The sequence below is a fragment of the Rhinopithecus roxellana genome, chromosome 3, assembly GCF_007565055.1.
Source record: "Rhinopithecus roxellana isolate Shanxi Qingling chromosome 3, ASM756505v1, whole genome shotgun sequence".
NCBI lineage: Eukaryota > Metazoa > Chordata > Mammalia > Primates > Cercopithecidae > Rhinopithecus > Rhinopithecus roxellana.
In genome coordinates this window covers 107,963,574-108,035,662 of record NC_044551.1, presented here as the reverse complement: position 1 = coordinate 108,035,662, position 72,089 = coordinate 107,963,574, and positions in this window count along the sequence as shown.

Sequence of the window (72,089 nt, the reverse complement as noted above, 5' to 3'; positions counted from 1 at the left end):
AATGTAACAATTTTATTAATCAACACAACCTATCTGACAAATATAGAACACTTTATTCTACAACAGTAAAATATGAATTTTTTCAAGTGAAAATAAAAATATACTGTGGGAATAGAATAAAATTTACATTAGACTATACAACAAATCACAATACATTTTAAATAATTGAAATAATGTGTTTTTCTGACCACACTAGAATTAGAAATCAATAACAGAAAAAAATCTAGAAAATCCTAAAACATGAACAATCAAGTAATATACTCCTAAATTAACATGGCTCAAAGAAAAAGTATACTGAAATATATTAAAAACACAAAATATTGAAACTTTAGATATTTCTTCTAAGAGCAGGAAATGAACTAAAATCAACTCATATAAGCTTCCAAAATCAACTAATATAAGCTTCCAACTTAAGATTTTAGAAAAAGAAAAACAAATCAAATCCAGGTGAGTAGAATGAATGGATTTTTTTAAAAATCACAGTAGAGATCAATACATTTTTTAAATTACAGATAAATTCTTTTTTCAAGATTTTGTGTGATTTATTTAAATTTCAGATATTGATAAGTCAGTCTACAGTGTTATAAATCAGGTAATGAGGGTTTGAATGTGGCAGTAAGCCTATCTAATCTATGCAAAAACAGCATTTTATCAAATAAGTACTATTACTATTCCCATTTACATATGAGAAAACTGAGGTCCAGAGAGGGTAAGAAATTTGCTAATTTTCTCAAGAGCACAATGCTAATGGCAAACTTCTAATTCAAATCTAGTCTGTTGAGTTCCAGAGCTCCAGTTACCAGCATTATAATAGACAAGAATCAGAAAAAAAATGCCTTTACCATGGAAGACAATGAAGAAATTGTTAACAGGAGAAAGTATTTTCAATCTTAAAGAATTTTTAAATCAAGGCAAATAAATTGTGATTGCAATCTGCCTAATAGCTATCAAATTAGCTTAAGACTTCCTCTGCAACAGATGTAAGAAAGAGAATGAGAATGAGTGAAGGGAAATTTGGACATTTTGAAATAAAGAGGAAAGAGTTCATATTAGATACTTTTTTTCAAGCCCACTCTTCCTTCACCATATTGTTTCTTATCTCCACTAAAAAAAGTTCATTAATATTCTTCTTCCCACAGACTCTTTATCCTATGAAATCAAAAGTCGTTCATTTAAAAGGAGAAATAAAATGACAAACATGTAGCCTGACTCATCAAGAAAAAAGAAAAATTATTAATATCAGGAATTAAAGAGGGAGGAAATAACTAGAGATGCTATCTATAGATGGAAAACTATAAAACATGGCTTAGAGAAATTAAATATCTACATAAATAGAAACATATGCCCTTTTAATGGGCCACAAGATTTAATAGCGTTAACCTGACAATTTATCCTAAATTAATATTTAGACTCAGTGTAACCCCAAACACAATCTTAGCAGGGTTTTCTGTAGGAATTGAAAAGCAGACTTCAAAGTATATGTAGAAAACCAAAGGATTAAGAATAGCCAAAATAACTTTGAAAAAGAAAAGTTGAAGATTTTACACTGCTGATTTTAAAACCATTATAAAACCACAGTAATCAAAACTGTGTGGTGTTGGCTTAAGAAGAATCATATAAATCAACAGGAAATAATAGAGTTCATAAATAGACCCACATATTTATTTACCATATACATATATATACACACACACCATACATATGTATATATTTACCATATGTGGGTAAATATACAATATGTGAGTCTGTATATATTTACATATATATGTACTTACCACATATATATTTACCATATATGTATATATACACATTGTGGTAAATATGTGTGTGTGTATATATATATGAGACACATGTATCATATATATGGTAAATTTTTTTCAAAAATTGTGTCAAGGTAGTTCAATGAAAAATAGTATTTTTAATAACTGGTGCTGAAACAATTGGATATTCATGTACACACATAACAAAAACACAGAACAAAACTAACCTCAATTTTAATATAAGAGCATAAATGAAAATCTCCTAAAAATGAATCAAAAATCTAGTTGTAAAACATAAGATAATAAATCTTAGAAAACATAGTAGAAAATTTTTGTGACTTTGGTTAGGTAAAGATTTCTCAGTACACAAAAAGCAGAAATTATTAAAATCATTGATAATTTGAACTTGATCAAAACTGAAAAAAATTGCCCTAGAAGAAAAAACAAGGGAGCCAAAGATTGAGTAAATATATTCAAAAAATATATTCAATAGGGCAATTTTATCCAAAAAATAAAGAGAACATTTAAAAAAGACAAATTTAATAAACCTCTTACTAAAGAAGATACGCAAATAGCAAAAAGCACATGCAAATATGCTTAACATGATTAGTCATTAGGGAAACGAAAATTAAAACCACAATGAGATACCAGTAAACCCCACTAGAGAAATTCAAATTGAAAAGACTAACAATATCAAGTGCTGGCAAGAATGCTAAAAACCTGTGACACCTATTAAATGATGTTTGGAATGGAAAATGGAAAATGGTGAAGTCATGTTGGAACACATTACAGAATATTTGTTTAAACAAACACCTGATATATAACTAGCTATTCCCCTCCTAGATATCCCTAGATATTGCCATTACCCAAGAGAGATAAAAATATCATTCACACACAGTCTCATATGTGAGTATTTATAGCAGAGATATTCATAATAGCTAAAAATTAGAAACAAAACATCAATAGGTGAATAAATAAACACACTGTGGCATATTTAACAATGAAATACTATTCATCAGTAAGAAATATTAAACTTGATCCTCACAACAACCTGGGATAATTTTAAATACATGTTTAGTGAAAGAAGTTAAACATTTTATAAAACTACATATTATAAGATTTTAGTTATATGAAATTTCTAGAAAGACAAAGTAGTGACAGAAAACAAATTAGTAGTTATCTGAGTTTGGGTGTGAGGCAGGAGATTAATTATAAAGGGATATGAAGGAAGTGTTTATGTTGATGGAAATATTCTAAATTTGGGTTGAAGTGAATGCTGTACAACTATATAAACATTAACATTTTTTTGAACTGTACATTTAAAATGCATTATTCCTACGGTATATAAACTATTCCTCAACAAAACTGTTAAGTTCATCTCTAAGATACAAAAATTTTAAAAAATGTGTCTACACCTAATAAAAGAGCTTCAAAGCACATGAAACCTGACAGACCTAATCGGAGAAAAAATAATACATTAATAATTTGAGATATTAAGGCCCCTTCTTCATATTGCCAGATTTGGTATACAAAACCATCAGTAGGAATATATTAGATTTGATGGGAATGTTGATTACATGGTCAATATATTTGTCAAATTTGAATTGTACATTCAGGATCTGTTCATTTCCCTACATGATTTAACAATTAAAATCTGAATCATTTCATAATGCAATGGAAATAGATAAAAAGAACTGGATAAAGGTGATCATTAGATAGTGATATCGTTGACAGAGGGTAACAAGTCACAAGGTAGAAAAAGGGCAAATCAAACCCAAATAAGGACTGTATAGTTTCTAAGGTACTCTTATTTGTCACACTTTCTTGCCATCCATAAAATCCTTATATAGTTGAAAGCATTTATGGCACTAACACAATTTTTATGATTGAATATCCTTATTTGGAAAAGATTTCTGGAAAAGATGACTGATTTGATTTCAAAAATAAACCAAAACTTGATATTACAAAACTACCACAAACCATTTTACTTATTGAACCTAGTATATTTGATTGGTAGGCTGGTAAACTGGAAAACATTTTCGAAGCACAAAACTCAAAAATATCAAAGAGAAAACAGTTAACCCCAATAAAAACTGTAAAAATTATACCAATAGAAAAAAAAAAAAGCCCACTATTGAAAATATATTAAAATATGTTAATCTTGAGAATAATCAAAATAAAATAAAAATATAATTGCATGACACTGAGATAGTTATTTTTTATCTATTGTCCACAGTTTTTTTTTTATTGTATTTAAATAGATAGGCATTGTGTTTGTTAGGGTTCTGGAAGTGGAGTTTTTGAAGGAAATTTAATAAAAGGACCACTTGCAAAAGGTATGGGCAGAGTTTAGCAATAGCAACAAAGGAAAGCATTTCTATAATGGGAACAGTGGGAACCATTGCCACATCAAAGTTGGTAGGTGCAAGAGAAGTAAGACTTAACCAAAACCCCTAGGGAGAAGAAAGACCAGCATAACAAAGGCCACATTACAGGGCTGTAGCCTTTATTCCATAGCCCTTGCAATCCAGGAAGGAGACAGAAAAGAGAATAAATATCCCCACCTCACTTTCTTCCTTCCATTGATTTCCAGTGGGTGCTTTCCTTTGGTTGAACTTCACTAGAAGCCAGAGGGGAATGGAGGTTCACACAGTACAGACTTTAGGGCACAAAGTGTCATGGAACAAAGTAGGAGGTGGATGCAGAGGGACAAACATCAAATAAGCAGCACAGGGGCACTCCTGCAGGGGGAGTTGATGTAATTTTTATAAACTTTCATCAGGTACTTTGGCAAGGCACATTAAGAGCCTCAAAAATATTACTCACTTTTGCTTAGTATTTCTATTCCTTGGGAATTTCTCCTAAGGAAATAGAACAGTATAACTATCTGTATTCAATTATGCTTACTGAATAATTATTTATTATAAAATATTTGAAATATTTTAGCATTAAATATAAATGAAAATATTGAATATATAAGCTCTGTAAAAAATATCTAATGACATGAAAAACCACTTACAAAAACTGTTAAATTTATTAAGCAGGAAATAAAATTATCTAGATAGTATAATAGCACCATATGGGTACAGGTTTGTTCACTCTTATATCTTCAGCATCTAGAACAGTGCCAAGTAACAGTATTTGTTATGGGCAAATATATATTCATAAGAAAAATCTAAGGAACATAGATAAAAAAAAACATTCATAGGATCTCTCTCTGGATGGTAGAACATAGGATGATGTTTGTTCCTGTCCATTATACTTTTAAAATTATCTTCTTTATATAAAAAAGACAGCGTTAAAAATATTTTCTAATTTTGAAGCATCTTTATAGGGACTCTACAAAAACCTATAGGATTCTGATAGATCTGAGCTGTTTCCTTCCACTGAGGTCAATCACTGTCAGTGGGAAACCCCTAGGGAAGTCTAGAGATTAAGAATAAAATCTAAGGAAATATAATTTTAAAATTCACTCACACTTCTAGCAGCATTGGGAGCAACTGTAAGACTTGCACTCTTTTGATAATTATAATTCAACATGTTCCCTGGGGCTGTTCTGCGTCATCTTCGGTGGTGATAGAAGCCTTAGCCTTGAGTTTCCTTTCCATAAAAAATCTAACATAGTTCACAATGATGGGAGTGAACTACCGTTTAGAATAGTTAAAGATTGTTAATGAAAACATTATAAATACTTTCAAAGATAAAGGTTAGGAACTCTAAAGGGTCATAAAAACCAAGTACAAATTTTTTATTTTGCCAGATTTGGACAATGAAGCTTAAAAGCATTCAGCAACTTTCCTTAGTTTCGTGGTATGGATAACAAAAAGCTATCTGCTGAGTCCTGGTCTAGTGTTTTAGTGTTTTTGGCATGTAAACATTAGTTTCAATAAAACAGTTCAAATCCCAAACTATGTCAATCTGATTGAAACAAGAGTTATGTAATAGTGAAAGAAATGAGCTGAATTGGCCATTTAGATTTAATTTGCTCTATGCGTGTGTGCTAATTCAAATTAATGGGTATATATTTTTAGATTGCCGATTTCAAACTATGCTTGAGAGTTTAGTGTTTCCTCTGTGATACCTGAGGGATTAAGGGGAAGGTGTATCAATCTAGGTCCAACCAGAAGAAGGAAACCACACAGTGAAACAAGCAAGGGAATTTTAATGTAACAAATCATTAAAGTATGATGAAGAGTAACTATAACATGTAAAGAGAACCTTAAAAGGGCACAGCATGTATGAGAGAGTATACAAGAAGGGCAAACTTGGAAAGGACGTGGCCTCTCCCAGGGTGAGGTTCAGACCACATTGGAGAAGGCATGGGTGCAGCCTGCTGATTGACAGTGAAGCTCGCTGAGGTGCCCAAGTCAGAGCTAGATCACAGTAATTAGGCAAGCAGGAAACAACCCTGTGGAGCACCGGTGAGCCACAGCTGGTGGAGAAGGCACTGCTGGGAAATGGTGCATACAGCTGCTGGAACCAACAAGAGAAGCCATCTCCTTCTCCAGTGCCCCTCCAATGCCCTCTACTGAGAAAGTTTAACATTGTGCTCACTGTAAAGAACAGTTTAAAGAAATTCCATCCACTTTTGCAGAGCAGGTATTAAAAATTAACTGTAGACCTGAGAAGCAATAAACTGATCATTGGAAAGGAGGCTTATAAGATTAGGCTCTGGGTTCCCAGATACATCAGAGAAGTTCTGCTCTTCCATGTTTAATAAAGAACATTCCCAGCAAAATTTATGTGGAAGCCAAAACCACTGAAAGACATTATAGAAGAAAAGATATAACAACATAAAACTTTTCATTTTAGACATAAAACTATTAAAAATAAAAATGTTAGTGACATTGGAAAATTCTTAATATATAATAGTATAGGTTAGAGAAGGAAAAAGGGTTGCAAGACAGAGCTCTAGTAAACAAGTAGAGCTAATCATTTTTTTTTTTTTACTACTTTTTTTTTATTATACTTTAAGTTCTAGGGTACATGTGCATAACGTGCAGGTTTGTTACATATGTATACTTGTGCCATGTTGGTGTGCTGCACCCATCAACTCGTCAGAACCCATCAATTCATCATTTATATCATGTATAACTCCCCAATGCAAGCCCTCCCTCCTCCCCCCTCCCCATGATAGGCCCCAGTGTGTGATGTTCCCCTTCCCGAGTCCAAGTGATCTCATTGTTCAGTTCCCACCTATGAGTGAGAACATGCGGTGTTTGGTTTTCTGTTCTTGTGATAGTTTGCTAAGAATGATGGTTTCCAGCTGCATCCATGTCCCTACAAAGGACGCAAACTCATCCTTTTTTATGGCTGCATAGTATTCCATGGTGTCTATGTGCCACATTTCCTTAATCCAGTCTGTCACAGATGGACATTTGGGTTGATTCCAAGTCTTTGCTATTGTGAATAGTGCTGCAATAAACATATGTGTGCATGTGTCTTTGTAGTAGAATAATTTATAATCCTTTGGGTATATACCCAGTAGTGGGATGGCTGGGTCATATGGTACATCTAGTTCTAGATCCTTGAGGAATTGCCATACTGTTTTCCATAATGGTTGAACTAGTTTACAATCCCACCAACAGTGTAAAAGTGTTCCTATTTCTCCACATCCTCTCCAACACCTGTTGTTTCCTGACTTCTTAATGATTGCCATTCTAACTGGTGTGAGATGGTATCTCATTGTGGTTTTGATTTGCATTTCTCTGATGGCCAGTGATGATGAGCATTTTTTCATGTGTCTGTTGGCTGTATGAATGTCTTCTTTTGAGAAATGTCTGTTCATATCCTTTGCCCACTTTTTGATGGGGTTGTTTGTTTTTTTCTTGTATATTTGTTTGAGTTCTTTGTAGATTCTGGATATTAGCCCTTTGTCAGATGAGTAGGTTGCAAAAATTTTCTCCCATTCTGTAGGTTGCCTGTTCACTCTGATGGTAGTTTCTTTTGCTGTGCAAAAGCTCTTTAGTTTAATTAGATCCCATTTGTCAATTTTGGCTTTTGCTGCCGTTGCTTTTGGTGTTTTAGACATGAAGTCCTTGCCCATGCCTATGTCCTGAATGGTACTACCTAGATTTTCTTCTAGGGTTTTGATGGTATTAGGTCTAACATTTAAGTCTCTAATCCATCTTGAATTAATCTTCGTATAAGGGGTAAGGAAAGGATCCAGTTTCAGCTTTCTACTTATGGCTAGCCAATTTTCCCAGCACCATTTATTAAATAGGGATTCCTTTCCCCATTTCTTGTTTCTCTCAGGTTTGTCAAAGATCAGATGGCTGTAGATGTGTGGTATTATTTCTGAGGACTCTGTTCTGTTCCATTGGTCTATAGCTCTGTTTTGGTACCAGTACCATGCTCTTTTGGTTACTGTAGCCTTGTAGTATAGTTTGAAGTCAGGTAGCGTGATGCCTCCAGCTTTGTTCTTTTGGCTTAGGATTGTCTTGGCAATGCGGGCTCTTTTTTGGTTCCATATGAACTTTAAAGCCGTTTTTTCCAATTCTGTGAAGAAACTCATTGGTAGCTTGATGGGGATGGCATTGAATCTATAAATAACCTTGGGCAGTATGGCCATTTTCACGATATTGATTCTTCCTATCCATGAGCATGGTATGTTCTTCCATTTGTTTGTGTCCTCTTTTATTTCACTGAGCAGTGGTTTGCAGTTCTCCTTGAAGAGGTCCTTGACATCCCTTGTAAGCTGGATTCCTAGGTATTTTATTCTCTTTGAAGCAATTGTGAATGGAAGTTCATTCCTGATTTGGCTCTCTGCTTGTCTGTTACTGGTGTATAAGAATGCTTGTGATTTTTGCACATTAATTTTGTATCCTGAGACTTTGCTGAAGTTGCTTATCAGCTTAAGGAGATTTTGGGCTGAGACAGTGGGGTTTTCTAAATATACAATCATGTCATCTGCAAACAGGGACAATTTGACTTCTTCTTTTCCTAACTGGATACGCTTGATTTCTTTCTCTTGCCTGATTGCCCTAGCCAGAACTTCCAACACTATGTTGAATAGGAGTGGTGAGAGAGGGCATCCTTGTCTTGTGCCAGTTTTCAAAGGGAATTTTTCCAGTTTTTGCCCATTCAGAATGATATTAGCTGTGGGTTTGTCATAAATAGCTCTTATTATTTTGAGGTACGTTCCATCAATACCGAATTTATTGAGCGTTTTTAGCATGAAGGGCTGTTGAATTTTGTCAAAAGCCTTTTCTGCATCTATTGAGATAATCATGTGGTTCTTGTCTTTGGTTCTGTTTATATGCTGGATTACGTTTATTGATTTGCGAATGTTGAACCAGCCTTGCATCCCAGGGATGAAGCCCACTTGATCATGGTGGATAAGCTTTTTGATGTGCTGCTGAATCCGGTTTGCCAGTATTTTATTGAGAATTTTTGCATCGATGTTCATCAGGGATATTGGTCTAAAATTCTCTTTTTTTGTTGTGTCTCTGCCAGGCTTTGGTATCAGGATGATGTTGGCCTCATAAAATGAGTTAGGGAGGATTCCCTCTTTTTCTATTGATTGGAATAGTTTCAGAAGGAATGGTACCAGCTCCTCCTTGTACCTCTGGTAGAATTCAGCTGTGAATCCATCTGGTCCTGGACTTTTTTTGGTGGGTAGGCTATTAATTGTTGCCTCAATTTCAGAGCCTGCTATTGGTCTATTCAGGGATTCAACTTCTTCCTGGTTTAGTCTTGGGAGAGTGTAAGTGTCCAGGAAATTATCCGTTTCTTCTAGATTTTCTAGTTGATTTGCGTAGAGGTGTTTATAGTATTCTCTGATGGTAGTTTGTATTTCTGTGGGGTCAGTGGTGATATCCCCTTTATCATTTTTTATTGCGTCTATTTGATTCCTCTCTTTTTCTTCTTTATTAGTCTTGCTAGCGGTCTGTCAATTTTGTTGATCTTTTCAAAAAACCAACTCCTGGTAGAGCTAATAATTTGCACCAAAGTTTTTGAAAAATTAAAAGTACTAATTGTAATATAACAAATTAATTGAGTATTTGAATGAAGCTTACAAGTCTATAGACATCAAGCAAATAGAAAAGAAGAAACTAATTTTTAATGTTATATAACAAGGAAAATAATCACTCTTGGTCCTTAGTTCAGTAGTGAAAAATACTTACTGTGATGGTTAATATCAGGTGTCAACTTGATTGGATCAAAGGATGCCTAGATAGTTGGTCAATTATTGTTTCTGCATGAGTCTGTGAAGAGGAGACTGACATTTGAGTCAGTGGACTGGGTGAGGAAGATGGACCCTCAATGTGACTGGGCACCATCCAGTGCCACTAGGGCAAAGTAGGCAGAAGAAGGTGGAATAACCTTGCTTGCTGAGTCTTCTGGCTTTCATCTTTCTGCTATGCTGGATGCTTCTAGCCCTTGAACTTCAGACTGCAGGTTCTTCTGCCTTTGGACTCTTGGATTTACACCAGTGGTTTGCTGGGGACGCCTGGGCCTTCGGCCACAGACTGAAGTCTGCACTGTCAGCTTCCTTACTTTTAAGGTTTCTGGACTTGGACTGAGCCACTACTGGCTTCTTTCTTCCTCATGGCCTATCGTGGGACTTCACCTTGTGATTGTGTGAGCCAATTCTCCCTAATAAACTTCCTTTCATAGATACATGTATGCTATTTGTTCTGTCCCTCTGGAGAACCCTGACTAAAACACTTAGGTAATCATGATAAACACTGATTGGACAAAGATTGTGCTGCCATTATATCAAATTATTGATGTAAGAGGAAATAAGAGTGACATTGGGGGCTAAATCTTACCAAAATAACCAGACCAAAGATTCATTGTGTAATGCCACAATAGGGAAATTGATCATTCCATATGGTTCTCTTTGTTTTAGAAATATGGAAGCAAACACCAAACACCATATAAAATGGATAAAAGTTTGCAAATGGCTCTGGGAATTGGAACTGGAGGTAAAATAGCTGACTAAGGGAACGTGCTAAATTTCATTAAAAATGTTTTAGCTTAGTTTGATTATTAAATTAGGCACAGATTTGAATTTGAGAGGAACAAGCACAAATCTTATACATAGAATGATTTCTACAATGCAAAAGTCATAAGAAAAAACATTGGAAGAAAATAAAACAAAAGTGATTGCTTCTGGGGGCTTATTTCTATATGCCATTTAACAATTTCTTTGTATATTTATTCCTTCCAAATTTCCTAAGATGAAGATTATCTTAAAAAATATTTAATGAACAAAGCAAGTGAAAGGTTAAGTGAAGTCATAAGATACATGAGAAGAGAAAGCATCAAAGATAAACTAAGTTAAAATGAGTGTGAAAGGACATTCCATTGGGTAAGCCCATATTAAATGACCATTGTGAAGCTAGTACTGAAAGAATAAACAAAAATGAATGCAACATTCTCCATTCCTTGCAGACACTTAAAAGTAAAATAAAAAATAAATGGAGGAGCCGGACGCGGTGGCTCAAGCCTGTAATCCCAGCACTTTGGGAGGCCGAGGCGGGCGGATCACGAGGTCAGGAGATCGAGACCATCCTGGCTAACACGGTGAAACCCCGTCTCTACTAAAAATACAAAAAAAAACTAGCCGGGCGAGGTGGCGGCGCCTGTAGTCCCAGCTACTCGGGAGGCTGAGGCAGGAGAATGGCGGGAACCCGGGAGGCGGAGCTTGCAGTGAGCTGAGATCCGGCCACTGCACTCCAGCCTGGGCGACAGAGCCAGACTCCGTCTCAAAAAAAATAAAAATAAAAATAAATAATAAAAAAAAATAAATGGAGGAAATAAGTTAGATATGTTCTGTTTTACTGAAAAGTAAAAAAAAATTAAAGCTCAGTTGAGAAGTTGAGAGGTCCTATAACTCAAATTCAGTCAAAAATGAAAGAATAATTCCTTCTCTGAGAAGTTCTGCTCTTCTATGTTTAATAAAGAGTGGCTCCCAGTGGTTCCCTGCTCCTACTGTCAAGAATTGTTCACTGTAAATAGCTCTCATATACAATTATGAAGATTGTTATAAACTCCATAAAATATTATTCAATTTGCAAAATGCAATATTGGACAGAATTTTTTCTTAAAAGTTAATCTTGTGGATTCTTAGGAAATCTGCTCATCCAAATACCAGTTGTAATGATGATTTTTTATTCTTCTGTAGTATTTACTGTTTGCTTGAATTGGTTTTTTAAATATTAAGTCAAAAAAGGGCACTTCTTGCCGGGCGCGGTTGCTCACGCCTGTAATCCCAGCACTTTGGGAGGCCAAGGCGGGCGGATCACAAGGTCAGGAGATCGAGACCATTCTGGCTAATGTGGTGAAACCCCATCTCTACTGAAAATACAAAATATTAGCCAGGTATGGTGGCGGGCGCCTATAGTCCCAGCTACTCGGGAGGCTGAAGCAGGAGAATGGTGACCGGGAGGCGGAGCTTGCAGTGAGTCAAGATCGAGCCACTGCACTCCAGCCTGGGAGACAGAGCGAGACTCTGTCTCAGAGAAAAACAAAACAAACAAACAAACAAAAACACTTCTCTCCTATATCTGCCTTTTATTCAGATGTGATTGACCAACATGCTAATGAAGTTTAAATGTCAGAGTCATTCCTTGTACGGTCCCCTTCTAGCAACTTGCTCTACATGCTCTACATGTTTTTGTGGGATTTGCAAAAGCAGGACACTTTAATCAAAATTAGTTAAGACTGCTGCGTCTTTCCGCTTCGATTTAACTTTCGACACACTTCTGTTGTATAGGATCATATTTGGAGTGTCTATGAAGTAGTTGAGCTGGAAACAATTGGGTTTGATATTGTGGTCCACATGGACCACAGTCATGTCTGTATATATTTCAGTTATTGTTGACCATCCTGGTATAAGTATGGCTTTCAGGATTACTCCGGCAGCCCACTGTGTTAACTCCCTCAGTGCTGAGACAAAAAGATACAGAGAAGAGGTCTCATGGAGCTATTAACCTGTTCTACTGGGGGTGGCACTGGAAAGATAGAGGTACTAAAGAAAAAGGGGGTTGAAATGCATAGCTTGAGAAGCTAGACTGAAAAATTTATCCAACTCCCAGCTATGATAAATAAAAGGAAGTTTTAATACAACTTCTACTCATATTTGACAGCAATAGCATGGCATTTATCAGACATTATAATAGTTGTGAAGCTAAAAGAATATTTTAAATGATCAATAATGTAAAAATACATTTCAATCAAACGACTCAATTGCTCTCTAGTTTCTATAAAGTCTAAATCATTGACATCGAAAGTGGCAATCAAAGTTTTAAGAAGGAAAGAGCAAGAAGTCTATCAGGCAATTATTTAATTAAAATAAAATAACTGTCTTCTGTGTTTTGTGATTTTACCAGGACTTGACAGCTTTTGATAATTTGTAATTTATGGCAATTTATATTTTCTTCATAAATTATATTTCTTCATAAATATTTGTACATAATTTTCTATTTGTAATTTTTATTATCTTTTTCTCATAAAACTGAGGCCACCCCCCTGGATTTTTAATTGTTATTTTCAAACGTTGACTATGCTATGTTTTATATATTTTTTAAAATGAAACAAGCTTTATATGGTTGATCTCAGTGTAGATCACCTCAATAGATTAATGGACCTATTCTCCCTTTTAGCTTCATGTGCAATGAGTTCAGATGATCCTGCAATATGAGAAAAAAAAATTCAAGAAATCAACAAAACCTGAAATAAGTCAAAGGAAATAACAGAGTTTGTAATAAAATATTCTGTACAAAACGTCTGGATGGAAGCTGCCAACTGTTTCAATCCATTCCTCCACTTCCACCTACATTAACCTTCAAAAGGTTATTGGCCCCATTTAAAGATGAAAAAGTGTTACGTACCTATATAAGAACTACTAAACAGACAAACACAACACAAAACTAAATCCAAGAAAAAAGAAAAAAAGAAAAGAACATACATAAAAGATGGATGAGTAACATATAATATAGGAAGTATCTTAGAAAATACAGAATGATTGAAAAAATCAATTTCTGTTACCTCCATTGAAATCATAGGCACCTTATTTCTTTGGAAATATGACAATAAGACCAGAAATGAGACAAGTGTTAAGAAAGAGATTTTGATTCAGAGAAGAAACTGAGTGGCAGTATTCAGAAAATAAATGGAAAAAGTATATATATACTACACAGAGTATCCTGTATGATATGGCTTAAACAAGAAAATAAAAACAACCAAAAATACAGACACATTGTGAATGATCTTGAGGAAATTAGAAATGGAAGGAAAGAATAGAGACAAAAAGACAAAGAAATAAAGAGAGACAAGAGGCAGTGATAGGAAAACAAAGAATATCCAGCAAACACTTACTTCTTGTCTCTAAAGCACAGCAAGAAAGATCTGAACCAGGAAAAAAAATAACAATGCTTAAGAAAACAGTATATCCTCAGAAAGATGCTGAAATAAGATGAATAAAGAATCACACAGGTACTGTGGCATAGAAAGTAACTTATAAACAACAGGGGAAAATCAAATTGGCCTCAGTCATCTCAATTCCATACAAGACCAGAGACAAAAAGAAAGAAACAGTTCTTCACACAGTGTTGTCATGTGAATGTATCATTTTGAACTGTGGTCATCATCTTGGGACCAAGAGTCGAGCCAAGAGGATAAATCAACACATAACAGAAAAGCTGATGATATATATATTTGTTTTTGTTTTTGTTTTTGTTTTAAGACAGAGTCTCGCTCTGCCACCCAGGCTGGAGTGCAGTGGTGAGAGCTCAGCTCACTGCAACCTCCGCCTCCTGGGTGCAAGTAATTCTCCTGCCTCAGCCTCCCCAGAAGCTGGGATTACAGGTGCCCGCCACAACACCCGACTAACTTTTGTATTTTTAGTAGAGACAGGGTTTCACTATGTTGAGGCCAGGCTGGTCTCAAACTCCTGACCTCAGGCAATCTGCCTGCCTTGGCCTCCCAAAGTGCTGGGATTACAGGTGTGAGCCACCGCACCTAGCCTACCTGATGATGTTTTTAGCCAACTGTGGATCCCTCCATCACCTTTGGATGATAAATTTTTCTTATTGCTTAAGCCATTGTGGTTTCAGTCCTTGGTTACTTGTTGAAAGCTTCCTACCTGAAGCAAAGAGGATGTAAATGTTGTTAAACTTCACCACATAAAAATAGTCATATAAGTAACACAAATCAGAATATGAAGGTAAAGATCAAGAAGGGTGGGGAAAGTTTACTAATTTCCTTATCTTTTACATCTGAAATTCAAAAAACACAATCTAAAATGGAAACAGCACAATTCCACCCTCAAAATTACTTTTACCTACCATTATAGAAATCATTAAAGACTTGGTACTTCTTATAGTGAAGAAATTGAGTACTTTCAGCAAAATGTTAGCACACTTCTCATTTCACTTTAGATGCTTTATGTTAAAATAAAAAAAATAATAATTTTAAAGAAAATCATACATAGTAGAGATTTGTTATTAAAATTCAACTTCAAGATACAAAATTTTAAAGCCTCAATTTTCTTCCTTTACATTTCCAACATATTGTTAAAGGGAAAGAGGCAAAATTATGCACAAATCATAGGTGCATAAGTTGATTAATTTTCTCAAATTGTATATACTTTTCAAATCAAGAAATAGAATACAAGCAGGGCATCAGAAATAGTCAGCAACGCAAAAGATCAGACCATGTCTCTCAGCATAAGTTAATTTTGCCTAATTTTTGAAACATATAAATGGAAACAACAGTATTATTTTGTCTGTTTTTTTCATGCAACCTTATGTTTGAGAGAGTCACCCAAATGTGCCAGGCATACTTACAATTTTTTCATTCTTTTTGCATTACTATAGCATAATTTAGGTATTTATTTTACTGTTGATGGACATCGAGGTAGTTTCCAGGTTGCAGAAATAATGAGTAGGGCTGTTTTGAACACTCTTAAATATATCCACTGATGTATAGATCTGTGTTTGTTTCTGTTGAGTGTATAAATAGAAGTAGTATGTTGCAAAAGTAAAGTCTATACAAATAGGTAGTTTTAATGTATGCTGGTAGTTTTGCAAACTGGTTGCACCAATTTACACTTCCCAAAGCCATGTCTATGAATATTGGTTATGCTACAGTTACCAAAATTTGTATCTAGTTGATGAATAATCCAGTTGTTCATATTTTCCTGTTTCTTGGCAATCTGTATATATCACAATATTTAAGTGGTTTTGGAATTATGTCCTCTTTTATTTGTCTGAAGTAATTTGTTTTTTCCAACTAGGGCAAGAAAGTGATTATTTTAATTTCTAACTCATGTATTGTGTGAACCCTTCCTTTAAAAATAGCTATATAAAGTCCAAAGGTTTATCAGTTTTGCTTAGAATAACACCCATACATCTTAATAAGGTCTATAATTTATTGCATGAAATTATCTCCTTTCAATTCTGCTGTACTCACAACATCTTTATTGCTATTTTCAGGTTACTCCAGGTTTTTGTTCTTATAACTATTGTTATTACTTTTCTTTTTTCTTACCACAGAGTCTTTCTTCTGGTTTATTTTAATCCTCTGATTACTGATTATCCCAGAAATCACATCTCTGTTCAACTGTCATATAACAAGAAATGTAAAAGCAAGCCTAATTTTTCTTAGGCTTCAAAGTTCAACTTATAATTTGAAGGGTTCTGTTTATAAATTTTAAAAAGTTGTAAATCATGTATCTTTTAATAACATTTGATCACCTTAAACATTTAGTTAAGTAAATCCCTCCATATATTCTACCTTTATTTAATGTATTTAATTTCCTTTTAAAATTATTTATATTTTTAATTCACTAATAAAAATTGTAAATATTTATGGTATACAGCATGTTGTTTTGATATATGTATACAGTGGGAAATAATTATATCAAGCTACTTAACATATCTGTTACCTCGTATTACCACCTTTGGGTTGTGATAACATTTAAAATCTACTCTGTTAGGAATTACCAAGCATACAATAATATTATTAACTATGGTCACCACGTTGTACAATAAATCTTCAAAGCTATTCCTCCTGTCTAATTGAAACTTTGCATACTGTGACTAATATCTCCTCAAACCCCTACCACCACCAGCAGCCTCAACTCCTAGTAACCTCATTCAACTCAAATGTTTGACATTTTTAAATTCTACATATAATTGTATTACACAGTGTTTGCCTTTTTGTGCCTGGCTTATTTAACGGCATAATGTACTCCAGGTTCATCCATGTTTACACACAAGACAAAATTTTGTTTTTTAAAGCTGAATAGTATTCAATTGTGTATATATACCGCATTTTTAATCCATTCATTTGTCAATAGACATACAGGTTATTTTCAGATTGTGGCTAGTTTGTATCACCCTGCAATGAATATGAGAGTGGACATGTCACCTCATAATCCTGTTTTCAATTCCTGTGGATATGTACCCGAAAGTGGGATTGCTGGATGACATATTAGTTCTATTTTTAACTTTTTAAAGAAACTGCATATTGTTTCCATAGTGGCTGTAGTAATTCACATTCCCACCAACAGGGTGCAATGGGTCCCTTTTCTCTGCGTACTCCTCAGCACTACCTCTAGTATTTTTGATAACGGGCATTCTAACAGGTGTGAAGTGGTATCTCACTGTCGTTTTAATTTGCATTTCTCTGATAATTAGTAATGTTGAACTTATTTTTTTTCATATAATTGGCCATTTGTGTGTCTTCTTTTAAAAAATGTCTATTCTAGTCCTTGGCCCTTTTTTTAATTGGGTTACCCATTTTCTTGCTATTGAGTTGCTTTTTTATAATAGCCACGTATCAGATGTATGATTTACAAATATGTTATCCTTTTGGGAGGCTAAAAAATTATTTCTATTTGTCTTTCTATCCTTGAGTCTTTATAGAGAAATATTTTATTTTGAGGACGTCAAACGGTAATAATAGTTATTGCTTAGTAGTGAAAATTAGTGCTAGACTCTACTTTTATCTTTTTGCTCTGAGTAATTTTATAAAAGCAATAAAATTATTTTTTAATTTCAAATTATATTTTCCACACATGGGATATGTGTGCATGCAGGTTTATCACAAGGGTATATTGCATTTAGGTAAGCATAGTACCCAACAAGTAACTTTTAAACCCATTCCCCCATCACTACCCCACCCCGGGAGTCCACACTGTCTATATTCTCATGTTTATGTTCATGTATGCTCAATGTTTAGCTCCTGCTTTTAAGTGATGTCATGCAGTATTTGGTTTTCTCTTCCTGAATGAATTCATTTAAAATTATGGCCTCCAGCTGCTAAGGATATGATTTCATTCTTTTTATGGCTGCATAATATTTCATGGTGTATTTGCACTACACTTTATTGATCCAATACACTGTTGATGGGCACCTAAGTTGATTCTGTGTCTTTTCTATTGTGAATAGCACAACAATAAACATATGAATTCAAGTGTATTTTAGGTATAAAGATCTATCTTCCTTTAGGTATATACTCATGAGATTGCTGGGTCAAATGGTAGCTCTGTTTCAAGTTGTTTGAGACATCTGCAAACTACTTTCCATAGTGGCTGAAATAATTTACATTCCCATAGTCTCCTTTTCTCCACAGCCTTGTGAGTATCTGTTGTTTTTCAACTTTTTGATAATAGCTATTCTGACTGGTGTGAAATGGTATCTTGTTACGGTTTTCATTTGCATTTTTCTATTGATAAGTGATGATAACTGTTTTTTTTTCATGTGTCTGCTGTCCACTTGAATGTCTTCTTTTGAGAAGTATCTCCTTATGAATGTTGTCCAATTTTAATGGGGTGATTTGTTTTTTGCTTGTTGATTTAAGTTGCTTATAGATTTGAGATAGCAGACTAGATACCTACGTATTTGTCTGATACATAGTTTGTGAATATTTTCTCCCATTCCATAGGTTGTCTGTTTGTTCTGTGAATGGTTTCTTTTGTTCTGAAGAAACTCTTTAGTTTAATGAGGTTCCACTTGTCAATTTTTGTTTTTGTTGCAACTGCTTTTGGGTACTTAACCAAAAATTCTTTGCCAAGGGCGATGTTGAGAAGGGTATTTCCTAGGTTTACTTCTAGGATTTTTACAGTTTGAGGTCTTACATTTAAATCTTTCATCCATCTTGAGTTAATTTTTGTATATGTTGAAAGGAAAAGTTAAGAGTCTAGCTTCATTCTTCAGAATATGGCTAGCCAGTTATCCTGGCACCATATATGGAATGGGGAGTGATTTCCACATTGCTTGCTTTTGTTGACCTTGTTGAAGATAAGATGATTGTAGATGTGCAGCTTTACTTCTGAGTTTTCTATCCTGTTCCATTGGTCTATGTGTCTATTTGTTTTCTGCTTGTTGATTTAGGTTGCCTATAGATTCTAGATATCAGACTAGATATCTATGTACTTGTCAGATACATAGTTTGTGAATATTTTCTCCCATTCTGTATGTTAGGAAAACTTCTGAGTTTTCTATTCTATTCCATTGGTCTATGTGTCTGTTTTTATACCAGTATCATGCTGTTTTAGTTACTGTAGCCTCATAGTATACTTGCAGGTTTGATAGTGTGATGCCTCCGACTTTGGTTTTTTTGCTTGGGATTGTTTGGCTATTGGGCTTTTGTTTTTTTTTTTTTTTTTTTTTTGGTTTCATATAAATTTTAGAATAGTTTTTTTTTTTTTCTTTTTCTAATTCTGTAAAGAATGACATTGGCAGTTTAAGTATAGCATTGAAAATGTACAATCCTTTGGGCAATATTGTCATTTTAACAACATTCATTCTTCCAACCCATGAACATGGAATGTTTTTCCATTTACTTTGTCATCTCTGATTTCTTTCAACATTGTTTTGTAGCTCTCCTCTCAGAGAGCATTCACCTCCTTGCTTAGCTGTTATCCTAGGTAACTCATTTGTGTGTGTCTATTGTGGGATTGCATTCTTGATTTGAATCTCAGTCTGGATGCTATTGGTGTATAGAAATGCTACTGATTTTTGTACACTGATTTTGTATCCTGAATCCTTGCTAAAATCATTTATCAGTTCTAGCAACCTTTTGGTGGTGTCTTCAGAGTATTCTAAGTATAGAATCATACCGCCAGTGAATAGAGATAAACTTCTTTTCCTTTTTGGATGCCATTTATTTATTTATTTATTTATTTATTTATTTATTTATTTATTTAATTTTTTGAGGCGGAGTCTTCTGTGCCACCCAGTCTGGAGAGCCATGGTGCAATCTCGGCTCACTGCAACCTCCGCCTCCCAGGCTCAAGCGAATTTCCTGCCTCAGCTTCCCAAGTAACTGGGATTACAGGCACCTGCTACCACACGCAGCTAATTTTTATATTTTTAGTAGAGATGAGGTTTCGCCATGTTGGCCAGGCTGGTCTCAAACTCCTGACCTTGTGATCCACCCACCTTGGCCTCCCAAAGTGCTGGGACTACAGGTGTAAGCCACCAGGCCCAGCCTATTTATTTCTTTTTCCTGATTACTCTTACTAGGACTTCCAGTACTATGTTAAATAGGAGTCGTGAGAATGGGCATCTTGCCTTGTTCCAGTTCTCAATGGGAATAGCTCCAGCTATTGCCCATTCAGTACTATGTGGCTTTGAGTTTCTCATAGATGGCTCCTATTGTTTTGAGGTATGTTACTTCTTTACCCAGTCTGTTGAGAGTTTTTAGCATGAAGGGATTTTGGATTTTATTTATTGAAAGTCTTTTCTGCATGTGAGATACTCATATGGTTTTTGCTTTTAATTCTGTTTATGTGGCGAATCACACTTATTGATTTTTGTATGCTGAACCAACCTCATCCCAAGAACAAAGCCTACTTGATCATGGTGCATTAACTTTCTGATGTGCTGTTGGATTCAGTGTGCAAGTAGTTTGTTGATTTTTGCATCTATGTTTATCAGGCATATTGGTCTGAAGTTCTTTCTTTGTCATGTTTCTGCCTGATTTTGGTATTAGGCTAATGCTGGCTTTATAGAATTAATTAGGGAGAAGTCCTTCCACCTCAATTTTTTTTGGAAATAGTTTCAGTAAAATTGTGTGCCAGTTCTTCTTGTATAGTTGGTAAATTTTGGCTGTGAATCCATTCAGGGCTTTTTGTGATTGGTATTTTTGTTTTTTGTTTTTGCTGATTCAATTTCAGAGTATAATATTGTTCCATTAAATGTTTCAACCTCTTTCTGATTCAATCTTGGGTGGTTGTATGTTTCTAGAAATGTATCCATTTCCTCTAGACTTTTAAATTTGTGTGCATAGAGTTGTTCGCAATATTATCTGGTGATATTTTGCCTTTCGAGTATCACTTGTAATATCATCGTTATTTCTGATTATACTTATTTGGATCTTCTATCTTTTTTTTCTTTGTTAATCTAGGTAGCAGTATAGTAGTCTTATTTATATTTTTGAAGAAACAAATCTTGGTTTCATTAATCTTGTATATGGATTTCTACATTTCAATTTCATTATGTTTTTCTCTAATTTTAGTTTTTTTCTTTTCTTCTGCTAGCTTTGGCTTGTTCCTTTTTTGCTAGTTCCTTTTGGTGCTTAGATTGTTAAATTGAGATATTTCTAACTTATTGATGAAGGCATTTAGAGCTATATGCTTTCCTTTTAAACCTGCTTTAGCTGCATCACAGAGACTCTGGTAAGTTGTGTTCCTGTTTTCATTAATTTCAAAGACTTTTTTGATTTTTGCCTTAATTTCAGTGTTTACCTAGGAGTTATTCAGGAGCAAGTTGTTTAATTTCCACGTATTTATGAAGTTGTAAGAAATTGTTTTGATATTGATTTCTATGTTTTAGCACCGTGGGCCAAGAGTGTGTGTGTATTTCAATTTTCTTTGAATTTATTGAGACTTGCTTTATGACCACATATGTAGTTGATTTTAGAATATGTTCTGTGTGCTGATGAGAATAATATAAACATATATTCTGTGGTTGTTAGGTGGCATGTTCTGCATATATCTTAGGTCTACTTGGTCAATTGTGGAATTTAAGTTCAGAATCTCTTTGTTGGATTTCTACCTCGAAGATCTGTCTAACACTGTCAGTGGAGTGTTCAAGTCTCCACTTTTGGTTGTCTAAGTTTTCTTACAGGCCAAGAAGAACTTGTTATATGAATCTGAGTGCTCCCATGTTGGGTGCATATATATTTAGCATAGTTAATTCTTATTGTTGGATTATACCATTTATAAATATGCAGTGCTTTTCATTGTCCTTAATTTTTATTGGCTTAAAATCTGTTTTATATAAGAATAGCAACTCCTGCTCTTTTTTGTGTTCATTTGCATGGTAGATTTTTCTCCATTCTTTTACTTTGCAGCTGTGGATATTGTTACATGTGAGATGGGTCTGTTGAAGACAACAGATCGTTGGGTCTTGTCTTTTAATCCAGCTTACAACTCCGTGTCTTTTAAGTGGGTAGTTTAGCTTGTTTACATTCAAGGGTAGTATAAATATGTGTAATTTTGATTCTGTCATATTGTTAGCTGGTTGTTATGTAGACTTGATGGCATAGTTCCTCTGCAGTGCCTGTGGACTCTGAACTTAAGTGTGTTTATGTTGTAGCAGGTGTCATTCTTTCTATTGCATGTTTAGCAATATTTCAATGGGACAGATACTATTTGGTGTCTCCATTATTGCCCATTAAAAAGCAAAGCACAGAAAGATTAGGAAACTTTGTAACAGTACACAGTTAGCAAATAGTAGAGAGAAGATAAAATCTCAGTCCATCCACTATAAAATTGTATGGACTCACAATTTGTAGAAATACTCAGAATAATTTTTCCTCTTCAAGTATTTGTATTTATCTGCTCCCTTTGTCTTGTATATTGGTAAATTTACAATGTCTCAACCCTACAAAGATTATTTTATGTGCAGACTTTCACTGATAACAAATGGGCCTCTTAAACTCATGTACCTTTAAAGTACCTTAAATAATTACATAAGCATGTATTTACTCAGTCACTTTAGAGGATTTATCTGAAAATTTTCTTAATGAAGACTTAGTTCTACTTTCTGAATTGCTACAAAACCTTTTTTAATTTTATACCCATACCCAAATCCTACAGATACTGAGAATTTTTGAAATATTTTGAATTGATTATTAATCACTGTGGGATGAATTAAAACTAAGTGTGAAAAGAAAATGTGTGTCTCATCAGATTCTTTAACAGTTACCACTCAGATAAAGTAAATAGTGTGTTTCACAAATTGGATTAATTGAAAATCATACATTTATAACAATATTTAAAATACAGCATAAATTATCAAAGTTTAAGGTGGTAATATTTTATGTGAGTTCGCCTCATGTACACATGATAATAATATTCTTCTATAGTAATCTTAGAACAAAATATACTCAGATTGCATAAGAACTAAGTTTGATGATAATTTCTACTGAATTTTACTTGGGGCCATGCCCAATGCTTGGGCTCTTGACACAGGCTGAAATTTTTGTGTGTAAAATTATGTCAATTTATTTTCATTTTGGGGAAAAAAAAAAACATTACCTCCAGTTTCTTAAAATGACAAAATCTCAACAGATTAAACCATTCAACCATTCAATATCTATTGCTAGAATATTTTGGAGCACAACAAAGATACAGTTCAGTAATCCAAATTACCACAAGGCTAATTATCATTTTATCTTCATGATGTGAGCTGACTATAGCACTTCTTAATCCCATCATTCCTTTTGGTATTCTGGCAAAACCACCAGCCTGCAGGTGCTTTGACTGTGGCTCCATGGAATTCTGCCTGAGCTCCATCTTTGCAAGCTGACGTTGCAGCCAGAAAACAGATTAGATTATGCTGATGCTGAGCTGTGGAAAAACTGCTCAGTCCAGTATCTTATAACAATTCAAAATATCCATCAGCAATAGCCTGGCAGCATTGTAATTGAGGGTCAGTTTGAAGCAAGTTTAATTCCATCACATTATGAGGTATTGGCCATGTAAAGAAATTACTCAAGTGAGAAAAAGGGTGGAAAAATGATTTAAAGATATACAAATTGTCAAAAATACAAGGAAGAAGAATAAAAGGGGTCAAAATGTATATAAAGATTGTTTTTCTTTCTTTAGCTAGTATATCTTAGCTGAAAGCTTCATGAGGTTAAAACCTTCTGAAGAATTGTTACCATGTTTCCCTGTCATTAACTGTCAAAGGGAAGATTGTGGAAATATGAAAAAAATGAATCTCCAATAAATTTCTATGGCAACATATGGCAATATTCTATGCATGAAGAGAAGTCGCTCAGTTCTGATTTCTTGACAGGCTTACTCTGTGGTTCATGGATCATCTGTCAGAGGGTGTGGAGACAGAACACAGGATATGCACTGAATCACTCAAAGAATGAATGTATCAGTCAGCATCTGTTAATTATATGCTTGCATTTCCTACTGGCTCCTCATTACTTTGAAGGGAAACTAGCTCTTAGAAATAACTCTTTGGATATTGCCTGTGGTCCAGAGACAGATAACGGGTACATCTAGAAGAGGCAGAGCAGCTGAAGGTGAAGATGGACTAATCACATCTTGAGTTGGTTACTTTTGGTGGAAATAGTTGTTGCACTAAATATATGAAAGTGGGAAAGATTGAAATTCCAAATAATTTATCATTTATTTATGTGTGGTGGCTTTTCTCTTGGAAATATGTGTCAGATATTGTGTTATGTAGAATTATAAGATTCACCATCTCCTGGTGTACACATCCTCTGTACTCTTCCCTTGAGTGTGGGTAGGACTTGTAAATAAAATAGGATAGCGTTTCCATAATCGGTTACTAATTGGAAGACTTCCAGTTAATTAAAAGATTATCCTAGGCAGACCTAGTTTAATCAGGTGAGTCCTTTAAAAGAAAATGAAATATCACCTCCTGCTGGCGTTAAAGCCACAGTCTCCATACATTCTACAGCTGCAAGGAAATGAATTCTGCCAACAACCATGTGAATGTCCAAGGGGATTCCCAGCCCCAGGTCTACTTGTGTAGAGCAGTCATTTAAGTCTATACTTGCAAGCTACGAGCTTGGAGCTTCGTGGGTCTCTCTGAGTTTACTTTTCCTGTCTTGACAAGGATTCTTCTTTAATGCGCTTCAAACTGTGATATAGGATGGCAGATACTTATCCTCAATTCTACATCCTTATTTCCTGTGTGCTTTCTAATCAAAGCCAAATACCGCATATTATATTTTCCTAGATTTTCATTAACATTTGATGGCATAAATATGTTAACACAAAAATATTATACATTCGGACATATAAGAATTTTAAATTTATCCAATAATTTGGCAATTTTTTCACCTTGTTTTCCTTTGATCGTTCATAATAAAGGGTAAATAGATGATTAGGTATTTCTCATTGAAGATGACTTGCTGCCTGAAGCTCACAGTCTATACCAGAGCTAGTTCAGTGGTACTGTGACTTCATAATGTCTATCACCACTTCCTACATTCTCTCAGGGCTATATTCACAAGTGCCCCAAATGACTACCATAGTACATGATTTTACTACTTGAAAGACAAAACTAATTATTCCGGATGTGTAGTCTGCTAAATAATGATAGCTGCTTTCAAATATTTTAAATAAAATCACGAGAAAAAGGAATTAGGATGTTATTATGTGATTCCAAGAAACAGAATTAAGATAATGTGTGAAGTTAGACAGAAACATCAACAGAGCTATCTAATATGGTAGTTAATTAGGCAGAATTCCCCAACAATGAAGGTATTCAAAGCATAGATAGATAAGCCTTTCTCAGAAAAGATCTGGAGAGCTAATCGGCAGTTAACCTTGAACCTAAACACCTTTATTTCTCCCAGCACCTCACGTAGTATCTCATGTATCGTAATTATCAAACCAACATTTGCTGACTGAATGAATATAAATAGGAACATTTAATGTGTGTAAAATGTCAGTTTCCATTTATATTTTCAGCATAATAAGTACATGATATACGTTTTTACCATGGGATTCCACAGTTCTGTACTGAGAAATAGCACATATATGAAATTCATAACACATTTATCAGACAGATCAAATAAACATCTCTCATGAGATGGAGACATGCAGGTCATTCTTTATTTCTTGATTGTTATACACTCTCTAGGGTGTATCTAGGCAGTCATTTAATAAAAAGAATAGAGAGTTTCTGATTTTGTTTGAAACTCCTTCTTTTAGAGCCTCAGCAAAAGACTGATATATAATTAACCAATGCTGGATGAGCTTTCCCTCATATTTCTATATGACTCTCTAATTTCCCTCTATCAAACCTGTAATGTGGTACAGAGTGGGGGAAATAGTAAAGAAGCAGGCCTACTCCTAATGGAGGAGAAAAAGCTTTCAGAAATTTTTCAAGATGCTTTTTTTGAAGTGCCATAAAATTCATAACACCTCCTTTGACATCAGAGGGTTATGAGTTATGAATTACCTCCACCATGGAGAAAGCATAAGGTATACTTGTGTAGAGCAATAATTTAAGTCTATACTTGCTCATGCTGTTTAGAATCATTTGCTCCAATATCTCCAGTTTCCCTATACTTGCCACAGTTTACTTGCCACAGTTTCAGACACCCACATTGCTGCAGGGTTCATCCTGCAGAGCTCACTTCCCTTGCTTTGCTCCTTCAGCTCAGTGAATTTTCTGAGACTAAGGTATCTACGTATAGAGCTGTCATGTGTACCTAGCTATCCCTGCAAAGAACTTCTGAAGGGCAAAGGGAAACTGCTCATCTTGACACTTCTTCATTTGAGAGACTTGGGCGTGTCTTAGCATTTGTGCTATGAGGTTGTACCTGGTTCCTCTAAGATTGCTCTTCTTGTTGACATTCGAAAGAATTGTTCCAGTGTGGAAAGAGGCCATCACTAAAACCTTTTTGTACTGATCTGAAAACATGCAACTGAAAACACCAATTACATGATTTCAACATGTTTTAAACTAAAGGTTATGCAGTATGCAATCCATGGTTTTCTTTTTAACAAATACAGAATAATTTATGTACTGTGTTAAAACATACAAAACCATTAAAACATTTTAAAAAGTTAAGCTTCTTCTGTGTGATGTTAATGATAAGTGTGGTCACATCAGAAGTATCGCCATTTCATGACTACAGAATACAAATAGAAAAAATAAACAAAAATAATTCTTTGTACCTTGATCAACCATCAGAAGAGATGGTATATAAAGTGTAACCAAAGAGAACAATTATAAGAATGAAGAGATCTGAATTTCATGTGCCATCTGCCTATTCTGAGAGCAAAAATCTTAGGCTCAAACATACATGCAGTCAGTATATTAATTAATATCCAACTATAGGTGAACAGGACAAACACTGAGTCATCCAGGGACTTAAAAAAAACATATTCTAATGACACCTGGACAAGGCGTCATTAAAATATACTCTCTGGGAGTGTTGTCAAAAAATAGGTATTTTTGAAAAGCAAACTCCTTGATTTTATTATTGTCCAGGTTCAGAAACCAAACCAGGTAGATACTGGAGTTTGTTGTTCAGATTCTCCCTTCTGCAAGAGCCAAATGTTTCACACTGGCCTCTCCCTGGGTGCAGCCCACATCTAATTACTAGATGACGTGATAGAAGAAAGACCTTATGCATGCCTCTATTTGGAGTAACTCTGAAGGAGTAACAGCTGTAAAACTCCCTGTGGGATTGGATATTTCTTTCATTCCCTCACAGGCATTGTTCCCAGGAGCATTCCCCAGTAAAGATCCCTCAAGTAACTCTCCATATCATTAATAAAATCAATTTATCAGGGAACCTAACCTAAAATAGCTGGGTATTAAGTGGTCCTTGAATGCAGACTCTAAAATAGGCAGTAGATTATGGTGGAGCAATGTGAGAAAGGTGTAGGGATAGGAGGAAGAACCAGAAGTCCCACAACATTACAAGTTAGAGAGTGAGCAAGGTAGGCATTCAAGTAGAAAGTGGCACAAAGGGGTAAACCAAAGTCTCAGCAGAGTAAGGAGGACATCAGAGAAGAGAGTGACCCGCACAGAGTGTCTGAAGTGGAGTGAAGAGGAATTCTACCAGACAGAAGAGGTCAGCCTTTCATGGACTATTATAATTGAGGAAGGGTAAGAAAAAAGTCCCTCCAGGAATACAATGTCCTGTGCAAGCTCAACATTGGGTTTTGAAACCCAAACAGAGCAAGAAGGACATCTGTATAAGGAATGGTGAAACAGTAGCTCAGAGTGAAGAATCTGTCAATGTGAGTTTGGTAGGATGTCTGTGTGAGTACTGTAGGCCATTGTTGAACAGAGGCAAAGTATTGTTTATGGAGATAGATAGATAGATAGATAGATAGATAGATAGATAGATAGATAGATAGATAGGATATATATAGGATACATATATATAGAGAGAAAATGTATGTAAATGCCACTGTGTATATACATTTTATATATACATACTATAGCTCTGTGCCATGACAGTACCTGATAGCAGTGATACCCCAATGGCAATATATATACCTAACACCCATATTTTGGCTTCTAAATTTCATTATCAACTTAAAGGAACCAGAACTACTTAGAGAAATGACTAGAAATGACTGGTTTCTGGGCTGGGTCAGAGGAAGTGCAAGGTGAGGCTGGAACATCTTTTTGAGACAAAATAAGAATATGCTCAAGAATGGTGGGACGCACTGAAAGAACATAGAAAGCAGCTTGAACAGACTCCACTGGCCAAATTTGAATCAATTTCATCATCCACATGAATTGTTAATGGGAGCAAATTCCAGGTGCCTCTGAGGAAAAGTAGTGAGGAGAAACCCTCACTGGTCAGTGCTAACAATATTAATGAACTTAGACTACTGAGCAATGGTAGTGAATGGCTTGTCTGGATGGCCAGAGTCCTGGGAAGAAAAGATTGGTGTATTATAGAAAAGGATTTCTGGAAAAGAAAATGTTAGTGCAGACATGGAAGAGCGCATAAGGATGAAGGTTATTGCATTATATGTTAATACCCATTAGAGAGCAACCACAACAGAAGAGTAACTCAACCAGCTTGTGTCAATTAGGCTGTGCCATTGCCCACCCCAGTGACTGCAAAATGAGCTCATGAATATAGTATCCCTGGTGGCAGAAATGGAGGCTACGCATGAGCCCAACAGCAAATACTGCTGATCACTACTGATTCAGCTACTAATGATACTAAATCTCAAAACTTTCTGCAATAGAAACTAATACTGAGTCCCAGATAAAACACCATTCTTTGAAGAGTCCAACTAGGCAGTTGGTGGCAAGATGACTACATTGGACAATCTCTGTCTTAGGAAGGGCATCTATTAATATTGTTGAAGTGGAGATATGAATGGATTTGATTTGCCTCAACCAAAAATACTATCCAAATTCTTACTGAGTTTTTGATCCATCCACATGATATCTATAACATCATCTTATCTAAATAAAAGGCTCTCCAGGAAGCATCTAATTTAGATGGATTGAGAAGAAAGAATAAAACGATTTTTCAACCTCCTGGCATACCTCCAGTATTATTCTTTAGAATCCTGTAGAACAAAATGCAAATAGCCCTGAAAAGGGAAGGAGAGAGAGGAGCAAAAGGGGTAAGACATTGAAGGAACAGAAGCAGCAGCTTTTTATGTCGGGCACCTAGTATGTGCCCTAGGATGGAGGCTTTATGTATTTGATCACATTTAATTCTCAACAAGCACACAAAGAATTTATTACCCCAATTTCATAGTGGAAGAAGATAAAAACTAGAGGACTTTAGAAACATACACAACCACTATTGTGCCTACTGCCTGAACCAAAAATGTATTTCATCCATCCTAGAATCTCCTCTTCTATTTATAAGAATAAGGGTTAAAGGAGACAGGACTGAGAAGAGTGGCAAAACATGTTAGGCTCTACTCAATCAATTATAAGTGGCTTAAGCATCAGAGTCTAACAGCTAATAAGGGCTAAAAATTATCAAACAGTTACTCTGTGCCAAGCACTCTCTTAAGTTACCTACATGGATTCTCTCATTTAATTTTTAGGAACACTATCTGAGGAGAGATATTATTTACCTCATTTTATCAGTGAGGATACTGATGCTCAAAGGAGTTAAATAACTCATGGTTCACACAAATAGTGTAGTCCAGTGGTTCTCAAACTTTAGTATGGAGAACATACGGATAATTTGTTGAAATACAGAGTACCAGGTCTTCTCTCCAGAATTTCTGATTGAGAAGGTCTGGAATAGAGCCTAAGAATATGCACTGCTAACAAGTTATCCTGTGATGCTGATGCTGCCATTCCAGGGGCCACATGGGAGAATCACTGGTAGAATCAAGGACAATATTCAGAGTCAAACTTAGGCATCCCAGATTCAGAGCCAACGTTTGACATTTTTAACAGAACTCATCTGGATAGGAATGAGAAATATTGTTAGTATCAACCTGACTTGCTTCATGACAGTATGCAACAGGAATTCTGTGTTTCCATTTCCTTAGCCAAACCTTCTGCCAACCTATAGAAAATTAATTTTTCCTAATATTAATATAAATTACATTCAGTGGTATATCCAAGTAAGCCTAAATAACAACTTATTTCCAAAGCCATCCAGAGGTTTACATTCTCAGGTGGTTCACACTAAAGACCCATGAGAGCAAAGGAGTGACAGGAAGTTGGTGGTGTCGGGCTAAAGAAGAGGAGTACCAGAAAGTGGGAGACGTGAGGAAAGGGAAAGTTAGTAACCATTTCACTTACTGCAATTTCTCCTAAATTTGACTTTAAAATGGGACACCGTTGTTTTTCCTCATCCTTTGGGAATTAGAAGACAGATGAATAGACCCCCTGCCCTAAGAGGGGCTTGAAGTTACTTGAATCCCATTGCCTAGCTCTGTATAAGGTCTATATAAGGACAGATAAAATGTATAAACTCAAGTGGAATACAGGGTTTTGAGGAAGACATGGTTTAAAGTTGTATAACAATTAGAAAACAGCACCAAACAGAATATGATCAACTACATGTAGCATTGTTAATGTCAGTCCAGTAGAAGCCACAAAGAATCAAATAGAGGAACTTCAAGGTAGAAGCATCAACACTTAGCCCTGGGCCCCCCAAATGCCAAAATAATAGAATTCAACAAGGAAAGAACTGAACCTTCAGGCAAACACCACAAAGTAGAAGCAGTTTAATTCTCTAATTCTCTCTAGCACCTTGAACAGAGTATGTTCTACTGTCCTGGAAGTTTTATTCTTATTAACAATTATTAGCCTAGAAGTAGACATAAACAACTGTATTTTTTTAAGAAGGAGAAGTACTATTTTTTTAACATAATTCTTCTGAGAAGCTAAAAATGCTTTTAATGTTGTCTTACTAATCTCTTTATCCAATTGAGAATGAAACAAGTGTAATTAAATATAAATGACCTCCACTGCTTTTAAAGTAAGATAACTTTTGACCTATCTTCCAAAATACTCATGTTGTTCTATATTATCTTTTTTTTCCCAAAGAATTTTCTTCTCTTTAAAGTAAGAAGACATTTTTCAAACCAATACCATTTAGGGATTAACTAGTATATGTTTGGGGAAAAGAAACAAATAAAACCCAACTTGGAAATAAGGAAAAAAGATTTTTTTGTTTTTAAAATAATGTTATACTAAAACATTTTTCTAATAAGACTTCCTGAGAGTCATCTCATTCTCTCATGGAATATAATTCTGATTTACTAGTTACAGTTGATTAGGATTCACATGTGTTATAACTGTAAAGTTAGAGGTTGAGTTGTAGAAAATTAAGCAGGTGTCATTTTTTTCTGTTTGATAGAGAATATAACCCCTAAAGGTTACAATTTTATTTCCCTGTAGTATTTTAATGTGTTTCATATCATACTAGGAAATCTTATTCCAGATTTCTTTTTCCACTGACCTTGTAAATCTTAATTTCTCATGTTCTCTTTGAATCAGGTTTTCATTCTGTGGGTTCCTATATGACTGTAATTAGTTAAATAAAACTTTGACACAGGCCACCTATTTGTATGAGTACTTTTTAACAATTTGAGAGTCATACATTTGCATGTAAATGAAGTGAATCCATGTTTAAGCATTTTATCTACATTTTTTCTTCATCTTATATTTAACTTGGATGAAAGGCAGTGGTTTGAATGAAACTCAAATGAACACGGTAAGGTCAGCAATCATATCTTGGAAATCAGGCAACAAGACTTACATTTTTTGTTACCTTATCCAGGGCTCTGAAAATTACAGAGTATTAATGAATATTTTTATGTAAAGATTTAAGAAGTCTTAGATCAGCTAAATCAACTAAACTGCTCCCTTGGAAGAGACGTATACTCTGTCTTGCAAAGACTGGTCATATCCCTGCACATTTTCATAGTCACTACGGAAACAAGGTTAATCTATTGCAAAGTTCTGCCAAATTATTGCAAATTTGGTAGCAGGAAATATGGCAGAGTCTTTATAAAAAGATGAGAATTTATTCAACGCTAGAACTCCAAAGTCCATATGTCTTGTTCTACTTGTACCATGGACTGGTGCACATTTGTAGCTCAATTCAATAAACATTCTGATTAGTAACAAAAAAACAAAGATGAGTAAGGCAGAGCTCACATCCTTGTAGAACATACAGTTTATTCCATTTTAAAAAATTTCATATGTATGTACATACTGTCTTTTCAGTAACCACCTTTGAGACAAGCAGTAAATGATTTTTGCCTTTCACTTTGAATATTTTTCAGAAAAATCAGAATGAGAGACAAAAATAGATGCATAAAGTCAGCTGTTAATAAGTGCTAAGAAGAAAAATTAAGGGGAATAAGAAGAGTAAAAATTATGAAGGCTCTTATTTTATACGGTCCTGGTTTGTGTGTATGTGCTGGATTGGGGTTTCTATGAGAAATTTTACATTTGGGTCAGGAGCAGAATGAAGTGAGAAGGGAGGATTATTGATATGGAAAGGGGGCAGGAAAGTGTTGAGAAGAGAAGGGCGGGTCCCTAGCTAAGTTTCCACCCCTAGGCCTGTGCCCATGGAACTAGGTGAGGACAGGCACTCCTGCCTTTGTGCCCAAATGCTTCATTTCCAAAGATCACCCTGGCCCATGATGCCCCCATCCTATGCCTATAAAATACCCTGAGATTCTAGGAGGCAGGCACACAAGTGGCTGGATGTCAAGAGGAACACATTGGCAGAAGGAGACACAAGCACCTGGCTGGCAACAGAATGTTGAGGGGAGTATGCAGTAGAAGGGCACACCAACAGATGCTGGCCATCCACCAGTGGAAGGCCGTAGAGGCTGGCCAGGGTAGTTGGAGGACAGCCCGGTCACCAAGCAGCCTGACTCTAGGGGAAAACATCTCCCTTCTGGCTCCCTGATCTGCTGAGAGCTACTTCCACTCAATGAAACCTTACACTCATTTTCCAAGCCCACATGTGATCCGATTATTCTGGTATACCAAGGCAAGAACTCTAGGATACAGAAAGCTCTCTGTCCTTGCAATAAGGCAGGGGTCTAACTGAGCTGACTAACACAAGTAACTTACAGACAGCTAAACTAAAAGAGCACCATGTAACACACGCTCACTGTGGTTTCAGAAGCTGTAAACATTCACCCCAGACACTGCCGTGGGTTTGGAGCCCCCCAGCCTGCCTGCCTGTCTGTATGCTCCCCTAGAGGTTTGAGCAGTGGGGCACTGAAGAAGCAAGCCATACACCCATAGCGCGCCCTGCAAGTGGAACAAGGGAAGTTTGCCCATTTCATTATTCTTAATTTATACCGGGCCACAACCAACAATAATATGAATATTCATTTCTGTCTTACAAGAGTGCTTCAAGAAAATTTCTACAATATGTAAATAGCTATAAATTCAGAAATGAATGATAATCTAAAAGAATTTTTATCATAACATCATCTAAACACCGGGGCCTATCATGGGGAGGGGCGGGGGGGAGGGATTGCACTGGGAGTTATACCTGATGTAAATGACGAGTTGATGGGTGATGACGAGTTGATGGGTGCAGCACACCAACATGGCACAAGTATACATATGTAACAAATCTGCACGTTATGCACATATACCCTAGAACTTAAAGTATAATAATAATAAAAAATAAATAAAATAAAATGAATTTTTGTCTTTTTTAACTGTGTAAACACAGTTCACTATATAGTGAAGGATAATAATTTCTGTTTTCTGAGAATCTCTTTGATTCCTAAAATCAAAGTCAAAATAATTACATTCTATTATTATTGCTCAATTCCTCAAAACCAAATCAAAACTTAGCTTGCTTATGTTTAGAATACTAGTCCTTAACCTTGGTTGCACATTGGAATTACTTGGGGAAACTTTTTATATATATATATGTTTGCCTAGCTCCCCAAAACCAGATTCGTATGTACTTGGCCTGGGGTGTATTGTGAACATCACTATTTCAACAGCTCCCTAGATGACCTCAATGTGCTGCCAAAGCAGACCACACCTATTTAGACTATGACTTTACCAGTCAGTTTCCTGCTTGCATCTCCCCATGACATCCTCCTCTAAAGTTTCTAGTTGTCTCCTTTCATTTTTTGACAGAAGGCCCATGCCTTGTTCATCACATTAACAATATTTTACAACTCTTACTAACTCTTCCTGTGGGAGATTTTAATTAATTATTTATATCTGAAGACTTTGTTTTTGCTGTAGAGCTCACAGATTTTCTGTTTTAATTTAAAGGAATCATTTTCTACACATGGTTGTAGTAGTCCATTCTCACACTGCTATAAAGAACTACCTGAGACTGAAAAGTTTATAAAGAAAAAGAGGTTTAATTGACTCAAAGTTCCATAGGCTGTACAGGGGGCATGGCTGGGGAGGCCTCGAAAAACTTACAATCATGGCAGAAGGTGAAGAGGAAGCAAGCACATCTTCACATGGCAGCAGGAGAGAGAGAGAAAAGGGGGAAGTGCTTTTAAACAACCAGATCTCATGAGAACTCACTCACTATACTGAAAACAGCAAGGGGAAAAATTCGCCCCCATGATTTAATCACCTCCCATCAGGTCCCTCCTCCAACACGTGGGGATTAGAATTTCACGTGAGATTTGGGTGGAGACACAGAGCCAAACTATGTCACTATTCGTTGCCATCGTCCTTGAATTTCTTTTATTGAACTCTTGGTTTAGGTCCACAATTGTATGTAAGCTATTTCTAACTCTTTTGGTCCTTGTCCTTGTTTTCCTGGAATATACCTTAAATGACTTCCTTAGGAATAATGTATGAACATCCTTTCTGAGTCCTTGTAGATTGGAAAATGTTTTAATTATGCTTTATACTGGATTAATAATTTAGCTGTATCTAGAATTATAGGCTCAAACCTGATTTCCCTTGAAGATATTTGAAGATTTTTTAAAATTTTATTCTAACTCCTAAGGCTGTTGGTGAGCAGTATGATATGTCCCTCTACTCCTGCTAGATTGATTCTATTATTCCTAAAACGATTTACCATTTTCTGTGTCTCTTCTTTTAATTATATGGTCTATATACATTTAATTATCTTTACCATTGCTAAACCTTCTATTCAGTAATAATAATTTCAAATATCCACATTATATTTATTTTCTTAATGTTTTTTCTCTCAACATCTTCTTACAATGTTATGGATACAAGGTAAACTTGAGTTTCTCTGAAAATTTTTATGTTTTCCCTTTTCCTTTTTCTGTCCTCTGAATTTTCACTTTTTCTTCCAGGATCAATCGTGTCTTTTTTTGTCTTTTTCATATTGCTGATTTTTTCTTTCTTTTTTTTTTTTTTTTTTTTTTAGTATATAGTTATGAGGTTTTAGTCTTTTATAGTTAAAAATAAGGGGGACAGAAAGATTAACTTAGTGTTCTCAGTATATAGCTATAGCTTGATGACTTGTAGGATTTGCTATATGTGACAGGAGGAGGAGATTTTCACTAAGTTGGAACCTCCCAAAGCTCAGAATAAGGAGGACATCATTTTGGACACAAATTCTTATCCAAGTAGCCCTATTCTTTGATAAGTTAACTTGATCTCCTTAGAGAAGAGCCTTTCTTTTTAATGGGAGGGCACATATCAATATGCTGACAAGCTAGTGCGGAAGGCGGAGGCAAGAGATAGATGAGAATGCTAGTGCATATGCTTCATGATAGACTTTCAATCAAACACCCGGTTTTTAGCCTCTTCTTCCACCACCATCTGAACCCAAATCTGGAGCTTCTGTGAATGCCACAAGGAGGCATCATCTGTCTCCCTTCACTGTGGTATCCCTCTGGGTATTCTGGGCTACAACTTTGTTCTCTATGCTTGATTTATAAAAATGCTCCCATTGACTTCTGTCTTCTAGAAATTTGTTGAAATCCATCATCCACTAATAACCTCCCTACATATTATCTTTACTGGTATAAATTTATTCCTTTTAAATACTTTTTATCTGCTATTATACAAATTGTTTCTTACATGAAGGGAGAACACTAAGTATGCTTATTCTTCCATCTGAAGTCAGAAAAATTGAAGTTTCATTCTTCTGTTACCTCTTATAATTTAAGTTTGACCTAAAGTCTTCCCCAAATTGTTTCAATGATAAGTAGCAGATCCATCTACAACTGATAGATGAATTGCATCAAGAGTTTTACCCCATATTGACTGTACTCAATTAATAACATCAAATCCAGATTTTTTAAATATATAAAACAGATAATAGGACTAGAATAGAGTTGCTTATGTTGGATAGGCGGAGGTCAGCCTATGAGCCAATGTTTGTAGAAAGGGCTGGAGAAGCTGGAGAATCCTGAATCTCTCTCTCTCTCTGCTTTTTTTTTTTTTTTTTTTTTTTGAGATGGAATCTAGTTCTGTCACCCAGGCTGGAGTGCAGTGGTATGATCTCAGCTCACTGCAACCTCCACCTCCCAGGTTCAAGTGATTCTCCTGCCTCAGCCTCCAGAGTAGCTGGGATTACAGGTGCCCACCAACGTGCCCAACTCATTTTTTGTATTGTTAGTAAAGACAGGGTTTCACTGTGTTGGCCAGGCTGGTCTCGAACTCCTGACCTCATGATCTGCCCACCTCGGCCTCCCAAAGTGCTGGGATTATAGGTGTGAGCCACCACGCTGGGCCGATTCTTAAAGTTGGTAAGCCCAATTCTCCCCACAGACAGGGACCACGTGAGCTCCCCCTATACTCTTAAGCTTCTTTCTCAGTTCCTAAGACCAATTCAACATGAGATAGTAAAAACTGAACAGCATCTGCTTAATTATTTATTCTCTCTAGATCTAGACAGGGTTGAGGCTCTGCTTTGCTTGACACCTTTTTGTGGACTGTACACCTGCACATGTGCTCAGCCATTCTGATGCTGCTGCCTGCCTACCTTGAGTTGGTTGACCTGGATGTCCCACTTTTTGCTCCTCCCGCTATTGGCATAGAGCTCCCCGACTCACAGCCTCCATGTCACTGTTCACAGTGATTTGATGGCTCTGTTCTTTAAGCTTCTTGCTCATCAGCCCAAAATCCTGTCTACATCTTGTTATGGTTATTTTCTAGGACTTGTCTAGACCCATTAAGCATGCTACAAGTCAATTTATGCAAACTTTGAGATGGGATAGGATGACAAATTATCTGAAATAATCTTTAAGCCTCATTTCTGACAATCTCCACTGCCTCATCCCAATGTGAATTATCTAAACCTGCTGTAAGAGGCAGAAGAGTAGAGATTAAGTGTGTATTTGGATAAAATCACTGCTGTAATAATGATACACTTTATGACTACGGTAGAGTGTTTGTTTCTTCACCCAAGAGTGTAGAAAATAACAGTACTACCTAAAGGTTTTTTTGAGATTTACAGAGATTATTTCTGTTAAGTAATTAGAACAATCCAGGTATTTGTTTTGGTTATCCATAGTGCCCACCTCTATATCACATGTACACTTTTGATGATCCTACTAAACTCACTCAATGTTCCCATGAGAATTTGAGTGTGGCTTCAGCCTGGGCATTCAGCTTGGTGTCCTTGATTCTGAATTGTATTCCTATCTCTAAAAGAAGAACCTAAGAGCTATGCAGCTGCCTATGAATAGTATGCAATTTTAATTACTGTAAATTGAGGAATATTTATATTACAACTTAACTTTTAAAATTGAAGTTAATTATTTTTGGAAAAACTGTTGCTTATTTTCAGTAAATGCTAACTGAATATTAACCTATGAAAATATATTATTGACATAATTTGGGGAGGAGAAACAATGGTAGGAATTTGGACAACTCCTCATTTAAAATTTGATTTTTTCCGGTATAATGAAGATAGGTATATTTATCTAGAGTCTTACAGCTACCACAGCTTGTCCTAAATAGTTAGATGAAGTTTCTAAGATTGTAGTGGTAAAGGTATTTTAATAGTTTTTTTTTTTCAGTTATATTATGTTAATGCCGAGTAAGTTCTGTTTGAAAAAAATAGAGTAAAGAACAATTTTTTATGATTTAGTATAACTATTTCTTATAACCGTGTTTTCAGCCATCTAGCTGGTCACTATGTTTGCGGAGGAGGTTTCAGCACAGTAATCAGTATTTTTAAAAGCTTCCAGGTGATTCTAATATACCAGCCTTTTGGGAAGACTCCTCTCATATACAAAACAGAGAATGTAAACACTTGCATCACATTTAAAAAGAGAAAATATAAATTTTCAACCTGAATATAATGCAAGCTGACCATGGTGGATGTCACAGCAGTATTACTTACCAAGCTTGCCTAATCATAATAATCACCCAGGGCAATTGTTGAAAATGGCCCTCTCCTGACTGAAAAAATCTTCTGATACACCCCAGATTCAGTAGGCCTATTAGGAAAAAAAAACACACACACACACGCACACAGAAATCTACATGCTAACACATATCCCAGTTGATACACATGATCATATATGTTCAGCAAATATGAACATATAGGACTTCGGTAAAGATGTAGGCTTCAGGAGACTATAAAGTAGTGTTAAGCTCACAGGCATGTGCCAGAGTTCCTATGTACATAACAACACTAGAAGTCTTGTCTTATTTGGAGTTATAGAAAAATATGTAGTGAGATAATGGAAACATCATTAGACATACAGGTGTTTGGATAACAAGATAACAGAACCCATCTCACCAGGGTGGCAGACAGCAGTTAGCAGCATAGAAAGGAAGTTGTACTGGACAATGCAGGTAACTATGGATCTCAGCCTCTCCTTGGCCTTGTCCCCATCCTGAGTATAAAGAATCACTTTGGTGAACCTCTCCTCATCTGCTAGTTGCCTTATGTTAAATACTGTTTTATCAATTTGTGTTCCAGTGCTGGCATTAGTATGCAAGTATGAGGTCCATGATTTATATTTCACTAGTGGGTAAGGAATCACTTTTGCTTCTGAACACAAATGAGAGAGGATGTAAAAATAAGTTCTGCAGAGTCAACAAATGCCAGCCCAGTTAATGTTTTTGTAAACAAAGATTCTGGGGGAAATAGTACATCATTCCTTCATGTATTATGTGTGGCAGCTTTGGAACTGCAATGTCAGAGTTGTGTCATTGGAACATAGGTCTCTGCAATGATAAAAGTATTCCTATGTAGGCCTTTATAGAAAAAGTTTTCTGGCTGTTGTGCTAAGACTACCTTGCCACTGTGAAAGTATCCAGAATTGTGTCAACTCAGAACAAAGCAGAGTATGAGGCAGTGAGAGGCTGAGCCCTGAATACTGCATATATCTGAAGCTATCCCTACTCCTGGCCTTTTCAGTTCAAGACCATGAATTATTTTTTTGTTTTGCTTTGTTTTGGTTTTGATTTGTATTTTACTTAATCTATTAGAGTTGGGTCTTCCTTTATTTATAACGAAAATAGTCCTGACTAGTAACAGTTACAATAATTAAAAATATACAGAACAGAAAAAAATCTAAATTTGTGTAGTTTTAAAATATCTAACCAACACTGGGTGACATTAAGAAGCTAAGTGCTTTTTGCAATGGATATCAAGACTGCTACCTAAAAGTAGCAAATGTTTGCGGAAACAATTGAAGACATACTGATAAGAGAATGTTTTCTATCAATACCAAGACAGAGACAACATGCTAGCCATTCTGTGATGAGGTCTTCAACAACAGCCTAGAGAGGAGGGATTAATGGTATATATATTTTACATGCTAGGTAATTGTGTTTCATATTTGGTTGCTTGTATTAGCTGCTGGGTGAAATTTAGCTATAGAGTCCCTTTTCAGTTTAATTCAGAAATGTGTTATGTTCACACATAACTCTCTGTTTTGTGGCACAGAATCTGGCACAAGGTAGATGCTCAGTAAATAGAACAAATGAGCCTAAACTGCCTGACCCAACATTTTCAACCTGGATACAGATCAGAGTAGTATGTAACAAGAGTATAAAGAACTGGTCCCTTCAGCTTTCTTATCTGAAAAGCACAGCCCCTAAATATCCTTCTACTTTTTCAAAGGGATAAATCACCCTGACATATCCAGTCTATCTTGTAAATTCTTAATAGCAATGAGCTAAGCTGCTCAGTGCTTTCTGCAACCATACAGCCACCTTATTCATGGCCCCTGATCTTTTTTTTTTTTTTTTTTCATTTAAATACTGCTTACTCTTCACCTTATAGAATTGAAATAAGCACGAGACCTGGTGAGATTGATTTCATCTTCTGTTCACTGTGTCTTCTTTTGGAGGAGATGCCCATCTTGGATTTGAAGGAAAAGGAAAGCCATTCATTATTGCCTGAAGCAATAATGTTCCCTATGATATGATCAAGAATATAGTGAGCCTTTGTTTTTTCAGAGCAAGAACTTTCTATATGCCAGGCTTCATGTATACAAATTGTTTCTGTGAGTCTAGTGCTTAATCCCTTTGTTTCCATTAGGATAAAACTTGCTTTACATAAATCTTCTTTGAGTCCTCAGTTGAGAACAAGAGGCCTTGGATGAGATTTACCCTAAGAGTCAGATATTCTTCATTTTACTGATAGCAAAGAGTCATATAGACCACTTGTTTAGCAAATCTCACTTGAAGATTGGAGAATAAGATTGATGGTTAATCTTCCCAAGCCCCAAAGAAGACTTGCATTAATTACCTGAAGCACTTACCTTTAGTTGAGATTATTTTTATTTAGAAACTACCTCCTAAACTCACGTATTACTCAGCGCTCTCCAGAGGGACAAAACTAGTAGGATATATGTACATATATAAGGAAGTTTATTAGGGAGAATGGGCTCACATGGTAAGACAGCAAAGTCCCATGACAGGCTGTCTGCAAGCTAAAAGAGAGAAGCTGGTAGCGTGCTCAGTCCAAGTCCAAAAGTCTCAGAACCAGGGAAGTCAAGATTGCAGCCCTCAGTCTGAGGCTGAAGTCCCAAGAGCCCCTGGGAGGTCACTGGTGAAAGCCCAGAGTCCAAAGGTGAAAGAATCTGAAGTCTAATGTCCAAGGACAGGAGGAGAGAAAGCGAGCACTTAGCTTGGGATCAGGGAGACCGCCAGAGGACTCAGCAAGCTGCTTCTGCTTCTCTCTTCTTCTTCTGTCTGCTTTGTTTTAGCCATGCTGGCAGCTAATTCGATGGTGCCCACACACAAGGAGACTGGGTGGTCCTCTCCCAGTCTGGTGACTCACATGTCAATCTTCCCTGGCAAATCCCTCATAGACATACCCAGAAACAATACTTTAGCAGCCATCTACGCATCCCTCAATCCAGTCAGTGGACACCTACTACTAACCATCATGTTCACCATGCACCTAGCTTACAACTTGCTCTCTATTGATAATAATAAAAGAAAAATTCCAAAAGAGAGAACATGATATCTGCATTCATTATTTAGAGCTGTATAACACATTACCTGAAAACCTAGTGACTATAGCTAACAAAAATGTATTGTACTCAGATGATGGAAACCCTAAATGCCCTAACTTGACCACTAAACATTATATGCATGTAACAAAATTTTATATATACCCTATAAATTTGTGTAAATAACAAAAAACTTAATGGTTTAAAACAACAGTATTCATTATGTCACAGTAAGTTAGGAATCCTAGCAAAGTTTAGCTGGGTCCTCTGCCCTGACTCTCTCACAAGGCTACAATCAAGGAACTGGCTAGAGCTCTCATCATCTCAAGGTTCAACTGGGAGCAAGATCCATTTACAAGCTTGCTCACCTGGCTGTTGCCAAGATTCAGTTTCTCATGAACTGCTGCACTTAGAGCCTCACTTTCTCAATAGCTATTAGCCAGAGGCCTCCCTCTTTGGCGCTTGGCCACATAGATCTCTCCATTGGGTAGATCACAACATGGCAACTGGTTTTTATCAGAGTGAGCAAGTGAATAAGGAAGAGAAAGTGCCTTCAACATGGAATCATGGTTTTCATAACCTAATATTAAAAGTGACATCCATCACTTTTGGTATATTCTACTTGGTAGAAGCAAGTCATCAAGTCCATTCCACATTTAAAGTGAGAGTATTACACAAGGTATGAATATCAGGAATTGGGGGTCATTGGGAGCCACTTTTGAAGTAGGACTATTGCAATGTCTTTAAGAATCAAGCTGCCAAAAGAGATTGCAATCGTCAGGAAAAATAGACCATAGTGTAAGAGTTTATTTGCTACATTTATCTGCTAGTCTTACACACTTTGAATACCATCCTGTTGCCCTCCAATTAGCTACTTACTTCTACTTCCTTTCTCAGTACACTAGAATGTGGCTAGACTTGGCTGTCAAACACTGTAAAAAGATTTGCCTCTTTCTTATCATGGACAGCTACTTTAAACTTACTTCTCACAAATCTCTCTAAACCAGGGGTCCTTAATCCCCATGCCATGGATTGTTACCCATCTGTGGTCTATTAGGAACCAGGCCTCACAGCAGGAGGTGAGCAGCTGGCAAACCAGCATTATTGCCTGAGCTCTGCCTCCTGTCAGATCAATGGCAGCATTAGATTCTCATAGGAGTGAGAACTCTATTGTGAACTATGCATGTAAGCAATCTAGGTTGCATGCTCCTTCTGAGAATCTGAGGCCTGATGATCTGAGGTGGAAAAGTTTCATCAGCACCACCCCTGCCCCTGCCCTGTACCCTCAACAACAGTCCCTCTGATGGCTTCTATCATGACATCAAGTGCTCAGGTTTTTCCCATGCTCTCCCCTTGACCTCTTTGAATACTACTCCATTACTCCCCAGTTAGCTACTTACCTCTATTTCCCTTCTTAAAACACTTGAATGTGGCTACTGCTGTCACCAAAGCACTGGTCCAATGCTTGTCAAGATTATCTGTTCATAGTGAAAGTCAACTGCTTCTTTTCAGATCTTAGCTTAACTGGCTTTCTGTATCATTTAGTACTTCTGAATGTGACCACTTTCTAGAGATACTTTCTTCCTGAGGCTTCATGACATCATCCTCTTAGTGTTGCCCTACCTTTCTGTCCACTGTTTCTCAGTCTTCTTCACAGTAAAATCAGTCTGAGTCTAGCTTATAAATGTTCACTTTTAGATTTCCAGGTCAGGCCCTCTCCTTTAATTTTTTATTATGCAAGTACTTCTAGGAAGACTTTAGCCACTATTCCTATTTTAATTACCTTCTATATGTGAACCACTCCTAAGTTTTATCTTCAGCACATATTTCTCTCTACTAAACCTCATGCTCCTATTTAACTATGTAAGAAACATCCATTTGGTAATTCGAGTTTAATGTCAAACTGAGTTCTTCACCTGCTTCAACCAAATCTACAGCTCCTAAAAGCCTCCTCCTCTCCATGATTAGAAGTTTTGCCAGTCAAGCCAGAATCCCCCTAAATCCTTGGCTCCTTCCTTTACATAAGTACATCTAGCCATCAACCATCAAGTTTCAATGAGAAGGAAAAAGAGATTGGGTACTAGGATAATCCTTACCTACTACTTCACAATCCTCATACTCCACACGTAACCTTCACGTTACATGAAAATTATATCTGGATGACCTAAAAGGTAGGCAGAATAATGGGTTCTGCAAAGATATTCATGTCCTAATCTTCAGAACATGTGAATATGTTATATTACATGACATGAGGGAAATAGGCTGTAGACAGAATGAAGGTTGCTAATTAGCCTTAAAATGGGGAGAGTATTTTGTATTATTTGTGTGGGCCTAATGTAATTACAAGTGTTCTTAAAGGTAGAAGTGAGGGGTTCTTAAAGGTAGAAGAGTCAATATCAGAGTAATATAAATTTGACAAAGACTAACCCAGCTGTTGCTGGCTTTGAAACTATAAGAGGCTATGAGTCAAGAAATAAGGGAGGCCTCTAGGAACTGGAAAACTCAAGAAAATATATTCTCCCCTAGAGTCTCCAGAAGGGAACACAGCTCTACCGGTGCCTTCATTTTAGCCAATGAGATGCTTTTCAGACTTCTTACCTCCAGACTTGTAAGATAACCTGCTACATTTGCATTGTTTTAAGCCACTAAGATTGTGGCCATTTCTTAGAGCGGCAATAGGAAATTAAAACATCTTATTTTTCATTGAGTCATTTTTTATTATTTATGTTAACTAAATCTGATAGACTCTGAATGATAGAAGTATATCATATCACTCTTGTTAAATAATCAAACCCAAGAGAAATTCCAAAATGCCTTTACAACAGGTGGGAGGTAAGAAGCAAAGCTGAACCAGACCACTAAACAAGACGCTACTCAGATTCAATAGCCTATTTACCCTTGTTAGATTTTTTAAATTCCTGAAACTAAATTAAGGAACCCAAGTTCCCTTTGAAGAGAATTATCTTCTACAAGGTTTTGGAACCAGGTCATTGTCATTAAAAATTTACCTCTCATAATATTTTTGCTTCAATTTCTATCATTTCAGTTTAGGAAATACTAAAACAAGAACAAATAAATTGTTCAGAGACAGAAAAAATATAGTTGAGAAACTAGATATACATAAAACAAGGAAGAATGTGAGAGACGGTATAAAAATAAGATATTTTTTCTTATTCCTAATATATCTGAAAGGTAAATATTGGCTTAAAGTGGGTAATAGTAACAATGCATCACTTGACAATAGAATGTGAAAAAACAAAACAAATAAGATAAAGGTCATTAAAAGGAAGCAGAAATTTGGAATACTATGCTCTAGGTGTGAATGAAGCAGCGCAGGTAGACTTAGATAAATTAAAAATGTATATTGCGGGGCCAGACATGGTGGCTCACACCTGCAATCCCAGCGCTTTGGGAGTCCGAGGCGGGCAGATCACCTGAGATCAGGAGTGTAAGAGCAGCCTGGCCAACATGGTGAAACCCTGTCTCTACTAAAAGTAAAAAAAATTAGCCAGGCATGATGGCGGGTGCCTGTAATCCCAGCTACTTGGGAAGCTGAGGTCAGAGAATCACTTGAACCTGGGAGGGGGAGGTTGCAGTGAGCCAAAATCCTGCCATTGTGCTGTAGCCTGGGCGACAGAGTGACACTCTGACTCAAAAAAAAAAAAAAAAAAAAAAAAAAAAGTATATTGTGAACTCTAGTACAATCACTGTCGAATGCACAAATGAAGAAAAGGTGATATATTAAGGGAGGAGATAAAATAAACCAATACAAAAATGCTCAAATAAAACCAGGAAAGGAAAAAAAAGAAAAACTAACAGAAAAAAAAAAAAACCCCACAAAAATAGAAAGCAATTATACACATGGTAGATATTAATTCAACTATATAATTAATCACTTTAAATGTGAATTTTCTAAATACACCAATTAAAAAGCAGAGATTGTCACAGTAGATTAATAAAATAAGACCCAACTAAATGCTGGCTACAAGAAAACTAAGTGTAAAAATCAGAGAAGTTCAAAGTAAAGAGGTGAAAATAGATGCAAAATACTAACATTTACATTAATTGAAAAAAAAATCAGGAATACCTATATTAATCTTAAAACAGATTTCAGAACAAGGAAAATTATCAGGGAAAAAGAGAAGTATTCCATCATGATACAGAGTTCAATTCTCTATGAAAACATAATCATAAATGTATATGAACCTACCTAACAAGAGCTCATCAAAATATGTGAAACAAAAGTTGATAGAACTGCAACAGAAACAAACAAACCTACTATTATAGTTGGAGACTTTAAGACCCCTCTTTCAGTAATTGATACATCAGGCAGGCAGAAAATCAATAAGGAAATAATTGACTCAAATAACACTATGAATATACTAGCTGTAATCAACATTTACAGAATCCTGCATCCAAAAACAGTAGACCACACATTTTTTTCAAGGTCATATAGAATCTTCATCGAGATATAAAACAATCTTGACCATAAGACATACTTTAACAAATTAAAACATAACAGGAATTATACAAATTATGTTCTCAGACTATAAAAGAATTAAACTACAAATCAGTAATGTAAAGAAGTTGAACAATCCCAAATACTTGGATATTAAATAACACAGTCCTTGATATGATTTGGCTGTCTCCCAACCCAAATCTGTTCTTGAATTGTAGTTCCCATAATCCCCATGTATCATGGGGATGAACCCAGTGGGAGGTAGTTGAATCATGGGGCGGTTACGCTTATGCTGTTTTTGTGATAGTGAGTGAGTTCTCAGGAGATCTAATGGTTTTTTAAAGGGTTTCTCCCCCTTTGCTCAGCACTTCTTTCTCCTGCTGCCATGTGAAGAGGGATGTGTTTGCTTCCCCTTCCACCCTGATTGTAAGTTTCGTAAGGCCATTCCAGCTATGCTCAACTGTGAGTCAATTAAACCTCTTTCTTCTGTAAATTACCCAGTCTTAGGCATGTCTTTATTAGCAATGTGAGAATGGACTAATACACTCTTATATAACACATGAGTCAATAAGAGTCTCCAGAGAAATTTAAAATATTTTGAATTAAATGAAAGTTATATGTTAAATCAAGTTTAGCCTAAAGCTGTCTTCTCACACATTTTAAGTTTGGTTTAAAGATTTACCCATATATAGTGAAATGAAACCTAACTGAATGTGTAAACAGACTGTAACCTACTCTGTGCCAGTTACCGACTTTTGGTCAATTAAAGGTGGGTGACCAACCATTCAAATCATATTGAAATAAGGCAAACACCAAGCTGTAACCAATCTATTTGTTTCTATACCTCACTTCCCGTTTTCTGTACATCACTTTTGTTTTTCTGTCCATAAATCTTCTTCCACCATGCTGCTGTACTGGAGTCTCTGTGAGCCTACTGTGGCTTTGGAGGCCTCCTGGTGGTGAAGCAGTCTTTGCTCAATTAAGCTCTGTTAAAATTAATTTGTCTAAGGTGTTTTTTTTTTCTTTTCGTAACAAATAAAACATCAAATCTTGTAGTATACACTGAAAGCTATGCTCAGAGGAAAATGTATAGCATTAAATGCATATATTACAAAACAAAGTTCTAAAATCAATCATCTAAGCTACCACCTTAGAAAATTAGATAAGATCATTTCAAGCCTAAAGCAAGAAACATTTAAAAAATAAAAATTACAGTAGAAATAAATGAAATTGAAAACAGGAAACTGAAAGAGAAAATCAATGAAATCAAAAGTGCTTATTTGAAAAGACCAGTGAAAGTGATAAACCTCTAGCCAGGCTAACCAAGGGAAAAAAAGAAAACATAAATTGCCAGAATCACAAATACAAGAGAAGTTGGCACAACTCATTCTATAAACATTAAGAGGATAAAAAAACATGATTATGAACAAGTCAATGCTCACAAATTTGATAGCTTAGATAAAACAAACCAATTATTTGAAAGGCACATCCACTAAAACTCACACAAGGAGAAATACAACCTGAAGTATCCTAGATATCTTAAGTGATCAAAAAAATTTAATAAGCTTCCAAATATGAAAGCACCAAGGCCAGATGGGATCACTGGTGATTCCATCATTAAAGGAGGCGGATTTAGGAGGATTGCTTGGGCCCAGGACTTTGAGATCAGAAGGAAACAGTGAAAGGAGAAGGAGAAGGAGAAGGAGAGGGAGGAGAGGGAGAAGAAGAAGAAGGAAGTGGGGAGGGGAGGGGGAACTGCAGACCAATATCTCTCATGAAAGTAGATATAAAATACAAAGTCCTCAATAAAATATTAGCACATCAAATCCATATATATATATATATTTTTTTTACCCAGTCTTAGGCATATATATATGGCATATATACGGATTTGATGTGCTATATATATGTATGTGTATATATATATATTTAGTTTGGAATAATTTAGTTGGAATATATATATATATTATATATATATATATATATTATATATATATATTATATATATATATATATATTATATATATATATATTCCAAGTTAAAGAGATTTATTTCAGGTAGACAAGACTGGTTCAACATTTGAAAGCCAATTCATAGAATCTACTACATCAACAAGCTAAAGAACAAAATTACATGCTCAATAAATTGATGTAGATAAAAACATTTGACAAAATCTAATATGTATGTATGATAAAACTCTCCACAAACTAGGACTAAAAATATACTTCTTCAACTTTATAGAGAATACCTACGAAGTCTACACCTAACAACATACTTAGTAGTGAGAAATTGAGAGCTTTTTGCTAAGATTGGGAACAAGGCTAAGCTGTCCTGTCTTAGCACTTTTATTCAATATTAGACTGGAAGTACTAGTTCGTAATAAAGACAAGGAAAGGGAATAAGACATACACCGATTGGGAAGGAAGAAAGACCTAAAACTGCTTTTATTTGCAGATGACATTATTGTCTATGTGGAAAATCCCAAAGAATTGACAAAAAAAGAAAAAAGTCCTGAAATTATCAAGAATAGCAATGTTTCAGGTTATAGGTTAATATGCAAAAGTCAGTTGTTATTGTATTACTACATGAGCAATGAAAAACTAGAATTTGAGGTTTTTTTTTAATTACCGTTTACAACGGCACTCAAAAATAAATACTGAGGTTTAAATCTAATGAACATGTACAAGATCTCTATACACACAAATGACAGAATTCTAATGAAAGAAATCAAATATCAAAATATCATAAATAAAATATGCCTAGAAATCAGGGTCAAGATACCATATTCACTAAAGTAGGCAGAACCTCAGTAGGAAGCTCAGGATGTGTTTGATATTTCTCTTTATTCAATTTCCCCACAAGCTTCTGTACTCTTTGCTCTTCAGTTAATATCTTTTCCTATCATTAATCTATTGAAATATAACTTGGAAATTACTGTCAATTTCAATGTGTGTATGCATGAATGCACACGTGGGATGTACGTGTATACACATAAACACTTACTGTTGCTTGAAGAGCGCATTTGATTTTTTTTCTCTAGAATGACAAACCGATACGTGCTAATTTTATTGTTTGAAAACCTATATGTTCAGTAGCTATTAATGTTATAGAAGTAATTAAATAACATTATTCTCCTTCTGTTTACAATACCTGTTTTATCAATGGGATCTAACCACAATCAGTGTATACCAAACCTATGATGAGATAAACAACTTATTAAATAAATGCTCTTATTAAATAAATGCTCATATTATGCAAAACTGCCCCTTTTCTCCTCCTCTACTAGCCGGGCGACGTGGCAGGCGCCTATAGTCCCAGCTACTCGGGAGGCTGAGGCAGGAGAATGTCGTGAACCCGAAAGGCGGAGCTTGCAGTGAGCTGAGATCCCGCCACTGCACTCCAGCCCAGACGACAGAGTGACTTCGTCTCAAAAAAAAAAAAGAGCATTTGTAATGTTTTACATTTCTTAAAATCTATTAACAGTAGTATTTTTTACATGAAGCATCAGTTTTCATGGAGCAGTAGAAATGCTACTGAGTTGGATGTCTTCATTTGTTTAGAACTCCAAATCAAAGGTTGGAAAATTGAAAAAGAGTGTGAATTCGAAAAATAAAAATATTTGTCACATTCAATAAATTTCCAAATAACACTTTACTCTGACAGTCATTTAGAACTGGATCACACACAGAAACTCTACACTTGGTAAAGAGTGATTGAAAAATCGTACAAAGTGCTTTATTGGCTTCATGTCATTCTTTGAACAGCAGCAAGTAATGAACTCCATTCTCAACAGAAAGAGGCCACTTGTATTCAAGGGCTAGTTACTTACATTCCTAATCACTAATGTCATTTTTCACTTTGCTGTTTCCTAAGTTAAAGGAATTGGGGACTGCAAAAAAGACAGAGTGATGTTTTCCATTGTTCATGTTACAAGACAGCATATTTTAGTAATTAATGCCACATTTGCTAAAGATATTATCAAATTTGGAATAGCAGGAGCATTTACTTCTCAACACTGAAACATAATTCCAAGTTTCCTTCTGAGTTATCTAACAGTACAGTATCCTACTACCTCCATCCAGAGCAGGTCATAATAGTTGGAATTAGCTATGTACATTTCCATATCTCCATAGAGACTAAAGAATAATCACTTTTATATGTAAATACATTTAGTGTAACTACCCTAGAGACCACAGCGGCTGCTGCAGTTATTAATGAAGCTGCACTTAATTTGATACTCATCCAAATTACTCTCCAGGAAAAATTCAAGAAACTGAACATGAGCTGAGTTCATCAGACACCACTCTTACAATGTTTGATAAACTGGGCTAGCATGAGTAAAACTGCTTATACTTTAAAACAGTGACTGTTTTTCTGGTTAGGACATGAAATGTGTAATTTTTTTGCTCTCCTCCCAAGGTTATTCAATCCTCTGTTCTGTGTGTGTTGCTTGAGGCTCCTGGTGTCCACCTCTCTAGGGCCATTGCCTACTGTTCACCACAATATAGGCAACAAGAATCCTGAATCAACAGTAAAAGCCAAAGTGAGGATGGCCAGCTGCTACAGGGACTATGCCATCACCACTATCCTTTTGGCATTTGAAAAACTTCCACCAATATACATATACACTTTAATAGGGTTATGCCTCATAGTAAACTCAGAAAACTTGGTTGACTACAACTTAGCAGACAAATTTCATTCAAGACTCCCACTGACGTCTACGGAGGGGCTGCTTGGTATTCTCTGAGGGCATTTACAGTGTAGTTCTTTACACTTATACTGTCACCTCCACAGGACTTTTCAGTTAGTGCCGGTGAGAAGTATTATTTTTCTTGACCATCTTTCAGTGTAGGACTTATTTGTTTCCACAGTCCTTTTTGCCTTCCTTATTCCTACCTTTCCTATTCTGTTTTTCTCAACCAGATAGATCATTAATTTCCTCTCTTCATTTATGTTTTCTGTTCTTGCCTTTTCTCCATCTCATATCTGTCAGTAAAAACTTACAATTCATTTCTGTTTGATTGGTTTCTATTTTGGCTAATGAATTTTTTTGGTTTTGAGTGTTCCCCAAAGTCAAAACACCACAACAAATTCAGCAGGTATTTGGTAAAAGCAAAAGTTGTTCAGGATTGACTTGAGAAACTTGTTACTTCTACTAGCCTGCCTGCTGTAAAATCATAACTTCAGGCCCTGGCTTAGTAGTTGGAGCTCACAATTATGATTAATAACTGACACTGTTCCTAAACTGGCTACATTTTTGACTCAGAAAAATAAACATTTTACTAAGTTCTACCGAAACCTCACTTGCTGAACTGTACATAGGGCTTTCTTAAGGATCCAATTGAGCTGAGTAAGAATTAATTTAAAAGCTTAGATGAAAAACAGAGAAAAGTTAGGAGCTGCCCTTTCAAGAGTCTTTAAGGATCAGGGTTGATAATTCTCTCAACCTTCTCTCACTTGCCTACATGTAGAAGCTTTCTTTCTCATTAGGAATTAGGTCCAGGATAATCTAAAAAGGATGAAACCTCTTATGTACTAACTGCTATGAATTACCAAATGTGGTACTTGCGTTATGAGATGTTTGTGTGTTGGGTGGTGCAAATTCATTTTGACAGGGAGAATTGGGACCACACATACTTGTGTTTATCATTCCACGCCTGAATTTTTGATCCAGTAAGATATTTTGGTTTTTCCATAAACTATTTCAAGGAAAGAAAACAAAGACATAGATACTTATTGAAACTCAAATTTATCATCCATTCACTCATGAATACTCTGAGACCCCTACTAGTCCCCACACCAACCTGAAGGGAAAACTTACAAGAAACTTGATTCACCAAACATGTTGTCATTTTAATAGTCTTTTTAATTGCAGAATTGCAGAAGAATTTTTACTTAAATTCATATTAAATCCTTCTATTTTCTTTTAGACTGAAATCTCTACTCAATCATGGATTTTTTTTTCTTCTATATCCTTTTTGCTTACACAGTATTTAATCTCTTGCTCCAACCCTCTGTATTTTCCGTGAGTACTTAAACGTTTCCACACGTACTGCACAGTGTAATTAACACCACTACAATTGCTACCCCAAAACACATGTATCCAAATTCATTACAATGCTCAAAACAACAACAACAACAAAAACCTCAACTTCAGTGAGGTGTCCTTCTATGAGGACACTCGAGCTTTTGTGAATTCAAGTGGCTTTTGGAATCTCCTCCCTGAATCACACCTCCGTACATTCAGCCCTTAAAAAAGAGATTTTGTTTCAAACTCTGCAAATTCTACATAAGACAAATATTGGTGAATCTAATTTCCTCTGTCTCTTTACATGCATGAAAAAATGTGAACACTGAATTTTGGTGTCTTTTAGTCATTCAAGTGAGAGGAATTTTTACCACATTATTTTTGTCCCATTTCCTTTATAGCACATTCATTGATTTTTGAAGATTTCTTTCTCTTAAGAATTTATTGAATTATGAAGAAAATTTGGCACTCTTGTTATCCTCACATTATTTGCTGATTCTGAGGCAAAGTAAAATTCTTTACCCCTCCTATGTATATCTCCCCCTTCTGCGTATCTGAAAAGTAACAGAGAAAACTGGAGGATGGGTACATTGCTTCTCTCATGCACCACAAACCCTGTATTTTCTGAGATTCTGGGGGGAAAAAATGGGTATTTATTAAACTGACCTGTAGTAAGATTTCACTCTATAAATTACAGATAATACTGGGGCTCGTTCTCATAAAGACCACTAAGAAGTGATCTTAGAATTAATTTTTACAACATCTTGAATATTGTCTAAACCTTTTAGAAAAACACATTCTATTTAAAATGCTATAAATTATTAATCCGTTAAAGCATTTAAGATGTCATTTTTTATCTTGTTCTTCATTAACCAGTGCCCTTTTTTTCACTTGAAAAATACGTGTCCTTAATTTTCAATTTAGAATTAAATTTGATTACCAAATGGCATTATCAATGATCTCTAATTAAAAACATACATTCTGAAAATGTAACCTAGAATTTTATTCCTGTGTTAGCCAATAATTGAGAGATGCATGATTTAGCAGGGTTTTTTTTTTTTTGTTCTTTATCAAAACATATGCACCAATTTATTAAGCATGATTTAGAGTGATGTAGCTTTTACAATTTTACATCATTTGATCGCTATCAGTAATGAAATGTACTGTAATTTAAACCAGGAGATAGCCATTAATCTCTAAAACAATGATCACTGACATTTAATAAAATATATTACATGAAAATCATCACTTAACTGTACTTCCAGTATACCCTATCACATCTGTTCTTCTATATACTTACTCTTATAAAATAAAACTGAACATTACTATTCTTTGAGGCTGATGGCTGGTCCAATAAGATTGGTAGTATAATTGCTAGTCTACTATTATAAGTCATGATCTAGTAATCTGATATAAAAGAGTTAGGCAATTTCAGTTTCATATCCCCATTATGCAACTCTAAACGATAAACTTCTAACATGAGGCAAATGCGTCACGCCATTAGACCCAGCCTTTTCTTTCTTCTCATTTTGTATCATATATTTAAGGTTAAATTAGCCACATTTCTGTTAAAATTGCCTTTACATCCTGACTTTTCTATTTCTTTAAATATGTATGTTTTCTTCTAGTTACCCAGGCTTGACTTCTAAAGGTATTCCATGACTTCTCTCTTTCCTTAACACCCTATATTCAATCATTCTAATGCTTTGGTATCTCTCATATTCATTTAGTTTTGTTTTTCATTTTCTGTTTTAAAAAATCTGATCTTCAACAAGCCTGACAAAAATAAGCAATGGGGAAATGAATCCCGATATAGTAAATAATGCTGGGAAAACTGGCTAACCCTATGCAAAAATTAAAACTGGATCCCCTCCTTACACCTTATAAAAAATTAACTCAAGATGAATTAAAGACTTAAATGTAAAACCCAAAACTATAAAAACCCTAGAAGAAAACCTAGGCGATACCATTCAGGGCATAGGCATGGGCAAATATTTTACCATGAAATAGCAAAAACCAATTGCAACAAAAGCTAAAATTGACAAAAAGGATCTAATTAAACTAAAGGGTTTCTGTATAGTAAAAAGAAACTGTCATTGGAATGAACAGGAAACCTACAAATTAGGAGAAAACTTTTGCAATCTACCCATCTGACAATGGTCTAATACCTAGAATTTACAAGGAACTTAAACAAATTTACAAGAAAAAACAAACCTATCAAAAAGTATGCAAAGGATATGAACAGACACATCTCTAAAGAAGACATTTATGTGGCCAACAAACATATGAAAAAAAAACTTAGTGTCAATGATCAATAGAGAAATGCAAATCAAAACCACAATGAGATACCATCTCACACCAGTCCAAATGGCGATTATTAAAAAGTCAAGAAACAACAGATGCTGGTGAGGCTGTGGAGAAATAAGAATGCTTTTACGCTGTTGGCGGGAATGTAAATTAGTTCAAGCATTGTGGAAGACAGTGTGGAGATTCCTCAAAGATCAAGAACCATAAATACCATTTGACCCAGCAATCCCATTACTGGGTATATACCCAAAGGAATATAAATCATTCTATTATAAAAATACATGTGCATGTATGTTCATTGCAGCACTGTTCACTATAGCAAAGACATGGAACCAACCCATATGCCCATCAATGACAGACTGGATAAAGAAAATGTGGTGCATACACCACGGAATACTTACTGTGCAGCCACAAAAAGGAATGAGACCATGTCCTTTGCAGGGACATGGATGAAGCTGGAAGCCATCATCCTCAGCAAACTAACACAGGAACAGAAAAACAAACACCGCATGTTCTCATTCATAAGTGGGAGTTGAACAATGAGAACACGTGGACACAGGGAGGGAACAGCATACACTAGGGACTGTCGGGGGTAGGGACAAGGGGAGAAAGAGCATCAGGACAAATAGCTAATGCAAGTGGGGCTTCAAACCTAGGTGATGGGTTGACAGGCGCACCAAACCACCATAGCACATGTATACCTATGTAACAAACCTGCACATTCTACACATGTATCCCAGAACTTAAAGTAGAAATACATATATATATATATATATATGTATTTCTGTGATATACTTGGGGAACTATGAATACACAAGTACAAGTATATATACATATATATTATATATATTATATATATACACACACTAGCTTATTAAGCATGATTTAGACTGATGTAGCATATATATATATTCTCACTTCCACTTTCTAACACTTTGATCCAAGTCCTCATTGCATTCATTTGGACTATATTAGACTATATTCAATTGCTTTTCAACTAGTCTTCCTACATTCAACTTTCTACCCTCCAATCCAAACTCCTTACATCTTATACATTCATCATTTTAGCTCACATCATGTCCCTTCTATTTCCAGACCCCCACAGCCCCTAATTGCTTAAAAATAAAACCTGAACTCATTAATTTAACACTCAAGGCTGATCTCAAATTTCTTCCTGTTGTTTAAGATGCTAGTCATGACTTTTCCTCAATCACACCCTTACTTTTCCCCCTTCTACCATTATTCTTTGTCATCCCCTATACATTTTTAATATTCTCCATGTTCTTTTACCACCTGTTCTTCTAGAACACATCACCATACAGTTTGCAAGTCTCTCCTCTTATCTCTTAAGAGGGTTTATACTTGCAATCACCATGAAACACTGTCCCCTTTTTTCCAGTCTTTCAATTACATTTATAGGTTTCAAAGCTACTGACATCATCATGTTCTTTTCTGAATCTAATACAGGGTATATAGGTAGTAGTTCAATAAATGTTTACAGATGCCATGCTTGAAATAATAGCCTGCATATAACTAAGGGGTCAGAAACTACGGCCTGTGGGCCAAACATGGCAGCCCCCAACCTGTTTTTGTAAATTAACTTTCTTTGGGACATGGCTATGTCTATTTGTTTACATGTTGTCTATAGCTGTTTCTGTGCTACAACAGCCGCAGTGAATAGCTGAAGCAAAGGCTCTATGGCCCACAAAGCCTAAAATATATACTGACTGGCTTTTCCAGGAAATGGGCTGACTTCTGATAAAGTACATTGAAGTAAAGTGGGAAAAAATAAGCTTTATTTGGGTGCCTGAAGAGATTTCAGAAGTGCCCATTCCTGGCCCTCTGTTTCCATTTCTCTCACTGCCTTTGCCTCACTGCAAGCACACCCACCAGGTCTGTAAGGAAGAGGATGTTGGACTTAGCCATCTGAAGCTGAGCTTTTGTAAAGCGTCTCCCAGAAACACACCTGTTTATAAGCACTTACACTGAGATACCTTAGACAAGCTTCTGCAACTGATATTTAAGGCATCTGCTGATCCTCACATATGGCCACTGACAAGTGACAGCTGCCAATCAGTTGGAACTAACATATAAATTTCACTCACCACAAGACACAAGCTTAGAGGAGGGTGAAAGCAGTCCAAATGACAATGGCAAATGACCCAATTAACCATTAGAAATCATTTCAGTAGGAAAATTCCCCTTGATGTGCCAGAAGAGTACATTGAGCTGATTTATTTTATCAAAATAAAATTGATTTTGACAATTTCAAAACTTTAAAAAAAGTATGCTCCAAGTAAAGAACTTAAAATAGCACTTTTTACATGGGAACTGGAATAATTATTTTTGTACTTGTGTATTCATAGTTCCCCAAGTATATCACAGTGTGTTCATATACATATTTATATATCTATCTAGCTATGTATTCTCATTTTCAAATCTAAAAATTCATAGGCTTACATGTATTCCAATTTAAATTCTGGGTAAAAATTGCATAGATTATTTTAGATTATCCTAGCTACATATAGTTTGATGCTCATGTATTTATTCAGTGACTACTTCTTAGGAGTTTTCATGTTGCAAGCATGATAGAAATAGCATAGTACAGTAAAAAAGAGCACCAGATTTCTAGCAATCGGAACTGGGTTTAAATCCCATCTCCATAAGCTCAGTGACTATAGATAACTTATTGACTGTCTTTGAGACAAAATTTAGTCTTGGGTACAATGTGCAATATGGTATTTTCCTCTATGAGAGTTGTAAGAACGACATGTAGTGTCTGTATTAGTCTGCCTGGTGTATATCTATCCACTTCAGGCTTCTACTGCCTTCTACTGGGAGTCAGTCCTGTGTGCTGACCTAGGAATGATCACTAGATCCAACATGGACCAACTATAGTAACCCTATATCCCTGGTAAATTCCCAAGGATGGACCTTTGCCCCATGTCAGGACAGTCAGAGTCCTTTCCAAGAATTTTTTATAACCACAGTTAGAGTACATATCTCTTTGCTTATGAGATCATGAGACTGGAAGGACAAATCTAAGGATGTTGGTTAAAAATGCCTCATCGAGTAGGGAAAGACTGTAGGAGAGAATAAAGATGATTAAAAAAAAAAAAAAAAAAAAAAAAAAAAAAAAAAAAAAAAAAGATGGTTGGAGAGTGTCTGAGTTTCCCTAGTTCCAGCCCCTAGGTCACAAGGGCTGTCCTGAGGCCCAGTCTTTCCAATACAATGCCTTCCTGCTAAAGCTGCCTTGCTGTAGGTTAAGAATCCTAACTAAAACAATATAGAAATGCTTAGCAAAGCTCTAAGTCATTGAAAAACAGATATTCATGACCTTATCCTATCTCTGGGAAACTGAGAATGAGGAGATGAATAGTTTATGGTCCCTGTCTTCAAGATGTCTCTGATTTAGTGTGTTCATCACTTTTTAGACAGTAGGGGCCTTATTTCTTGTGTTTTTTCCCAACACCAAGAGCAGTGTTTGACACATACTAGGTAAACAATACTTATTTGTTGAATGCACAAAAGCATAATTAAATAACTGTGATACTGACATACTGAGTATCATAATAGATACATAAAGACATTCAAGAACATCAAGAGGAAACTTATCTGAAAAGGTTTTTGCAAGCACTGTACATAAAATGTATATGAGCACATAACAGGAAGCTAATTACATTGTTGTTATGAGTTTTGACAGGAATTAGCTTTCCTGCAGTAATTAAGGAGAAATGCCAATATTCTCTAATTTTTTATATTAAAGAAAATACAGTTCTGATGACCAACTTATCAAGGTGGCACAGGGCCCAACGCTGGGCACAACTTGTGTTCCTTGCCCTCTCCATTGAATCTCACAAAGTACCTGTACTGGAAAAGTTAAAAGAGGAGGGTCCTGGCCTCAGACCACAATGCCACTGAATTACTTGAGGTACTGCTCTACATTGCCTCTCTCTTGCCCTTGTCCATCACCGTCTCTCAGACACTATCTGTCCAGGTCACTGCCACAATGATCACGCAGCAACCCCTTTGAGGTTGCATTGACAATATTTTTGGCATAACACCCAAAGTCACAGAATTGAATGGCCAGGCCTCCCCAAATACCCATTCTGCATATCATTTTGTACATCGCCAAGGTGCAGCATTGGGACAGACTTCTGATCTACACCACCATGTCTGTCGCCTTCTCATTCTGATAGAAGCCAACTCCATAGAGGAACACACTTTTTCAACTTTACATCCTATCTTTTCTCTGAAGTAGCATGAAGATTGATTTCCCAAGTTCAGTTCAGCTAGACTTTCACAAATGGCCTTTTTCTGAGAGCACAAAGTCAAACTCCTTAGAGGAGAGTTTCTTTCTTTTATCTTTTTTTCTCTTTCCCATTGTGATCCCACTGGTGATCAAACAAGAAACACTTTCTTAGCCTATTTTTTTCTGGCACCTTTTTACTTATGAAAATTTGCTTTTCTGTATTAATGTAATCTTTTTTTGGTGTCATTGTAATGGTGATGGTGGTGGTAGTGGTAGTGATAAAATGAACTGAGAAAAGATGAACACAAACGCAGATTGGACCTTTTTTATTATATATTTGGAAGAAAATGCCTATTATGATGCGTTTTCCCCAGGAGAAATATTACTTTAAGGAATTATAATTGCTGGTTTGAGTCCAGTAAAACAAAAGTTCTCTTGATACCTCAAACATTTTAGACAAATGTGTTCATATTCCATTCAGGCAAAGATAAGCATTATTAGTCTAAATAAAGGTGACATGAGCAGAAAGTACTATACATTGACACAGACAGAATCTGTACACTCCTTGTTTATTTCAAGTCTGACATAGTTGAGGGCTTTCAGATGTCATGCCAGTTTCCATATTTTGCACTGAAAGCGTCTTTAGCTGGAAACTCAACTACTAACCCACTGTAACTTCATCTGTTTTTCATGTCACTTGGTGATGAGCAACCACAGCAACCTTGTATCGCTCCCTCTCAGTTCTGACCCTTCACTGAGTTTCAATAGCATTAGATGAGCTAGATGTTCTATTCCTAGGCAACCTGTGGTAAAATAGAAATTGAAATACTAAAATACACCAAAGAGACTACAGCTTTTGGTTTATAATTTGTTAGGATCAAATGAGGCAATAGCATCAACAGATTTAAAACTTACTTCAAAAGAAATATACTTCTAAGAAAGAACTTTATTTTCCTTTTTAACGCTAGACAGAGAGATTTTTTCTATAGTAAGAAATACTGGCAATTGACTTGATAATTATAAATGCAAGTAATCCAGGTACAACATCACAGATTCCCTATCTTTTGGGTGCAGAAAGTTATTTTAAAATAGAAAAAAAAGAGCTCAATAGCAAGAAACATGGAAATTCCCCAAACCAACCACAAGACTGATAATATTATTTTGACCAAAATTTTAATTCATTAGGTGCTTTTCTATAAAAATTAAATGAAAATATCTAGCCCACAAAGTGATGTACCTTTTCTAAAATTGTAGTGAGTTAAAATAGCATTAACCATATCAGCCTAACGTACTATTTTTTAAAATTTTATTATAGTTAGCAATTTGTGAGATGTGATTAATCCTAAACTATTTTCTGTTTCTTTAACATATGTATCATACAAATGATTTATCAGTGCTTTAAATGTGCTGTGTACTTTATAAAGACTAGCATTTGGTATTACTTTGTTCTTTAAAATATTACGTGATTTGATTGGTTAGTGAGAAAAAAAATTAAATCGCTTCCCAATGTTCATTTAGAACACATAAAAACTTAAAGTGCTTATGTCAGTAAATTTACTGACTATTAAGTCTTATCACTTCTTCTTGTCTCAAAAGTGGCAAAACAAAAGAGGGCATAGAAATACTTTGTCCCGTGGACATATTTTATGCTAATCTTAAAATTATGCAAAATTGGCATATTTTGCTAAAACTTGTAAGACAACTTTGAAAATAAAAAAACTTATTTGTAAAATATTATATTCAAATTGTCTAGCCTCCTGAATGATGATCAAAGTAATATATATTTTGGAAGTAATTCCTTAAGGAAAACTAACTGTGGAGCCTATGAGCCAAGCAATTGTATTTTTAAAAAGTATGTGATGCAAGGAAAAGTGAGTCATTAACAAATATCCATGCTACATAACATAAGGTTGATATGCATTGTTTTTATGAAACATGAACATTTGGCCAAAATTTACACAGTGACAAAATAAAATAAGAAGCATATTTTTAAACCAGTCATATACATGTCTTAGGTTCCAAATGCAGATGTTTACTTCCTCATAAATATATCTTTGCAAGAATGTTAGTTTGAAGCACTGACAATAAAACTTGCATTTACTTTAGCCATTCCTAGCAGAGTGCTTACTTGGCTAACATTTCTACAAACTTCTGCTAGTTTCTAATCCTTGGCTAGCATTTAACAACTACAGGGAGAAAGGCAGAAATATTTTCAAAATATATGCCTTGCATATATACTTGCCTTTTGGATTTGCCTCAAAGTTTATGAATGTCTTTGTATACTTTTACATATTTTAAAACTATTTTACCTATCATTACAAATACAGTCTTCATTTTAGCCTAACTTAACTGATTAACCATAGGCTTATAAAATTAATGCTTACTGACAAAAAGTTTTCACTCATGTTCATTAAAGTAAATTTTAACTTAATCAAGGGCATGTCAGTTCAGGGCATTTTAATATGTTAAATTAGATTGTTCTAGTTTCAGAATCAGAATTTAGGTTATGTCTAATAACTTTTATATATGACTGGGACACACTACTTTGCAGTCTCATCTGTTACTTTTAATTTGAAGTATGAGAGGCAGAAGCCCACCAGATAGAAATGGAAGTAAAAAGAGTCTGCCTTTCACCAAGGTCTCAATCTCCCACATCTTCTGTCAACAAATTCCTATGTGCCTAGGAGAGTCCTGTTCAGAGAGAGGACAGCACAATGTGGTTCTGTGTCAGTGTCATGACAAAGAACATGGCTATTAACTGCTGAGTGGAAACCTCTCTCAGCAGATCATGGCTTATACACAGTGACTTATCCAAAATCCCCTTATCCTGCTGCTACTCTTGCAATAGCTCAGTATTTCACCCCTAGAAGTAGCAATTCTTGAGTATTAGCTTCAGTAAAAATTAGTCTTTGGCGAACTGATGACTGCACTCTGCATCAAAGATCTTTAGATTACCTTTTCTAGCTACCTTTACAAGTCAAGAGTCATGATGGAATGCAAGCAGACTCTTTTACAAAGAGCTATAGCATAACATCCATTTATTGGTAGGAAAGTCTCATTAGGACAAAGACTTGACCTGTTCTGTTCTCTGCTGTAATCTCAGCATATACAGCAGAAACTATAATATAGCAGACACTCAAATATTTGGATAAAGGAAAGAACAAGAAATGAAGGGTGAAAGGAATTTGGCGTATAATGTACTGATGCCTGTGCTCTATCCACTGGGAAGTATTGACTCTAATGAGCAATGATGCAATCAGTGTGGATCTCTACAACAATTGCATGGAGAACATAATTGTTAGGATTAAATCCCCTAGTTCTAGGTGTTATGAGCAATGCTAACTCTTACAGATGCCTACTAATGAGATTATTTCTCTCATACCCAGAGGAGGAATCTGGGGCCCTTTTCAGTGCCTACCAGTGAAGGTTCTAGAACCTTAAACACACTGATTTCCATTTATCTCTTCCAGTGCAGTACAAAAGTCAACCTACTTGTCTTTCTTCTCTCTACTCATCAAAACACTTAGAGACTCTGATTCGTATTATGCTTATGGGCCAATGAATAGAATATTCCAAGTGAATCTTGATAAAACTCCCTAAATCCAAATGTGAAAAAGAAAAAATGGGAGAGGTGATATAATTCCCATTCTTCACAGATAAACCCTGGTTTCCACATGCAGTTTGGCCAAGCTTCTTTCCAAGTCTTCATATGCTGAAGGAAAAAGGATTAATTTTCCTAAGCTAAACCAAAAAATTTCTTTACATTTAATATCTTAGTCAGGTGGCACTGCTACCCATATCAGTTGCCTGTTGCTGCATCAAGAAATTATCACCAAAACGTAATGATTTAAAACAACAAATGTATTATTTTGCCCAGTTTCTCAGGGTCAGGAGTGCATTTATGACACAGAAATGAATTTATTTAGAAACTGCTAAGTTGAGCCTTCAGATGAGACTACAGCCCTGGCCAATATCTTGACTTTAATCTTGGTTGGCACTCACTCATGCTGTTGTTGGCAGTACATGATCCCTCACCACCTGGCCTCTCTACAGAACTCCTCAACATGGCAGCTTTCTCTCATGGGGAACAATCCAAGAGAAGGTACAAAGAGCACTTAAGAAGGAACCACAGACATAGTATACCTAATCTTGGAAGTGGCCTCTCATTACAGCATCAACTCAAAGTCCAGAATTATTATCTAACTTAGGTTCATGTGTGAATGAGGACTCTTTGGGTAAAGTTACCTAAATACAGTTCCTATCTATCTGTAAACTTCTGTAGTTAAAGGGATAAGTCTTCACATGCACACCCCTAATGTGCAATAGAGTTACAGATGCAAGATAACTGCTATAGACACTACTGTTCAAAAAGGGAGAGAGTGGAAGGCACAAAGATGTCACTTCTCCATAGAAAGTCTTAAATTCAGTCAGGCAAATACTTGAAGTTCCTTGATAAGGTCTCAGGACTTAGGAATGATGCTTCACAGCTATTGGCTCTGCCCTCTGGCTCTTGGTTCCGTACCCTTTCCCATCTTTTCTTATTTCATGAGAAATATCATGTGTTGGTAACTGGCTAGCTTTCCCAGCCTGCTTCTTTCCAGTAGAATTTAAGGCCCAAGGACATTTCTTCATCCTTGACATTTTGCTCCCCTCAGTTTGAGCTGGTTATACTACTGTAGCATTTCTGAATCAACAGCATGGCCCTCTGGTGAATTCTCTTGGAATTCACTCCATATTTTAAAAGCCACATTCACAAATCTTTTTAAGAGAAGCCCATCTCAGAGGCTCTGATTTTTACTGAGAGGACCTGTGAGGAACACCCTTATTTTCTTTAGAACACTTTGTCTTTTAATATCCTGATATACCACCTCAGATCTTTCTGAAACTTAAATAAATAAATAAATAAAAACCAAAAAAACAGGATCTTACGGTCATACCCTCAGCTTCACTGTGCCTTCTAGCAATATCTTAGGTTTGATTCTTGCTTGGAAGCCATTTCTTAATTTAGCATAACTGGCCTTCTGTAGAAACTGAGAATTTTAAAAACCATCAATTCCTGACTCTTCATGTTTAAAAATCCTTCCCTTAATCTACCTTTTTCTGTTTGCAATTTACCAAAAGAATCCAGATAGCACTTTTATCTCTTTCCTTGGAAATGTTTGCTAGATCATTCAGCTCATTAGGCATATTTTTCACTTTCCATATTACTGCAGGCATTAGTGTTGGTAAATGTCTGCCACTAGATAAAAAGCACTGCCTTTCCTCCAACTTCCTATAATATTTACCTCATTTTTCCACAAGGCTTCATGAGTAACTCTATCAAAGACTGTGAGTCTTCTACTAATAACTTATTTAATTCACTTTAGACCTTCCCTAACACTCTCCTTCAAGTCTACTGCAAGTTCCAAAACCTCTTTCACATTTCAGGTTTTTGTTTCAGTTGGACCTCATTTTTGGTGCCAAAATCTACTTTGTTTTTCTGTTTCTATGTAACACAAATTACTCATAAAATTTGGAAGCTTAAAACAACAAACATTTGTTATCTCACATGTCTGTGGGATGCAGCTTAACTGGATATTTCTGGCTCAGGGACACTTAAACATTGCAAAAACCTGTTGGCTCTGGCTGCAGTCTCATCTGAAAGCTGAACTAGGGGTTCTTCTTGTACACATGGTTACGGGTAGACGGTTACGGATAGACCTCTCTAAAGGACTTCCTCAAAAATATCAGCTGCTTTTCTCCAAGTTCAGCAACTCAAGAGAGAGCATCCAAAACAGAAGCCATGATTTTTTATAACATAATCTTAGAAATAATATTCCATCACTTCCACTACAGTTCATCAGAAGCAAGGAAGTGCAGCCCACATGTGGGAAGAAATGATTACATAGGGAATGATAAACAGAGGAGATCATTGGAAGCCATCTTAGAGACTGTCCACCACAGAGAGTCAAAGGACTTCAAAAATAATTTGTTCATTAAGAAATGAATTTATGGCCAGGAGCGGTGGCTTATGCCTGTAATCTCAGCACTTTGGGAGGCCAAGGTGGGTGGATCATCTGAGGCCAGGAGTTCAAGACCACTTGGCCAACATGGTGAAAATCTGTCTCTACTAAAAATACAAAAATTAGCCAGGCATGGTGGCACATGCCTGTAGTCCCAGTTTGAGTAAGGAGAACTGCTTGAACCCAGGAGGCAGAGGTTGCAGTGAGCCGAGATCACGCCACTGCACTCTAGTCTGGGCGACAGGGTGAGACTCTGTCTCAAAAAAAAAAAAAAAAAAAAAAGAAATATGAATTTAGGTTTAAAAACATATCATCACTAAGGAGCTTGACAAGTTGGTGATTTTTTTTGAGTAGTAGAAAACATTAGTCAAGAAGAAACAAGAGCTATCATAAAACAGTAAAAATAGCACACAAGAAAGAAATCATCTAAATAAGAACCATTATAATTTTGAGCAAAATATTATGTTTAAAACAAGAACATTTATTTTATCTTGACATTGAAATATCCTTAGTCATGTAACAGGCTTAATGATACATGATTACATTTTCTTCCCTACAGTGTTAATCACACCATTTGGTTCTGAATAGTAAGAGTTATATAAGTTAAACAACTTAATACCTTCCCAACAAAAATTTTAGAATCAATACATAGAGAATTGAAAATTTAACTAACTTTATAAATATATTTTAAAAATTACAAATATAAAATATAAAAGTAAGATTATTACTGTGAAGTATAAAGTGAGAAATGGGAGAGTATAATAATTTCCTCCATTTTAATGGTGATGAGCCAAGAAATACTGATATGGTTTGACTGTGTCTCCACCCAAATCTCATCTTGAATTATAGTTCCAATAATCTCCATGTGTCAAGGGCAGGACCAGGTGGAGGTAATTGGATCATGGGGGCGTTTCCCCCCATGCTGTTCTCCTGATAATTGAGTTAGTCTCAGGAGATCTGACAGTTGTATAAGCATCTGGCATTTTTCCCTGCTGGTTCTCATTCTTTCTCCTGCTGCCCTGTTGAAGAGGTGCCTTCTGCCATGATTGTAAATTTCCTGAGGCCTCCCCAGTTATGCTGAAGTGCGAGTCAATTAAACCTCTTTTCTTTACAAATTACTCAGTCTTGGGTATTTCTTCATAGCAGTGTGAAAACAGACCAATACAAATACCCTGTACTTTTAATTAGGCATATAATAGAGTTAAATATATTCTTCAAAATTATAAGGACAGCAATAAAATAAGTGAAGTATAAGAACAATAAAATCGATGTGGGACACACAAAGAAGTATAAAGAATATACATTCATACAGGAGTTTGAATATATTATCTAATGCAATAAATCAAGCAATAGAACTATAAACATGTTATTCTGTTTTATTATTGTGATGAAGAAGGTAGCCTAAAAATGCTTTTAAGGGATGTAGAACTGGGATTATAGAAGCTTGTAGGGGTATAATTTTCTTTTAACTTGATAACATTCTAGAATGTTTGTATTGTTATACATGTCTAAATATTATTTTTTAAATTCACAATATAAAAATAGATACCTGTAATACAAAATGTGGATGCTGTTTGTTAAGTGCATCAATAAACTGCTTTAGTTCTTAACCCTTTGTTGTATCCATTCTCCAAAGATGGGCCTTCAGCAAACCTCCTTTTAGTCCCCTCAGTATGAATCTGGTTCAGATCTTTGACCTGAATATGGCTGATTGAAGGTGACAGATGTGATGCTGTATGGATTCCAAGGCTAAGTCATAAAATGTCTTGCAGCTCCTGCCTGGGTCTATGGAACTTTTCTCTAGGAAGTCAGCAGATATGTAAGATGTATGACTTCCCTGAGACTACCATGGTATAGGGAATCCCAACAGGGGGAAGAAGTGCTTGGCAAGACCCAAGCTAAGCCTTAGATATGTGAATGAAGAAACTATCTTAGACATCTGTTCCAGTTGAACCTTCAAATATCTCCAACCCCAGACACCATGAGAAACCCCAAGTGAGGACTACTCAGCTGTTCCTGGCCAATCCATAAAACCATGAGAATCAGTTGTTGTTCTAAGCCACGAAGTTTTGAAGTAGTGGCCATTTAGCAATAGATAACCAGAACAGCCCCTAATTTAGATACTACTTCTAGTTAAAGATTAGTTGATATATTTGAAATGTCTCTCTGTCTTCAAATTTATCTTTACAGCTGATGTTCTATATTTTCTGGTTTATTTCTGCATTAATCTTTTCCCCTGGGTTTTGTCATCAGCTCCACTTTTGCTATGCATCCTTGAGTCATGGTTGGAACTTTGCCACTCATTCCTGTGATGCTCACTCTTGATCTCCTTTGTGTTCCTCAGAAGAATACTTAAGTTATAATGGAAGAGCCCAGGCATAATCACAGATAATTCAGGGTGGGATCACCTTGGCAAATTAGCCATGTTTCTGACTCTGATCTTCAGTGCTATAGGTCCAAAACTTGCTTGCATTAGTGTCCAGAGTTGGTCAGGCTCCGAATAAACCAAAGATCCATGTAATGCAGAGTTTTGTAAACCAAATTTATAAGCCATTAACCTGCAAACCAGAATGCTCAATTGTACTTTACACTTAAAAACGATACATTTCATTGGGATGGGATAATCACATTTATCAACTAATTGTGTCATTTCCTGAAGGAAAATCTATTTAAAAAGCCAAATTCAAATCCAATTTTGCTTTGTACACATGGAATCACAGCAGTGAGAATTAACAGTACTATTTTAATGACCCATGACATCAGGTTATGACAATGAATCTATAAGACTTGTTACAGGCGTCACTGCCAATAAGGAAAGCAAGTTGAAGCAGTTTGTAAGTGACCTCTCTTTCTGGACATTAGTGAATGGGCAAGTCAACACAGTCATCTTTTCTGTCATCTTTCCTAGACTGCATGTTGACCATTTCCTCTTTGTGGACTTGTTCTTTCTTTGCTTGTTAATGTGGGGTCTCATTAGGACAGAAGCAAACTCTATTAACTGAATCTTGTTTCTGGCCTAGAGAATGTTAGGTCTCTGAAGTAACCTAAGCATGCCCTAGTAAATTGTTAATTTCATACATTATATGTTAATTTGGTGCCTATCATCACAACTTAAGAGCTTTTCTGCTGGGATATCTAAGAATCACCACCAGTAATCTAAATATCATCATGAGAGAAGCAGTCCTGGGTTCTCATTTTGGGCTCATCAGCTCCAAAGTCAAAGCAAACCAACGAGAATGCAGTGAAATATTAATAAATGCCATATTCACAAGCAGTATTGTAAAATGTAAATAAACTGACAAATTCAAATAGACAAAGAAGCCCCAAATGCAAATTTGAGAAGAAACAAATTTTTATTCAGTCAAAAAATAATATAAAATTTTATTAAAATGAAACTGTTGCTTCTTAGAGATACTTATTTTATGTATCCCTGGTGTAATACAATCGATTAAAGCAAGTAGTGGAGAATCTATGTTGAAATAATTTTATTTCATATTCAGGGCAATGCACTTATTCGAAACAAGGGAGTTTGGCCATTAAAATGATGTAAAACATCATATGATGTTTACAATATAGTATTCATTAACCTTAAATTCAATTATTGCAATACCACTGAGCCAGTATTGAAAAAGTGATTGTATATTTCTTTCTGACTTATTCATAATCACCCACATACATCTTCCCATAGGAAAGTAATCATGAAATAGGACCTACAAGGCACCAAATTCATGAAGGTTTTGTTTTTTTGTTTACTTTGCTTTCCAAATGTGACATTCCAGGTTTGGCATTTTATTACATTGTGCAGAGAGGAAAGTAGCCTAGAAAATGTCTCTTTTTTCAGGCAGTTCTACAGAGGATAAAGAAAAATCCAAGGAAAGAGGTCAGTGCCGGAAAATTTAAGTCATTCCCAAGAATGTTAGTCCCTCAGAACACAGCACAAATGAAAATTTACATATGATTTCAGGATGGTGACTTAAAGTATTCAGAACTTTGGGTAGCAGCTATATCCCTGAGAGAGCCAGAGAATCTCAAAATTTCCCCTAGTTAGGTGATCAATCACTCATGTATTCATCTATTATTTTAATAAAACTTTGTTGTGTACCTACTATATGGTAGACACTGATTTAGAAGCTGAGGATAAAAATATGGACAAATAACAGTGTTTACCTTTAAGGAGTGATATGGCTTGGACCTGTGTCCCTACCCAAATCTTACCTTGAATTGTTATTCTCGCAATTCTCATGTGTCAAGGGCGGAACTAGGTGGAGGTAATTGGATCATGGGGGCTGTTTCCCCCATGCTGTTCTTACGATTGTGACTGAGTTTCAGGAGATCTGATGGTTTTATAAGCATTTGTCATTTTCCCTGCTGGCTCTCATTCTCTCTCCTGCCATCCTGTGAAGAGATGCCTCGCTTCCCCTTCACCTTCTGTGATGATTTTGGATATTTTGAGGTCTCCCTACTCATACTGAGTCAAATAAAGCTTTTTCCTTTGTAAGTTACCCAGTCTAGGGCAGTTCTTTGTGGCAGTATGAAAACATACTAATACAAGGTATAAACAGCTTAGTAAGGGTTACAAGCAAGTCAAGAGTCAGTTACAACAGTGAGGGCTAAGGGAGCAGATAGGAGATAGTTTAAGTTGAAAAAGAATAGATTATTGAAGAGTTATGTAAAAGGTTGCTAAGGTGGCTGGGCACGGTAGCTCACACTTGTAATCCCAGCACTTTGGGAGGCTGAAGCAGGTGGATCACCTGAGGTCAGGAGTTCGAGGCAAGCCTGGGTAACATTGTAAAACCCCATTTCTACTAAAAATACAGAAAAAAAAAAAAAAAAAAAAAAAAACAGCTGGGCGTGGTAGTGGGTGCTTGTAATCCATCCCAGCTACTCGGAAAGCTGAGGCAGGAGAATAGCTTGAACCTGGGAGGTGGAGGTTGCAGTGAGGTGAGATCACACCACTACACTCCAGCCTGGGCAACAAGAGCGAAACTCCATCTTCAAAAAAAAAAAAAAAAGTTGTTCAGGTGATAAAGTTAGATGTGGTGAATATTTTATTGTATATATTTAAGGTGCAAAACATGTTTTACTACACATATACATAGTGAAATGATTACTGAAATCAAGCAAAGTAACACATATATCTCCTCACATACTTTTTTTAAACAACAGAATATATTTATAAATTATTCAGATACATTTTTCATTATTTTATCAGATGAAAAGACCCATTTGGTCCCCTCTCATCTTTGTCCCCTGCCCCATGAAAATACCTTTATACATTCTATTCCCTCTGCATAGAATGTTATTAAATTTCATTTCTTTTCTACTTCCCAACTCACAGCATTTAACATCTTCTACCTAGAATATCACAATAACTTCCTCTGTTATTGATCTGCCTATATATACTCCTCAATCTAGTCAATTTTACATATCACTGTCAACTATATCTAAAAATGCAAATTTGATCACATCATTTTCCTGCTTCAAAACTTTGTTGTAGCTCAGCTAGCTAAGAAATAACATCAATGGTACCCTTACTTTAAATGTATTTAACATCCTATTCTATCTTATCCTATCTTATCCTATCCTTTCCCATCTCATCCCATCCCATCCCATCTTTACGCTATCCTGTCCTGTCCTCTCCTATCCATCCATCCATCTGTCCATTCATTTATCCATCTATTCCCTCATCTATCTATTTCCAAAACATGCATTTAAGTGTTTCGGTTCCTTGCTAGGCACTGACAATATAAAGGTAATGTGAAGTTTCCACCTTCAAGGCAGGCGTAGCTCAGTGACCTCAAACTATTTCTCTAGCCTTATCTCTTACCACTCTCCCCAACTCCTACTGATCTGATTCAAACACAAATACCCACATTCTCTCACCAGTCACACTAATTTTCTCATCTTTCCCCAAATACTTCATACTCCTTGGTGATCCTACATATTCTCATATGTGGTTTTATCTCCTGGGATATCCATGTTTATTTTCACCTCTTGGGAAACACCTTTAAAAGCGAAATTGGCCAGGCTCGGTGGCTCACTCCTGTAATCCCAGCACTTTGGGAGGCCCAGGCGGGCGGATCACGAGGTCAGAAGATCGAGATCCTGGCTAACACGGTGAAACTCCGTCTCTACTAAAAATACAAAAACTAGCCGGGCGAGGTGGCGGCGCCTGTAGTCCCAGCTACTCGCGACGCTGACGCAGGAGAATGGCGGGAACCCGGGAGGCGGAGCTTGCAGTGAGCCCAGATCGAGCCACTGCCCTCCAGCTTGGGCAACTGAGCGAGACTCTGTCTCAAAAAAATAAAAAAATAAAAAAAATACTAAATTGTATGTGACCTCTAAAGATCCAACTCATATATGGCCTTTGTAGGACCTCTAAGATCTATCCCATGAGTTGGACACTGTTATTTTTAGAAATATTTTACAGATTGAGAAAATAAGAGTCAGAGATTAAAGACTGGTCCAGGATTGCACAGCTAATAAGTGGTAGAGCCAGAATCTGAATTTGAGCACAGTTCCTTTCATTGCAATTTTTTGTGTCCCATTCTATATAGCAATTTTCAACTCAACCTTCCTAATCTTAAGTCTGAGTCATTAGTCCGAGGCACCCAGAAATTTCTATTTTTCCCAAACCTCAGAGGTAGTTTTTGTGAGTGTCTCCAGATGCTTTCAGTCTATTATGAAAAACCAGTTTCACTAGGATGAATAGTGGTTCACACTCAAAAACATGTGTTCTGCTTCTAACTCTGATAATAACTCTCCACAGAAGTGTGACTATGTTTCCTCTGTGCATCTGTTTCCCCATCTCTAAAATGTACTTAGGGATAACTACATCATAATGCAGCCAGACTGAATTACTCGTACTTTGCATATGTTTTCTCTCCCTTTCAGTCCTTTGCTCATTATTACCTGTACCCACAATACTCCATCCTTCCCAGGGCCCTCCTTCTTTCAGCTAACGCTTACTACATTTCTCCATCAGAGTATATCACAAGACTCAGCACAAAGTACAGTATGTGTGAGCACATGTCAGATGAATGAATGAATGTCCTCAACAGTTCTCATGAGAAGCTTCAACTGTTCCTGCAATAAAAGCAAGTGTACCTTCTACCTTTGCCTTCAAATACCATTTAGTAACAGGAAGTGAAAAGAGTTCTCTATAAAAAGACACAGGGATGAAGGGGATAAAGGCCTTATTTGTGTAACACATATCTAATAGAAAACACTAAATTCTTAATCGGAACATAACTTTCTGCATAAATCTTTGCACCTAGCAATTTTTAAGTCAAACTTTGTTATAACTGCATTCTGCAGTTTAGTGGGAGTCTTTGAATTTGTTATTCAATTTACCTTGTAGAAAACATCAGTAAAGTTTCATGTATCTATAAATAGAATGCTCTGAGGAGAAAAGGGCTTTTGGAAAGTTACGACTGTATTTTACAAGCCAGCACAAACTGCTTAAGGGAAATTCATTAAAATTACTTTTAGCTTCTCTAAGA